At 37.1% G+C, this 63,235-nt stretch overlaps 2 protein-coding genes across 8 annotated transcripts; one reads left to right on the forward strand and one right to left on the reverse strand.

Moving 5' to 3' along the window:
- Positions 1 to 3,814: 3,814 nt before the first annotated feature.
- ATG3 (autophagy related 3) lies at positions 3,815 to 38,412 on the reverse strand. Its single transcript, NM_001075364.1, has 12 exons — positions 37,922 to 38,412; positions 35,009 to 35,050; positions 31,113 to 31,162; positions 28,167 to 28,237; positions 17,443 to 17,550; positions 14,714 to 14,763; positions 12,556 to 12,637; positions 8,527 to 8,561; positions 8,134 to 8,289; positions 7,359 to 7,486; positions 5,579 to 5,647; positions 3,815 to 4,067 (listed from the first exon to the last, which is right to left on the reverse strand). The coding sequence occupies exons 1-12, from the start codon at positions 37,991 to 37,993 to the stop codon at positions 3,986 to 3,988; spliced, it is 945 nt and encodes a 314-aa protein (NP_001068832.1). The 5' UTR covers positions 37,994 to 38,412; the 3' UTR covers positions 3,815 to 3,985.
- A 167-nt stretch (positions 38,413 to 38,579) lies between these two features.
- On the forward strand, positions 38,580 to 59,159 carry SLC35A5 (solute carrier family 35 member A5). 7 transcript variants are annotated; one of them, NM_001076025.2, is made up of 7 exons: positions 38,580 to 38,743; positions 39,585 to 39,730; positions 44,481 to 44,579; positions 45,906 to 46,039; positions 48,704 to 48,771; positions 55,063 to 55,843; positions 57,481 to 58,525. In NM_001076025.2, the coding sequence occupies exons 2-7, from the start codon at positions 39,604 to 39,606 to the stop codon at positions 57,547 to 57,549; spliced, it is 1,278 nt and encodes a 425-aa protein (NP_001069493.2). In that variant the 5' UTR covers positions 38,580 to 38,743; positions 39,585 to 39,603; the 3' UTR covers positions 57,550 to 58,525. The 7 variants fall into 7 exon arrangements, with proteins under 7 accessions (NP_001069493.2, XP_005201388.2, XP_005201389.4 ...); XM_005201331.5 differs by lacking the exon at positions 38,580 to 38,743 and adding an exon at positions 38,835 to 38,995 and having other exon boundaries at positions 57,481 to 59,159; XM_005201332.5 differs by lacking the exon at positions 38,580 to 38,743 and adding an exon at positions 38,835 to 38,995 and having other exon boundaries at positions 45,909 to 46,039; positions 57,481 to 59,159.
- Positions 59,160 to 63,235: the final 4,076 nt, after the last annotated feature.

Here is a 63,235-nt window from a genome sequence, read left to right on the forward strand (position 1 = left end):
TCTACAGCTAGAAAATGCTATGCTCCCTTTGTAGGTGAGGAACCTGGATGTTCAGTGACAAGGGAACCAACCAACATCCCAGAAAAGGACCATGGAATTAAAATATTGGCTTCAGAGACAGCTCTTAGCTACTTCCTGTTTTCTAAACTTCCATGCTATCAGCTGTACTGGGAGATAAATCTGGAAGGTATTACCTTTTACGACCAGTTGATAAACTGTTAATAAAGGAATCACAAAAGTAACTTGTTGAAAAAGCCTCTCAAAGTATCTTCCTCTAATTTTTCCCCAAAATTTATCAAAAAGGAAGTTCAAACTCAACTAAGAGCAACAGAGAGTGTTTCTTTAGGTTTCTCTACTGTGATCCATGAATCAATCTGCTACAATAAAACCTTGTGAGTTGCTGGTTTAATACAGAGTCCCAGGCATCAGGACATGTCGTGGAAGTAGAAGACAGGACTCATTTTTTGAGAGACATGAAATGTATCAGTGGGATAGGGTAGACAGAGGGCAAGAGGATGACCCAGGGTTTTGGCTCAGCAGCTGGGCAGGTAGCAGTGGTGTCAAGTGGATAAAATTGAAAGTGAATGGGTTTTTATTGTTAGCATTTTGGTTATGGTAGGTGCTGTTTGGCAGTGAATATAAAATCAGGAGTTTTGCTTTAGACATATTTGAGATTAAATAGGAACAAAATAAAAATGAGAGAGGAAACTATAAAAGGAAACAACTGAGACTTACTAAATTTACAACTATGTTTAAGATCTAGCCAGGCTGTTTCATGTCTATCTAGTATGTATTTAATGGTTGTACAGGACCTGGTATCTCAACCAATGATTATTTCCCAGATCACTTCCAACTCCTGTCACCAGAAACAAAACAGCAACAAGCATCCTCCTATATGTTCCCTATAATAATCAATGTATGTTTATGTGTGTATATATATATATACACACACACACATAAACATATATATATATATATATATATATAACACACATATATATATATACATACACACACACACACACACACAGGACTCTACCCTCAGTTCCTGACAATGTTCCTAAAATCCTTAAACTCCGAAGTGATAAGAGCACTAAGAACATCTTCTGTTCTGTCAAGATAATTTTGAGTGGGCTCTTGGATTGGACTTATAACCAGAAAGACCAAGCCATGCTTAGAAGTGTAGAATTTTCAGTCCCACCTCCCCATCCTCCAGAGAGGGAAGAGGGCTAGAAACAGAGTTTATTACTGATCACGCCTATGTAAGGAACAATAATCCCAACAGTATGGTGTTTGGAGATCTTCCAGGTTGGCAAATACATCCACTCTGAGAGGGTGATGCACCCCAACTCCACAGAAACAGAAGCTTCTGTACCAGGACTTTTCCAGACCTCACTGTTCATCTAGCTGCTCATGTGTGCTCTTCATCATATCCTTTAGAAACTGATAAACGTTAAATGTTTCCCTGAGTTCTGTTAGCCACTTCAGCAAAATTACTGAACCTGAGGAGACATACTTAATGTGACCACTTACTACCAGTTTCCTCTCTAAAATGGCTATACCACAAAGAAAACCACCAACAAAACAGACAACCGACTAAATGGGAGAAAATAGTTGCAAATAATGTGACTGATAAGGGGTTAATATTCAACATAAACTAATAACCTATGCAACTCATCATCAAAAATAAAATCTAATTTAAAACTGCAGAGAACTGAATAGACATTTTTCCAAAGGAAAAGCAGATGGCCAACAGGCACATGAAAAGATGTAATATTGTATCTCACTACCATAAAAGAGGCAAGGAAAAAAATGCACAAACAGCTCAAAGAAATCTGTAGTTTACTTAATAGTATTGTATCAACATTAATTTCTTAGTTTTGATAAGTGTATCATGGTTATGCAAGGTATTAACATTAGAGGAAACTAGGCGAAGGATGTACAGGACTTGAAATTCTTCCAAAAATATAAAATTATTTCCAAAAAAAAGTTAGGAAAAAAAAAACTATCATCATTTACTACTACATATGCAAATCAGACATTTAAGAATGACATGAAGCTAATATAAAAAATAAACTAGATGTGAGGGCTTATAAGACTGTCGCACATAATCTGAATACCAATTCTAAGTTCATCAACAACTTCACTGTTCATCAAACCAACCCCATTTTTCTTGAGTGCTAGAAACCTGAACTCTATAACACACTTATACCATTAACATTTCCATTTCTATTTTGGGGTTGTCATTTCCTTCTCCGGGGGTATTCCCCACCCAGGGATTGAATCTGGGTCTCCTGCACTGCAGGTGGATTCTTTACCAACTGAGCCACTAGGGAAACCCTATTTTATATAGTAGGCACCCATACAAAGATTTCAATAGGAAGAAAAAGATCTGAAACTAAGGTTTGACCAACAAAATCATTTATGCCACCTAGTGGTGACTGAAATAAATGACTGTTAGCTTAAAATAAGATTTGAGAATATCTGTATTTACAATAAATAAGGCTTAATTGGGAGAAAACGTTGACAATGTGATAATACCTATTATTACATATCATTTAAAGGTATTAAAAAATAAGATATTTCAGTAAAATCAGTTGAGTGCTTAGTTGCTCAGTCATATCCGACTCTTTGCAACCCCATGGACTGCAGCCCACCAGGCTCCTCTGTCCATGGGGATTCCCCAAGCAAGAATACTGGAGTGGGTTGGCATGTCCTCCTCCAGGGGATCCTTCCAACCCAGGGATAAAATCCAGGTTTCCCACAGTGCAAGCAGATTCTTTACCGTCTGAGCCACCAGGGAAGCCCAACATCAGCTGAAGATTAATTTAAAGAGTAACCTGGTGGCATACATGAGCAAGCAGGCTATTCAGTCATTATTTTCATTATGGAGATTTCCTTAAAACACAAAAACTGGGTTAAAATTGGAAAAGGGGGAAAAATAAAGGGGCACTGAAGGTAAAGAGAGTATTTTTGAATGATGAGGATAAAAAAAAACAAACCTAGAAACTAAGGTTCCTTAAACGCGGTCAGCCACTCCTGGTACGTGCTAAAGCGGTAACAGAATGTAAATGGAGTTCTCAAAGGGCCTGCGTTCTACTCCTTGGCTCTGTGAGTGTTCTTGCTACTCCTTGGCTCTGTGAGTGTTCTTGCACACTTACCCTTTCTGAACTCCCAGACCCAGATCTATAAACTATACAACAAAGGGACTTCTTTAAACTTTAATATTAACTTAATTTTAATGTTAATTAAATTTAATTCAATTGAAATGCTAATATTCTATCCCCTGGAGAAGGAAATGGCAACCCACTTCAGTATTCTTGCCTGGGAAATCCCATGGACAGAGGAACCTGGTGGGCTTTAGTCCATGGGGTCACAAAGAGTTGGATGGACAGAACTGAGCATGCACGTGTACACACGCACACACAGGCAATCACAATAAGAAAAATATTCTTGAATCAAGAATTACTCTGGAAACATTAACTTAACAAAATAAGCACTTAATTTCCTGGCGTACAGTAAGTACTTCATCAATGTTAACTATTAGCAGATAGGAGACTTAGGGAGATAGAGGGAAAACAAAAGGAACAAAGAGCAAGAGAAAAGAAGGGAGAGGGAGTCTAGCATGCAGTATTTTCTAGTCCCAGCTCTCACACACAAATACACATTTAAATACCTTCCTCATAAATGTGAACCAAAAATACTCTTATCATCATTCTGTATATTTCTACACTTAAAGAATTATTATTATTTAAGAAAAATGCTATTACCACCTTTTTGATAAGAAGCAAGAAAAACAGTCTCTTTACACTCATTTTTATTAAACAAATAAGGCTGGTAGTGGAACATTTTTTATTTAATGCATAAACATAAGTCTCTTTATTAGAGAAATTGTACATATTGGTGAATATGGTCAATGGTCACATCTATGGGTTAATTCCTTAAAAATCAGAACCAATAATTAGGATAGATTCTATACTCTCTGTTACATCGTGAAGTGTCTTGTGTAGTCATATTCTATTGTTGGAATGACAGCTTGTACAAATTTCAAGAAAATTAGAAGATACCTAAAGGTTTTTAGCTAAGGAAAATAGATTGGTAAATTCCGATTTAAGCTAACATTGTAATTATCCATTTTATTAAGCAGTAACTCCTCAGAAAATTTATAGAACACAGAATCTTAAATCAAGTATATTAAAAAAAAAACATTCATTCATGCAAGCTGGTGTCTATTCAACACAAGGCTCTCTACAACTTTAAGAATGCTTGACTTATCCCGATTTAATATTTGCATGTTAAGACTTCTTAAAAAGTACAAGTTCTTATCAGCCCAAATATTTTAATATATAAATAAGGACATTGTTGCACATATTTAAATGAGTGGGAAATGGCTTTTTTACTGCCTATAAGTTTTTTAGAGTATGTTAGAAAATGAGACAGTGTGAAGAATATAAAAATACTGAAGCAAAAGAACAAAAAATAGGTAAAAATCCTCGATAAGGACTGATTCTTGGTTAGTATATGTACCTGCCATAGAATCTGCTATACTGGACTGTCTAACAAATTTCTGAATTTTTTTCCTATGTTCCACTGCACTTAGAAACATTAAGAGCTTAATTTTTAATTGATGACTCAATTAGAATTACATAGAGTCTTCCAAGTTGCTATATAGCTTCAAAAATAGAGATGAATACTCATATTATGCATAATAGGCTTTCAACAGTAAATCTGGTTTGGACCAAAAACTCCTGGTTGTTTCAATATCACACCAGCTCAGTGTTTCTCTGAGGGACACACATTCTGTTAGCAGTGCTCATGTTATCTATAGTTCCAAGACAGTGGCAACCCCTCAGTCTACATCTAACAGTGAGTGGCATGAACCACTCATTTAAGCTGTTTGGTATTTAAACCATTGACTTTGGTTGCTTATCACAAATCCAGGCTATGGGCATGTGTATTTCAGGATCCAGTAGTTCACTTAATTCCTCTTGTCAACCCCAGAAAAATAAATGGGTGCTCATATCTGGAGAAAAATGAGAATACTGTATTTGAAGACTACCTGAAATAGAATTCATGTGCTTTTTACTTTTCTTCACTTCAGAGATCTCAGACAAAACCCAACTTTACTTTTTACCTGATAGGAAAGTACACTTTTGATAACATGCTAAATTAGGAATATTATCTTGAGGAAAAGATATTCATGTGTTATCCTCTAAATTCATAGGTTACTCATCTTTCATCAACAGACTAAGCGTTTTGAGTTTCTTTCCCATCAAGAGTTAACAGTTATGAATTGCATACTCTCAGCCATTGCCTTCTGAACAAACAAAGGTACTTGGCAACCTGCTACCTAGAAGCACATATTGCTCTGAAGCTCTGTAATAAAGCAGAGTGAACTGGTTCACACAGGGATACGTGCTCAACAACTGAACCAGGCCAGAACTATCACAGTGCAACATTTTCCAAATAAAGACTCCCACTAAAATTTCCACATATGAGGGGCTAAATTTCTCAAAAAGGGGGAAAAAATCCCAGAAGCACTTTGCCTCTAGTCACATACACAGACAGGTAAGGATACATATGAACACCAAGTTCTCCCCCTCCTTCTGCAACAGTCTCAATGATTTTCTTCATCACCTCAGCATGCCTAAATGCAAAAGAATAAATATTAGCATAGGTCAACTGGATCAAAATAGGAAAAGCAAGTTTTTGTTTGTGAAAATTTTTACTGTCAGTGATTTTAATATATAACAGTAATTACGTAAAATATTCTCCTCCCTACTCTCCAACAAGCCAGACTGTTGAGTCATGCAGACAATTTTACTGGAGGAGGGGCTAATTTTAAAAAGCTATGGTAGTCACAAAGGAACACAATAGAACTAGTTAGCTTTCCTATGATGGGGGCGGAAGTGGGGTAGGGAAGAAAATCAGAGAAAGGGAAATCATACCAGGGCACAACTGCAGAGCAAGGGCTTTCTGCTCTGAGAAATAAACAAGAATCCAACCAGACAAATTCAAAAAAGTTACATGAAAATGGTTGGTAAAAAACAACAACAAAAAAGAAGTATTTATAATGCTGTGATTTTGACTGCTTAAATATTTAATAGAGAATAAGCCACAACTCAGTTAAAGAAAAGCCAGTTGGTCAAAGTTCATATATATATATATTTTCAGATAAAAATTATCTGATTCTAATTAGAAAAAAAAATTTTGCCTTTATATAAAGGATCTTTATCTAAAGTTTTCCACAAATCTTTTCATGGCCAACTGGTAAATCTCCTATGCTACATAAAACAGGGATATCAGAGTAATTATCTGAGCAAATTAACTGAGTAAAGGGCATCATACAGAAGAAATGAACTTTTATATGTATCCTGGCTTAAATAACACTACTTCAATCTCTGAATGCAACCTTCATGACAGAGGCAATCAACTTAGAAGATGAGAGTAAATGTACTGGCCCTGAGAATATGAAGACATAATCTGAAGCAGCCAATGGCAAGGCCTAAAATGCCTTGATTATGTATATAGACTCAGTGTCACTTTTTTAGCCCTGTGAAAACACACTGATACAAAGAAATACCAAATTAGAAAATGTACTTGATTTGGTAGGGTTGGAAACTTAACTGAAAAGTAGAGGAGAATAGAAATTTTGCACACATCTCCCTTCACTAACCAATAAAAGGAGATTAATAGGTCACCTAGAAAAAGCACAAAGTTAACTTTATATCGGAGAAGGCAATGGCACTCCACTCCTGTACTCTTGCCTGGAAAATTCCATGGATGGAGGAGCCTGGTAGGCTGCAGTCCATGGGGTCGCTAAGAGTCAGATACCACTGAGCGACTTCACTTTCACTTTTCACTTTCACGCATTGGAGAAGGAAATGGCAACCCACTCCAGTGTTCTTGCCTGGAGAATGCAGGGACGGGGGAGTCTGGTGGGCTGCTGTCTATGGGGCTGCACAGAGTCGGACATGACTGAAGCGACTTAGCAGCAGCAGCAGCAGCGGTAACTTTATATTCCACATTCACAGAAAGATCACAACAGAGCAAACCATTAGTATTTTTTAATCTAAAAAGAATCTTCCAAAATATTCCTGGAGCTAATAAAAGGAGTAAAATCACAAAAATCTATACTGTAACACAACACAAAAGAACAAAAAAATATTCTTAATGAATTGAAACTTAGAAGAAATTGATAAATTTTTTTTTGGTCTTATATATTACTTAAACACAAAAACATTTCTAAGGAAGACAATAGAATTTTATTTATGAAGTAAATTTTTTTCTGTTCAGACACTGTTTATACAGACTCTCAAGTGGTAAATCCATGAAGTGTACACACACACAACACACACCTGCATGGGTGAACTGAACACATAGGAGGTGGTGGGAGATGAGGGTGATTTTCAATGGTCACTGTTTTCTTCACATGATCTTGACTGATGTCTTCGTACATGTGCTCAACTGTTAAAGGCTGCCGTTGCTGAAACCATAAAAAATGCTTTGAAATTACTGTTTAAGAACTTTTAGGCCTAAACTTTAGTCTTTATAAATATACTTAGCCCCACCTTCCACATCACTTGCAAATTCAAATTCTATACTATTTAGAATCACCAGATCATTTGGGGCAAAGTACCAAGTAGGCAGGGAAGAGAGTCTGTCCATCAAGGCTATGTGACATCAGCTATCATCTAATACAGAAAAAAGTCCACAAAAAGGCAAGTTCAGAGCTATCAAAACATTTTATAACTTTATAACATCTTTTAGGCCTACTTGTTTTCCATTTATAGTCACTGGAATGACAGGTTAAACAAGTTAATTTTATTTTAGTTTTCCTTTATTACAAACCAACTTCAATTTTCTTCACATTTCGAAGGGGTAAGCTCTAGGGACCAAGGAATAAACGTTAACAGATTATTTCTGTTTAATCCTTAGCAGTGTTGTTTCACATTGAATAATTCCTAGTTTCTTCAAAATAAGAATCGAATTCAACATTAATCACAAAATAACAAAACAAATGATTCCTAAAACTTTAAAGGCCAAAATATATACCCATGGACTTAATGACAAAAGAATTCAACCCTCAAATTTTAAATATTTACACTAAAATAAATTTTTCTTTAGTTTTACCTCATCATAGCCGAACAACCATAGTCGTGGTGTCTGGTAATATTTATCATAAGTGATGTAAAGGTCATAAGTTCTGGTTTGCAAAATAGCATCCTCACCTCCAGCATCAGTTTTAGCTTTACAAGCTTCTACTATTTTCCTTGTATCTAGAGTAGCCTGGTAATAGTGGAGAAAAATTTACAACCATTAAAATCACTATGTGGTGTTTTGGCAAATCTTCCCATCCTATGTATTTTTTATTCAACAGCAGATATAACAAAATTCAAAGCTAAAATGTTACATGCTATAAACAAAGTACACATAAAAAACTCATTTGATAGATCAAGATATTAGGAACACTAATCCCCAAGTTTACTCGTTAAAAATTAACTAAAGAAAACTCGATTTACAAACCTCATCTGTTTCCAACAATCCACTCTCTTCATATTCTGTTATAAAAAGCAACAAAAGATTAATCAAGTTCAAAATAATTTCCTAAACCAAATTACATATTACTTCAGAGAATGCAAAACCTGGGTTTTTGCTTTAGTTTCGACTGAAGATACTGAATAAATGAGAGAGCTAATTCTATATTTCTAAAGAAGCAGATACTCTACCTAACAGTGCCAGAGAAAGTCAGCATACTTGAGGCTTGATCTATTACTAATACCAAGTGGCACAATAATACTACAGGGTCCTTGGTGACTCCATAGGGTACGCAAGGATATTTATATAACTGCGTAAGACATGCTCGTTAAGGTCATCAGTGACTTCTACTTGCTGAATCCAGTGGTAAATTCCTCGTTTTCATCTTCAGTTCAGTTCAGTTGCTCAGTCGTGTCCGACTCTTTGCGAACCCATGAATCACAGCACACCAAGCCTCCCTGTCCATCACCAACTCCTGGAATTCACTCAGACTCACGTCCATCGAGTCAGTGATGCCATCCAGCCATCTCATCCTCTGTCGTCCCCTTCTCCTCCTACCCCCAATCCCTTCCAGCATCAGGGTCTTTTCCAATGAGTCAACTCTTCGCCTCTTAAGAACATCTGGCATGATTTATTTCTTCTTCCTTGCAACGTTTTCCTTCCTCAGCCTTTAAGATACTACATTTTCCTTGCTTTCCTCCCACCTCACTAACTTTTCCTTCACGATCTCCTATGCTGGTCCTGTTCAACATCTACAGTAACCGAAAGCTGAGTTTTTGGAACTTGCCTCTTCTTCATCCACACCAACTCCCTTAAAGATTTCATCTAGTCCCAATGACTTTAAATGCTGATGACTCTTGAATTTATTCCCTTACTGCAAACACTGATACCCAACTATTTGTTTATGACTCGAATGAATGACTAGGGGGCAGCACAAGTATCACATGTCAAAAACTGAGCTCCTGACTTCCTCTCCAAAGCCATTCATTCCCCATCTGAATAACATCATTCTACACACTCAGGTCAAAAACCCTGGAGTCACACGTGACCACTCGTGTCACATTCAACCCAGCAACAAATACTCTTTTGGCCCTACCCTCAAAATATCTAGAATCCTCAGTTTCTCATCACCTCCAGTTACCACCTGAGCCCATGTCACAGTCGTTTCTTGCCTAGATTATCAAAATAGACACCTAACTGTTGTCCCACACCCATTCAGTCTTTATTCTCAACACTGCAGTCATAGCCATCTTAAAATCTCATTCTGTTGTTCCTTTACTTAAAAAAACCCCAACAGCTTCTCATCTCAGAGTTAAAGCCAGGGCCCTACACCATCTGGTTCCCAGGTTACCTCTCTTAACTCCATGCCTTATTACCCTCTCCTCGCGCCTCTCTAAAAATAGGAGTCTCCTTGCAGTATTTATATAAGTCATATGTGTTCCCACTTTAGGGCCTTTGTACTCTTCCTCAGATAATCAAACAGTTTGTCCGCTTACTTGTCAGGCTATACTCAAAAGGCATATCCTCAGTGACGTTTCTCTTAACCAACCTATTTAAAAATTACAACACTCATCCTACTACAAGACTCCCTATTTCTGCCTGCCTTTACTTTTCTCCCTAACACTTATAACCATCTGAGACAGTTTATGTTTTGCTTTATCTATTGTTTTGTCTGTGTCCCCTAAATCAAATATTAGCTCTCTGAGATCATGTCTACTGCTTTATCTCCACCACCAAATGTAGTATCCGATATATAGACACTGTCTTGCTCAATAAATATTTGCTGAAAAATGGATGAAAATTAACTGTTATATTAGGTACCAATGACACTTTTTAAGCAAAATTCCATATATAGCAATTCTTTAATTCTATCCAAGGGAAATGTAACAAACATACTAGAAGGTGGTCAGATATTTAAGGCAATTCTATAGCTTGAACTCTAAAAACTGTTCAGTTCAGTTCAATTGCTCAGTTATGTCCGACTCTTTGCAACCACATGCACTGCAGCACACCAGGCTTCCCTGTCCATCACCAACCCCCGAAGCTTGCTCAAGCTCATGTCCATCAAGTTAGTGACGCCATCCAACCATCTCATCCTCTGTCATCCCCTTCTCCTGTCTTCAATCTTGCCTAGCATCAGGGTCTTTTCTTACGAGTCAGTTCTTCACATCAGGTGGCCAAAGTATTGAAGTACTAAAACAGTACTTTATTCATAACGTTTCCTGCTCCAGCTTAACAACTGTATACCATTGAGAGACAGAATCCAGAAATGAGCATTTGTGCAAGAAGGTGGTCTGACAACTATGAGACTTCCATGTGGAAATCAATCTAAATGAGTAGATCTGGGTTGGGGTTTAGTCGTGGATGTCTTGAGTGTAGACATGGTATATGAGTTTCCTGTGATCAATTTTGGTTACAAGTAAACTCATCTGGATTTCTTCAACGAATAGAAGTATACATGGAAATAAGGATAAAATTCTCACTAGAATCCAGGAACAGATATACAGCTAGGTTTCATGGAAGCTCAAAAGTAATTTAGGAAACAAAACTGAAAGTTACTTAATTCTTTTTGAAAGGTACTTTTAAGTCAAAGGATTCCCTGGTGGCTCAGATGGTAAAAGAACCTTCCGGCAATGTGGGAGACCTGAGTTTGATCCCTGGGTTGGGAAGATGCCCTGGAGGAGGGCATGTAACGCACTCCAGTATTCTTGCCTGGAGAATCCCTGTGGACAGAGGAGCCTGGCAGGCTACAGTCCAACCCATGAGGTCACAAAGAGTCAGACACAACTCAGCAACTAACACTTTCACTTTTTAAGTCAAGGCTACTCTGGTTGATTAGGCTAAGCTGCCACTGCCTCTTCAGCAGACACCACTTGCCATCTCTACAGATACTATCTTCTACTTCTGCATTCTATCTCACTAAATTCTAGGTACTGGGGGGATCTGGCCACTTTACAGCCTCCAAAATGCCTGCGCTGTCATTTTTCATATTCTCTTCTTTTTTCCAACTGCTAACCCTCTCTCTATACATACATATATTCATATTTAAACTCTCATAGAAAATCTAATGCATTTTACACACCATTCTTCCTGCCAGACTACAGTCTCCAATTACAGAAGTTACAAGAGTAGATAAAAATCTACCTGGGAGTGTAGGGAGTGAGCAGAAAAAGAGAGTGAAATACCATAAAATAGCAACATTTAACAGCTAAGCAGAAGTAAAAGAGCCTGGGAAGAAGACTTAGAAGAAACAGTCAAGGAAGGAGGAGGAAAATCCCATGTTATAAAAACCAAGGGAGGAAAAGGTTAACAGAATCAAACAAATATACAGAGAAGGTAAGTACTATAAAGACAGATTGGGCTTAATAGAGAGGTTGTCCTGGTGACAGCAATTTCTTCCATCTACTTTTAAATATCTGAAATTTCATATTAAAGATTATCATGCTAATAAAATATGAAGTTTTGAATAGCCATATACTTTTAGACCTGTATTACTGTGTTCTGTTAGTACAATGGGTTTCAATCTCTTGTAACAATTATTTACTAACACATTAAGTCTCAACTCTCAACTGGCAATCCTAGGAAGGCACTTCCGATTCTTAGGAAGCAGTGGGAGGATTCAAAAGGCCCCATTAAGAATAACTATCATAAGGTTTAAGTAGTAAGATGCTATCAAAAAGGAAAAAGAAAATACTAAATCCCTAAACAAATTTTCTTCTGTTCTGAAAGAATTTAGGAATTAGCTTAAGAATCTGTATCTTATGGCTATCTCCAGCATTAAATATTTATGATCAATACTGATCCAGCAGAAATGATGCTATCAAGGCCATGCTCTGGGTAAAGTCTAAGAGCAAGGTAAGTTCTGCACTGATTAAATTTAAACTAAACAAATCCTCTCTAGGCTGTTAAATGTTAAAATTCAGAACTCAATAAAGTAGAATTCTTAATCCATACCAATTACATGTAGTCTACAATCAATACTCTATTGTGATTAAAACAAATCCATAACACAAATACCTTCCATATCTGCAGCTTCTCCTTCATCTTCCTCTTCCTCCTCCTCACATAAAGCTGAGCAATCTTGGAGTTTTATACTGTCCTTTGAAATTAATTAAATTTAAAGTCATTTAAAAATGTTCATGAGTTCAAATACTGAGCACCCACATGCCAGCACAGTGCTAACCACTGCAAAAGTAAGCATGATGAGATATTTCTTATACTCAAAAAACTCCTACTTCATGATAAACCCATAAACCAATCATTAAAAACCATGTGCTAACCACTGTGACTGAAAAATACAAAAAGTATAGAAGCACCAGGAGTCATTTAAAAATTGTTGCCGGTTGCACTTCTGACAAAACAATATTTCTAGCTAACCAATTCACCAGTATTAGAAAGTCAGTTCAAAGTTAACCCATACACTTAAAGGAGAAAAAAATATATAAATATATATTTATAAATCACAATACATTTATATGTTATTATTATTATAAATCAAATACTATCGTATTCTCTAATTTAACATTCCTGGTTGAATTAAGCAATTACAATTATTATAACATATAAGATTTTAGTTCAATTTCTTAACTATATCTGCATCAAAATGACATAATGCTAACTAACCAAAGACAAGCCTAATATAATATACAATTATCACTTTCACAAAATTAATATTCTAAAAATCTGAAGTCAATGTAGTAGGTCAAAAAACTGGACGTTTAGTTTCACCTAATTTATAATTTTATTTTAATAGTATGTATTCTAAGCACTAAATTATTTAAAAAAATCATGTAAATTCTGTATTAAATAGGAAATGACAGGGAAGATAAATTCTAGTTGTAAATTATTCCAAGTACTCAACCATTAGTAAGACATGAGAATGCTAAGTGGGATACTAAGTACCGTATAAACCATTATTAAATTTATTACAAATTCCTGAGAGGGTTTATCATAAACCTATCAAAACAATGGATCCACACTCTGCCATTTATTATTCCCAAAGTCTGATCCATACACATTAATCGCTAGAATAAACAAGAGCTTCTGAAGCAGCAAAGCCATTTATGTAATTTCTCCTTAGTCAAATTCTCCAAAAAGCAGAACTTCAAAAGGATGAATTCTCAGACTAATGAACTGAACCGTAATCCCTAGCAAGCATTAAATTGTATCCTGGGAAAAAAAAGAAAAAACCTTGTTTGGGTTTTTAACACCTTCTGTTAAGCCCCAGTAACAAATCCCAAAAGATCCAAGTGACAAAAACACACAAAGACGATGATCTTAAACTAGGAACTGCTGTGGCTGTTTCAGAAAGACAGAAAGAATGGTTACTCTGTCAAATAGTCTATCCTCTACGAGAATGGACTATTTAACAAAATAGTTAAGAAAATATAAAGGTGAAAGTGTTTTGCATTATATTTCAAACAACTATATAAAAATATGAAGACAACTATAAATATTCTTTAGAAATGAAAAGCTAATATAGATAGTCTAAATTACTGAAAAGTTTCAAGCAGAAAATTTCTACCCAATTGTATATTTTTACCCTTCCTTCAAATAAACTGTACAATATAACCCAAGTGATTTAGCTTTCACTCATTCAAAACGTCATGATTTTGGATGCTATAAAGCTTCCTTTAAATTTTCAAAATGAAAAACAGAACAAAAAATAAGAATCCCTCAAATCAGCAGTAAATTAAGAAACTTCAGAAGAAATGAATAAACTGCTTAAGACAATGTTTAAACTACAAATTTAAACACGATATTTATATCAGCAATCTATTAAAGTAATCAGCAAGTAAGTAAATCCCCTCAAAAACCTCCACTTACAGAATGTGTGGGACTTTTGTTTAAAAATAAAAAGCCATTTCTTGTAAACTGGCCTAGAAATCTTCCCAAATAGTAAAAATTTATAGATTTTAACCAGTTACAGTCTCAAAAAAATGTTTTTCTTAACCATTTGACAGAGTAAAGAAAAGAGAAGCTCTGGGAAAACAGTAGTGTTTTGGTATGCTGATGCAGAAAAATAAGAGGAAATAAAATAGCTGGAATTTAAAAGAGTTGATAATAAATACTGATAGTAAGAGTTTGCATATGAATGATATGAATAACCTCAAAATAAATATACAAGCAAATAACTAGGTCACTGAATTTAAAAACATAACTAATTAACCATTACCTTGCTTTCCAGTGTAATCTCCTTAACTGCTTCGGTTATTCCTGCAATACCTGTTTAAAATTCAGCAGAAAATAACTAAAATTAAGTTGTAAAGATCTTCAATTTACCTGATTTGAGCAATATAAAAACTTTTAACATTATCCAAATTCTCAAAATTCTCTGAAATGAGAAAGCAATGTTAGCAGAACTTTTACAAATGAACTCTAATGGTAATAAATAATCACAAAGGTACTTCTCAAAATTAAATAACTTTTAAAATATCAGTTTAATATTTTACCATAAATTATCCTAGCCTATCTTTCCTCATTTAGTATCCTTCATTTATTTTATTTACTTCCCTTGTGTGAGCCTATCAAAATAAATATTCTCACAAAGTAAAGAGACTATAGGGGTCATATAACCTGCAATGAAATTTTCTGAGTAAGATAATGGTTATGTTAAATATGTTATTTGCTTCAGAGATCTAGGACATCCAAAGGAAGTAATATTCACATCAGATTTATATAAGACTTTCTATTTTACTGCTTCTGTATTTTATATAGTTCTCACAAACACTGTTTTGTAAAGTAGTCACGGTAATGGTTTCTCCCTATAAAGAAATGAAGTCTCCAGAGAAAGAAACTTGTATAAATCTCACAGTTACATGAAGAACCTGGGATTCAAATCCACACCTACTCTTCGGTTCAGTGCTCTGTCCACTGTACCTCATTAAACAGCTACCTTGGAAACCACTTGTCTCAATGAAGGTGACATTAAGAAGATGGCAGGATCATAAGTCAGCTAAATAATATTTCTAATTCAAGACATCCATCAGTGTTTTCAAATGATTCAACAAGGATGGGAAACAGTAAAGGAAAAAAAAAAAAACCCTAAACACGAAATATTGCTTTGCTCCTTTGTTTATCTTCTGAAGCTTTGATATATCTGTTCAATATATCCAATCCAAAGAGTTACTTTCAAATAGAAAATGTCAGTCACAATCCATAGCTCAAGCATAAAGCTTTTATATCAGAGTAGTTTTTCTAGAAATTATTTTATAATAGGTATGATTATTAACATAATGGATTTCTATTACAACTCACTGAGACTACTTCACAGAAACCAACAAAATAAACCTCTTCAATCCATCTAAATATAATGCAGTAGCATCCCATTAAATCAGACTCTCCTAAAAGGAGGACACATTGGAAAAGAAAAAGAAAGCTGAAAGGATTCTTATGAAGGTAACACTGTACCAGTTGTGATGGTTAATCTCATATGTCAACTTGGGTAGGTTATTGTATCCCATAGTTTGATCAAACAGCAGTCTAAATGTTACTTCTGAAGGTTATTTTTTAAATGTGCTTAACATTTAAATCAGTATACTTAAGAGTAAAGCAGATCACTCTCCATAATGTAGGTGAGCCTCATTCAATCAGCAGATGGTTAAGAAAAAGAGACTTAGTCTCTTAATAGACTTTTTTTCTTAAGAAAAAAAGACAGTCTCTAGAGGAATTAATTCTACTTCCAGACTGGCCTCAGACTCTAGCTGTATCAACTGACCATTACCAGTCTTTAGGCTGCTGGCCAGCCTGTCCTTTACATTTCAGAATTGCTAGCTTCCACAATCATGTAAAAGGACTTCCCTAATGGCTTAGAGGGTGAAGAATCTGCCTGCAATGCAGGACACCCCAGTTTGATTCCTGTGTCAGGAAGATCCCCTGGAGAAGGGATAGGCTACCCACTCTAGTATTCTTGGGCTACCCTGGTAGCTCAGACTGTAAAGAATCCACCTGCAATGTGGAGACCTGGTTCAATCCCTGGGTTGGGAAGATTCCCTGGAGGAAAGGTTATCCGGCAACCCACTCCAGTATTCTGGCCTGGAGAATCCTCATGGACAGAGGAGCCTGGCAGGCTACAGTCCATGGAAAGGATTGGACACAACTGACTGACTAAGGACAGCACAGCACAATCATTCCAACACCTGCTTATCTCTGTGATGAATGCCTTTGTAAATATGCACCTGGATTCTGGGACAGGGATTAAGGAATACAACTAGACAACTGAGAGGCTAACCTGACATCAGAAACACAGTGCTATAACCAGTGGCTCTACTCTATCAACAGGCAATTTCTTACAGACATGCCATCCACATCTTCCAGTAATGAAGACAAAAACAGAAAAATGGAAAGATTTTTGGAAGATGCAGGGGAAAAAACATACAAAAAGTCTAACAGCACTATTCAGTTGAGGAAAGAGGATGATTTTGAAATTATTTTAAGAAGTTGTTCAAACTGCTAGTTTCTCTAGGCCTTGACATAACAATATTCAACTCATTAAGGAACAAGAAAGCTTCAAGGAACTCAGGTCCTGAATCTGTTTTTGAATCATTTAAGGAAACAGATGGCAGTGTCCTTTCCTGAGCAGAGGAAAAACGAACTGAAAGAGGTACTTTTTCCTGTGCAGATTATTTAGCATTCTGACTACTGCAGTGAATCTCAACTGAAAGCAATAATTTTGCCTTCATGGTATATTTGGCAGTGCATAGTGGCAAGCAGCACAGTACTATAAAATGTGGTACACTCCAAAGGCATTTTTTCCTAATTTGTTCTCCAGCTTCTTTTCACATAAAAATCTTCTGGTACAAAACTATACCTTGTGTTGCTTTATTTTTTAAATCAAGGCTGTTATAAAAGATTGCAAAAGAGTTTAAAAGAAATTAAACACATGCCATTCTATTCTCCTCTTACCTGTATTATGATAAGTATCTACCCATCCCCCATCGCCATCATCTTCTTCAATGATAGCTTCCAATTCATCTGAATATTCCATCTGTTTACACCGCTTATAGCATGGAACTATAAAGAAATGCCAAGGGCAGTTACTAGGATATATTCTGCTTTCTGTAAATCCATTTTTAAAAGAGAGTTTATTCCACAAAATATATTCCTACCATCAAAATATTAAGTGAATATTATATTTTATTTCTAATAAGAGTATTTAAGAGTTACACTCAATCAACAGACATATAATTATTTGATGACACTTATCTTTCCCTAAATAGCTTTGTGAGAAGACAAGTAGAAAGGCTCTACTGAGAGTGTTCAAAGTATGCTCTACCTTTATGATCTGTGATCAGCAAACCTGAAGTCAGAGATGACATTGTTCAACCTCAGGCTAATGAATAACATATCATTTTAGTACTTTACTCTCAGAACATGGAGGCACTACTTGTCATACTCAGAGGTGGTAGAGGTGACCTCTGGTTTACAACGTTAAAGTAACTTTCAATATGAGCTTCATAATTTGTATTTAAGCTCCAGCTATTAATAATGGATAAACCAGTGTAAAGTTCACTAATCTGCTAAATTTTACTCTCTTACACAAATTGGTGCCAAGTTCTTCATATAGCATATGCTTCGATCAACAGGTATTATTCACATAAGCCTAAAACTGAAAAATTATAAGGTAAAAACATTGCAGTGTGGGGTCACCAAAGTGCTATTAATCTCTTGATTTTTTTTAAAAACAAGCAAGATAGACATGACCAATCCCATCAAAAACTATACTGATATAAACTGACCAATCCCATCAAAAACTATATTGATATAAACTGTATTGATACAAAAGTGATATTTTATACATATTTTGCCTTTCCTATAATGAGTAGAACACAAATCAATGCATTGTTATATGTCATTAGACTGTGAATGTAACAACCTTTTGATGTTTTCAAATTAGCTTCATAATAACCTCATTAATTTCATAAATACTTGTTTCAGAAACACGTTTGTGCCTACAGGTAATCTTTCAATGATACAATGGATAATAAAACCTCTAGCTTTGAGATTTTAGATATCAAAAGTAGTATCAATTATACCTTCCATGAAAAACTTAGGTTTAAAAAAGACTGATATTAAGTAGCTGAAAAGATTATAATTATGAAGTCCACTTAAAAGGTCCAACAAGGGTGTCTTTTCACCTTGCTTATAGTTTCCTTTGTTGTGCAGAAGCTTTTAATTAGGTCCCATTTATTTATTTTTGCTTTTATTTCCAATATTCTGAGAGGTGGGTCATAGAGGATCCTGCTGTGATTTATGTCAGAGAGTGTTTTGCCTATGTTCTCCTCTAGGAGTTTTATAGTTTCTGAAGGTCTTATGTTTAGATCTTTAATCCATTTTGAGTTTATTTTTGTGTATGGTGAAAAGACAGCCTTCAGAATGGGAGAAAATAATAGCAAATGAAGCAACTGACAAACAACTAATCTCAAAAATACAAGTAACTCCTGTAGCTCAATTCCAGAAAAATAAATGACCCAATCAAAAAATGGGCTGAAGAACTAAATAGACATTTCTCCAAAGAAGACATACAGATGGCTAACAAACATATGAAAAGATGCTCAACATCACTCATTATCAGAGAAACGCAAATCAAAACCACAATGAGGTACCATCTCACGCCGGTCAGAATGGAAGCTATCCAAAAGTCTACAAGCAATAAATGCTGCAGAGGGTGTGGAGAAAAGGGAGCCCTCTTACACTGTTGGTGGGAATGCAAACTAGTACAGCCACTATGGAGAACAGTGTGGAGATTCCTTAAAAAACTGGAAACAGAATTGCCTTATGACCCAGCAATCCCACTGCTGGGCACACACACTGAGAAAACCGGAAGGGAAAGAGACACGTGTACCCCAATGTTCATCGCAGCACTGTTTATAATAGCCAGGACATGGACGCAACCTAGATGTCCATCAGCAGACGAATGGATAAGAAAGCTGTGGTACATATACACAATGGAGTATTACTCAGCCATTAAAAAGAATTCATTTGAATCAGTTCTAATGAGGTGGATGAAACTGGAGCCTATTATACAGAGTGAAGTAAGCCAGAAAGAAAAACACCAATACAGTATACTAACACATATATATGGAAGTTAGAAAGATGGTAACGATAACCCTGTATGCGAGACAGCAAAAGAGACACAGATGTATAGAACAGTCTTTTGGACTCTGTGAGAGAGGGAGAGGGTGGGATGATTTGGGGGAATGGCATGGAAACATGTATAATATCATATAAGAAACGAATCGCCAGTCCAGGTTCAATGCATGATACAGGATGCTCGGGGCTGATGCACTGGGATGACCCAGAGGGATGGGATGGGAAGGGAGGTGGGTAACACATGTACACCCGTGGCAGATTCATGTCAGTGTATGGCAAAACAAATACAATATTGTAAAGTAATTAACCTCCAATTAAAATAAATACATTAAAAAAAAAAAAAGGTTCAACAAGGGGACTTCCTTGGCAGTCCTGCTGATATGACTCTGCACTTCCACTGGAGGCAGCATGGATTCAATCTCTGGCCAGGGAACTAAGATCCTGTATGCCATTGCAGTCAGTGCAGCAAAAAAAAAAAAAAAGCCCAATAAGAAGTCCAATTTTGCTTAGAGCCATTCCCATCATCAATCTACACTTTTTGGCAAAAAGAAATAACAAAATGGAGATAAAATCAAGTATGGAAAAAAATAGTCTACCATAGAAAATCCATAGGAAAAAAAAACTTTACCATAGGGAAAGGCTACCCACTCCAGTATTCTGGCCTGGAGAATTCCATGGACTGTCCATGAGGTCACAAAGAGTCGGACATGACTGAATGACTTTCACTTTCATATAACATTCAGAATGTCATTAAATTTCCAACTTTCTGTCGGAGAGAAGCTAGAAGTACAACTTTAAGCACAAATTACAATCAGTAAGGAAGAGGAACAAGATGGCAGAGTAGCAGGTGGACGTGGAATACATCTCTCTCCATGGATACATCAGGAATACACCTTCGGACACAGAAGTGCTTTTCTTCCAAGGAGCAAAGGCCTTTTAATTTCATGGCTGCAGTCATCATCTGCAATGATTTTGGAGCCATTTAGGCTGTCACAAATCAGCTGTTTCCCTCTTAGCCTTAAATGTTTCTCCTGTGACTCAGACACCCCAATGTGGGGATCAGACCTCTGCTTCAGTTCCCCCACTCACTGAGGGCAAAGGATGAGATGGTTGGATGGCATCACTGACTCAATGGACATGAGTGAGTAAACTTCGGGAGTTGGTGATGGATAGGGAGGCCTGGTGTGTTGCAGTCCATTGGTCACAAAGAGTTGACACGACCGAGCAACTGAACTGACTGGCTATAATGGAATGAGAATCAGACAGTCCTTGCCGCAGCCATACATACCCTACACAGCGCAGTGGCTGGGAACTGGAGTTTAGGGATCGTGGAGCAATCCCAGGGTGAGGGCTGCTGTTGACTGCGGAGAGATGGACTCAGGGGATGTGAAGGAGGAGTCTGTGGTGGGAAATGCCGATGGAGGAGAGCCAGGCAGCCAAGGAAGCAAGGCAATACGGCTGAGTCATGTGTAGGGGGTAGAGCCATAATCATAATCTCTCTCCCCTGACATGCCAGCATCAGCCCCTGAACAACAGAAAGGCTGGCCCATCAAATGTCTGATGCACTGAATTAGAGAGTAGGACCCCACCCACGGTGCCCCTTTAAGTGCCTGATGCGCCAATCTACAGAGTAGGATCCCAGGCAGGGGGCCCCTCTATGTGCCTGATGTACCAAACAACAGAGAAGGACCCCACACAAGGGAGCCCTGTAAGTGCCTATCTGGGCAGAGCTACTACAGACAAAGACTGGCCAAATAGGTCTTCTGATCACCAGCTACAAAAGGCTCAAAAAAACTGATAGGGCCATAACTCCTGCGGCAGAGGTAGTCCGTGTCCTTGCACACTTGGCGCCGCGAGGGTACCCGCAAGCCAAGCAGCTGCGCTACCTTCATGCTGAACTCTCACTGGGGTAGAGCTGCCACAGGCAAAAAAAAGTCGTGTCTATGCACACAGGGTCTCTTAGGTTATGTCGAACTCTCTGTGACCCTGTGGGCTGTGGCCTGCCAGCCTTCTCTGTCAGGGACGGGGGTTCTCCAGGCAAGAATACTGGAGCATATTGGCCTATGCTGCTGCTGCTGCTAAGTCGCTTCAGTCGTGTCTGACTCTGTGCAACCCCAAAGACGACAGTCCACCAGGCTCCTCTGTCCCTGGAATTCTCCAGGCAAGAACACTAGAGTGGGTTGCCATTTCCTTCTCCAATATTGGCCAATACTAGTTGCCAAACCCTTCTAGAGCACTGTATTTCCTGCTGCCTGAGCCCCCAACTCCTCTGAGTACCTGGTGCTGCCAGAACCCCTGCGACTCAAGCAGCTGCACTACCTCCACACCTGCCCCTCACAGGGGCAGCCCTCCAGGGCAGCCTCAGGAGCAAACCCCAGTGGACAACCCATATCCAGAGGTGGAAATAAAACCATAATTGAAACCCAGGGCAGTGTCACTAAGGAAAAAGACCCAAACCCTCCTACCAGCTGTACAAGCTGCAGATTAAATCCACACAATCAACTAGGCAGATTTTGAGTCTGTGGAATATAAAAAAGGTCATTGAGAGCTCCCACAAAAGAAAACGCACGAGTTCTGATAGCTGTGGACGTTGGAGGCAAGAACACATACAAGGACCAGATTAGAATCTGAGCTGCCCTCACAGCAGGTCCAGAGATCAGCACAGTGTTAAAGGGCATCCTAGGGAGGTGAGGTGAACTGCGACTCCCAGTGAGGGAAAGTACTCTGACAGCAGTGACTCAAGAAAAACATTTATTCTTATGTTTTGACTTGTTCTGTAGATTCTTCTGGATTTTTCCCCCCTCCCTCTGTTGTAGTTGTCAATTTTATTGGTACTATGAAATCTAACTAAGCTTTTGAGCCTTTTTTCCCCCTTAAGTCACATTTTTTATTGCTGTTATAAACCTCTGCCTCTATATTGGGCTTTTGCAGTTAGGTGAGTTCTTTTTTAGTTTTAATTTTTTAAACCTATTATTATTTTTCTACATTTATTCCTCCGTTTGCTTTTCCTACTGTTCTTTTCCCCTTGCAGTTAACCTTTAATATATATAAATCTTCTTTATCTATGTCTATTTAACTTTGCATATCTATTTTTCCTTTCTTTTCCTTCTTTACTTTAGTCTCAACATATTTGTTAGTTTTATTTACATTGCTTTCTACCCTAATTGGCACCTTGCTTTAGTTTTGTTTTCCAGTTTGTGCTTTATAAAATTTTGTTCTGATAGATATAATTTTTGGTTCCCTTTGTTCACCAGGTCAATCTACTGTACTTTATTTTTGTTGGACTGTTTTGAATTTGCTTATGGGTGTATATATACATGTGTATATCCAGTAACACTTTTAATAGTCATTATAAACCTCTGCCTCTACATTGGGCCTTTGAAGTTTTGTGGAGTTTTCCTTTTCTTTCTTTTCTCTTTCTTCTTCTGTATTTTTTCTTTTCTCTATTTCATAATTATAATTTTCTTAAATCTGTTATACTTTCTACTTTTCTTCCTTTGTTTGCCTTTCCTACTGTTCCTTTTCCCCTTGCAGTTAATCTTCAATGTATATAAATCGTCTTCATCTACCTCTATTTAACACTGCATTAGCTACTCTTTCTTTCCTGTCTTTCTTTCCTCTCAACGTATTTGTTACTATTATTTTCATTGCTTTATTCCCAACTGGCACCTTGCTTTAGTTTTGTTTTCCAGTTTGTGCTTTAGTTAGTGTTGTTCTTAACTGGTAAATATAACTTTTGATTTCCCATGTTCGCTGGGTCAATCTATTGTACTTTATTTTGTTGGACTGTTTTGACTTTGCTCATGGGTATATATGTATATGAGTATATACCATTATTTTAAGTATTATTTGCCTGATTTTATAACTGCCATTTGTCTGAGGTTCATCTTTGGTTTCTCATTTGGGATATTTGTTCTAATCTTACTTAATGCCATAACAAACCACTTGTGGAATCTTCATTCCTGACCAGAGATCAAATCCTGAGCCTTTGGAGTGGGAGCACTGACTCCAAGACCCTAGATTACCAGAGAACTAACCCTAGGGAGTATCAAATAGTGAGAACTCCCATAAAGGAAATCACCTGAATACAAGACCCAGCATCACCCAACCACCAGTAGTACCCTGTGCAGGACGCCTCATCTAAACAAACAGAACAAAAATACAGTCATCAGCAGACAGGATTATCACTTCACTCAGCCTTGCACATCAGAGGAATAACAAACAAATAAACAAACAGTAAGTTAAAAAAAAAGAAACAGCAGAGAAATGCTACACAAATGAAGGAACAAACCAGAAACACAGAAGTCCAAATAAATGAAGAGAAAATAGGCAAACTACCTGGAAAAGAATTCAGAATGATGATAGTAAGATGACCAAAAACCTTGGAAACAAAATGGAAAAAACTCAAGAATCAACTAACAAAGACCTAGAATTAAAGAAGAAACATACAGAGACAAACAACACAATTACTGAAATTGAAAATTCTCTAGAAGGAATCAATGGCAGAATATCTGAAGCAGAATTAATCAGTGAGCTGGAAATAACTTTTGAAGGGCAAAATAAAATAGAAAGAATGAAAAGAACTGAAGACAGTCTCAGAGACCTCTGGGACCATATCACATGTACAAGCATTCAAATTACAGGGGTCCCAGAAAAAGAGAAAAAGAAAGGGTATGAGAAAATTTTTGAAGAAATTATAGTTGAAAATTTTCCCAATATGGAAAAGGAAATAATCAAGTCCAAGAGGTACAAAGAATCCCATACAGGATAAACCCAAGGAGAAACATGCCAAGACACACACTAATCAAACTAACAAAGACTAGACACAAAGAAAGAATATTAAAAGCAGCAAGGGAGAAGCAACAAGTAACATACAAGGGAAACCCCATACGTTTAACAGCTGATCTTTCAGCAGGAACTGCAGGCCAGAAGGAATGGCAGGATATATTTAAAGTAATGAGAGCGGAACATCTACAACCAAGATTACTGTACCTGGCAAGGACCTCATTCAAAATTGATGGAGAAATAAAAAGCTTTTCAGACAAGCAAAAGTTAAGAGAATTCAGTACCAACAAACCAGCTTTACAACATGTTCAACGGATTTATATAGTCAAGGAACATAAGGGAAGAAAAAAGATCTACAAGATCAACCCCAAACAATTAAGAAAATGGCAACAGGAACATATATATCAATAATTAAATGTAAATGATTAAATGCTCCAACCAAAAGACACAGACTGGCAGAATGGATACAAAAACAAGACCCATATACAGGCTGTCTACAAGAAACCTACTTCAGATCTAAGGACACATATAGACTGAAAGTGAGAGAATGGAAAAATACATTCCATGCAAATGGGAAGTAAAAGAAAGCTGGAGTAGCAATCCTCATATCAGACAAAACAGACATTAAAATAAAGCGATAAGGAAGGACACTACATAATGATCAAGGGATCAGTCCAAGGGGAAGACAAAACAATTATAAAAATCTATGCACCCAACATAGGAACACCTCAATATGTAAGACAAACACTAACAAACATAAAAGGAGAAATTGACAGTAACACAATAATAGTAGGAGACTTTAACACCCCACTCACACCAATGGACAGATCATTAAAACAGAAAATTAATAAGGAAACACAAGTCTTAAATGATACATTAGATGAGATGGACCTCATTGATATCTTCAGGACATTCCATCCAAATGCAGAAGAATACACCTTCCTCTCAAGTGCACATGGAACATTCTCCAGGACAGACCATATCTTGGGTCACAAATCAAACCTCAGTAAATTTAAGAAAATTGAAATCATATCAAGCATCTTCTCCAACCACAATGCTATGAGACTAGATTTCAATGACAAGAAAAAAAGTGTAAGAAACACAAATACATGGAGATTAAACAACACATTTCTAAATAACCAACATGTTCCTGAAGAAATTAAAAGGGAAACCAAAATACTTCTAGAAACAAATGACAATGAAAACACAACTCAAAACCTAGGGAATGCAGCAAAAGCAGTTCTAAGAGGGAAGTTTATAGCAATACAATCCTACCTCAAGAAACACAAAAAACCAAACAGACAACCTAACTTTACACCTAGAACAACTGAAAACAGTAAAACAACTGAAAACAGAAGAACAAAAAACCCCCAAAATTAGTAGAAGGAAAGAAATCATAAAGATCCCAGCAGAAATAAATGACAAAGAAATGAAAGAAATAACAGTAAAGATTAATAAAATTAAAAGCTGGTTCTTTGAGAAGATAAAATTGACAAACCTTTAGCCAGATTCATCCAGAACAAAAGAGAGAAGAATCAAATCAACAAAATTAGAAATGAAAAAGGAGAAGTTACAACAGACAATGAAGAAATACAAAGGACTATGAGAGACTATTACGAACAACTATATGGCAATAAAATGGATAGCCTGGAAGAAATGGACAGGTTCTTAGAAAAGTTCAATCTTCCAAGAGTGAACCAGGAAGAAATAGAAATTATGAACCCAATTGCAAGCACTGAAATTGAAGCTGTGATCAAAAATCTCACAAAAAACAAAAGCCCAGGACCAGATGGCTTCACAGGAGAATTCTATCAAACATTCAGAGACGAGCTAATGCCTATTCTTCTAAAACTCTTTCAAAAAATTGCAGAGGAAGGAACACTTCCAAACTCACTCTACAGGGCCACCATCATCCTGATACCAAAACCAGGCAAAGACAACACGAAAAGAGAAAACTACAGGCCAATATCACTGATGAACAGAGATGCAAAAATCCTTAACAAAATTTTAGCAAACAATTCAGCAACACACCAAAAAAGCTCATATACCATGATCAAGTTGGGTTTATTCCAGGAATGCAAGGATTCTTCAATACACGCAAATAACTCAATGTGATACACCACATTAACAAATTTAAAGATAAAAACCATATGATCATCTCAATAGATGCAGAAAAAGCCTTTGACACAAAATTCAGCACCCATTTATGATTAAAACTCTTCAAAAAACGGGCACAGAAGGAATCTACCTCAACACAGTAAAGGCCATATATGATAAGCCTACAGCAAACATTATGCTCAATGGTGAAAAACTGAAAGCTTTCCCCGTAAGATCAGGAACAAGGTAAGTGTCCACTTTCGTCACTACTATTCAACATGGTTCTGGAATTCCTAACTAAAGCAGTCAGAGAAGGAAAAGAAATAAAAGGAATCCTGATCAGAAAAGAAGTAAAGCTGTCACTGTTTGCAGATGACATGATACTATACATAGAAAACCCTAAAGACAGTATCAGAAAATTACTAGAGCTAATCAGTGAATTTAACAAAGTTGCAGGATACAAAATCAATACACAGAAATCACTTGCATTTCTATATACTAACATGAAAAATCAGAAAGAGAAATTAAAGAGTCAATCCATTTACCACCGCAACAAAAAGAATTAAATATTTAGGAATAAACTTACCTAAGGAGACAAAAAAAAATGTACACAGAAAATTACAAGATGCTGATGAAAAGAACCCAATCAAAAAGCGGGAAAAAGACCTAAACAGACGTTTCTCCAAAGAAGACATACAGGTGACTAACAAACACATGAAAAGATGCTCAACATCACTCATTATTAGAGAAATGCAAATCAAAACCACAATGAGATATCTCCTCACACCAGTCAGAATGGCCATCATCAGAAAGTCTACAAACAATAAATGCTGGAGAGGGTGTGGAGAAAAGGGAATGTTCTTGCACTGTTGGTGAGAATGTAAACTGATACAGCCACTATGGAAGACAGTATAGAGATTCCTTAAAAAACTAGGAATAAAACCACCATATGACCCCACAATCCCACTCCTAGGCATATACCGAGGAAACCAGGGTTGAAAAAGCCACGTGTATCCCACTGTTCACTGCAGCACTATTTACAATAGCTATAACATGGAAGCAAGCCCATCAACAGATGAATGGATAAAGTTGCGGTACATACACACAATGGACTATTACTCAGCCATAAAAGGAATGCATTTGAGTCAGTTCTGATGAGGTGGATGACCCTAGAAACTATTATACAGAGTGTAGTGAGTCAGAAAGAGAAAGATAAATATCATATTACAACACACATATACGGAATCTAGAAAAATGGTTCTGAAGAATTAATTTACAGAGCAGCAATGGAGAAACAGACATAGAGAATAGATTTATGCACATGGGGAGAGGGGAGGAGAGGGTGAGATGTATGGAAAGAGTAACATGGAAACTTACATTACCATATGTAAAATAGACAGCCAATGGTAATCTGCTGTATGGCTCAGGAACTCAAAACAGGGGCTCTATATAAACCTAGAGGGGTGGGATGGGGAGGGAGATTCAAAAGGGAGGGGATATATGTATACCTATGGCTGATTCATGTGGTGGTTTAACAGAAAACAACAAAATTCTGTAAAGCAATTATCCTTCAATAAAAAAGTAAAAAAAAAAAAAAGTTTAGTAAGTACTAAGTTGTTTTTTTTTTTTAATTATATATGCAACATAATTCTTACCATTTTTGGTGACCAAAAATTGTTTGCCTGATGGTAGGTAAGCCTTCACTTTCAATTCTTCCCCTGTAGCCCTTTAAAAACCAAAATACAAAAAATATTTTAAAAGGCAAAAACAGAAAATATCACGTTAATCTCAACACCACACAACCCACACCCCTGAGAAAACTATTTTAGGATTGCTTTGGGAAGGATCCAAAAAGTGATGTATCTTGGGGCAATGAAGAGCATAGCAATAATATAAATGAAATGTATTTAAGTGAAATGTATTAAGAGACTGCAGACAGACCAAGAGAATTTAGATTAAATTAAAAAAAGGATAATACGGAACTATATTAAGCAACTATTATGTCTTCCTTGAAACAAAAATAATCTGAACCAGATTTTTAAAGTAGGGCTGATCATAAGACCAAGAGGAGGCAGAAAAATAGCTGTATGATGTTGCATAACAAAGTAGGTAGTTGACAAAATTCACATTCATACTCCTGTATTAAAACTGGAACTCAGAGATAAGATGCTTTGAATCACCAGATGATAATGCTGAGAATAATAATGACAGAAATAAACAATAAAACCTTTTACTGAGTGCTTCCCGGTAGCTTAGTTGATAAAGAATCTGTCTTTTGAAGTGCAAAAGACCCAGGTTTGATCCCTGGGTTAGGAAGATCCCGTGGAGAAGGAAATGGCAACCCACTCCACTATCCTTGCCTGGAAAATCCCATGGACAGAGGAGCCTGGTGGGCTGCAGTTCATGGGGTTGCAAATAGTCCGGCAGGACTGAGCGACTAACACTTTCACTTTATTTCTATTAAGTACAGGATCTAGAACTCCAAAATGCATTATTTTCATATAATCCCCAGAAATCTAAGAAGTGAATAATATTAATAGCCCCAGTTTATACGTTAAACAAAAGCTTAAAGAAGTCACCTTGCCCATAGTCATAAAACCAGAAGGTATAAAGAAGCAAGGATCAAGTTACTCTGGGGCTCCTGCTCTTGAATAGTGCACCCTCTGTGGGTCAGAGCCAGGCATAACATCTCTGATTTGGGGGGCTACTCTGGAATATCTCACTAAGAAATTTCTTCAAAGATTATTCTGAGTTGACTCTTACTAGAACTGGTCAGAGCTGAGGTGGCATGTGGTATCTGTCACAAATATAAATTATTTGGAGTTCTGTTGCCTTAAGCTTCCATCTAAACTTCAAATCATAGATTTGAGCACAAGATAAACCTAGTAAATGCCCCCCCAAAATCTGTCAGGCTTCTAGGATTTTTTAGACCATTCCCAAGCGTCAAACTCAACAATGAAACGGTAATGCCTGAAGTTCTGAGGGAAGATGATATAATACAGTCATGATGGCACCTGTAAACATGAACATATAGCACAGAAATGGTCGGCTTCTAGCACAGATTTAAAATAAATTGTTCCTCTAGCCCCAACAGTTCAGTCAGAAGCATAAACACTGGACTGTGATATAACTGAGTTCTAAGTTACAATAAAATTATTTCAACCATAATTCATGAAGTGGGAACTATAAATACTATCTGCTAAACAATGATTCTGTCCATGGATATCAACCCTTAAAATAATACTATAAATTATATAATTAGACAACGAAGGACTACAACAATCAAATCTGAATAAAGAAAATGTATATCTATCACATATGTATTGAAGAAAATCCTTTAGTTCTTTTCCTGCAAAATGACTTATTATTTTAAATGTTATACACCTATTTGACTTGAAATATATATTGATATACTGTAGATCAGAATGTAACTAAATACAGTTTTAACAATTTAGAAGGTGGGGAAAAGTCTAAATCTGAGAGCTTCTATGATATGAACACAATTTAAAATATGGAACAGAAATATACACAGGAAAGACAAGACATAAAAGTAAATGAACCTGACATTTCAGCCTTTCTTGGTACACAGGAAACAATGTTCGAGAAGTAGAACTATTTTGGATGTGTTAAAATATAAAAATTAAAGGTAATAGAACAGGCCACAGATGAAATAGAGTTCCAACTGTGATTTTAAATAGTTTACTTAAGCTCTTTAGAGAACATTATCAATTAGAACCTTGTTAATCCTAAAATCCCTGCTCCCCAATCAAAACTCTACCTTTCAACTACAACTGAAAAAGTGTCACTGGGAAAAAAAAGATGTAACAAGTTGAACCACTCATATCCAAATAAGGTAATAATTCCAAACAGTTCTAGCCTAAATAAAATAGTGTGCCAGTACTGAGATCACTTCTTCAGCTACTGCCAGGTGGCTTTATCATAAGTACTCAAAGTAATGAAACTAAATTTATTATTATTCAGATATTTTAAAGATACATTATGAGAACTGCTAAGTTGCTTAAATTATTTATAATTAAAAGAAAAGTTAATGAGAAAAACAAAAATTAGAAAAGTCTGTTACAGATAGATTTCCAATCAAGACTTTATTTGGTATCATGAATCTCTCAACTTTTGAGCTAAAATTCCTAAAATTGGGGAGAAACTTTTGAACTTCAAAGAAGTTCTTATGGTAAAGAAACATGAGATTCTGAAAAATTCTGTATCTATTAATGTCATAAAAAATTCAATATTTTAATTTGAAAAATAATCAAAATTATTAAATTTTTGAAAATATTTTTTAAAGACCTACCACAAGAACTGACCTAAACACTGTTAAAGAAAGGGAATACTGGCAAAGGAAGGCACTGATCTCAAAGATGTCCATCTCTTGTGTTAGCACAGCAAAACAAAACAGGTGTAATGTTCAATTTTTCTTTAGTTATTTCACTTTGAGTAATACTGGGGCACTATTTAAAAGAACAATCTACAAGAGGAAAATTAAACTGGTTATTCTAATTTTCATGCACCAATCTATTTGTAAACTGCCATACTCATGAAGTCATACCTTTTATGAACTTTTTTCCTGAATCAAGAGTACTTACCATTGCCATGTTGGACAGTGGTGGACTAAGTGATCTCCAGCTGCCACAAACTAGTCAAGATTTAGAAGAAATATGAAAAAAAGGAAAAAAGAAAAACTGAACATCACTGAAAGTAAGGTGGCAGAATACCAAAGGGATCATCTTGTGCAATCTTGTTACAAAATCGTCAATTAAAATGTAAACAGCACCAACGTGCTCTACAGCCTGAAGATTTATTTTTGAATATGTATTAAAACTACAAATTTTAACACCCAAAAAAGTCCAAATTAATCTTGGTAGAGAAAATATTGAGTGCTACTAATTTTTTATTCAATTTTAATCACTGGATGAGATAATGCCAAAAGCATACAGCATCATGAAATAAATAAAAGTAATACAACAGTATTTTAAAACACCAAAACCACTTTATGGGTGAATAAAATGAAGAGAGATTCTTGCTAACAGTTGAAAACTCAATGAAGATCTTTGAAAAAATTACCAAATAAACACAGTTCTATTATGAAAGAATAGTTTATTACCTCATAGTGTACAGTTTTTCTTCCTCATTTTTAAAAAAAATTTAAGTAACATAATTTTGAAAGCTTTTTCACGCTGTTACAGCAATCACTAATAAAAGAGAGAAATGTACTGCCAACCAATGGGAAAAAGTTAGAAGCTTTTGAATTGAATTGGAAAACAACATGACAATTATGAAATTGAATCCTAACAAATCTTGGACTTTTTGGTCAGGCTGAATATTGTACAAGTTTTTGTTTTTCTTCAAAAATGAAAAACAGACTCAGGAAGAAATAGTTTAACCTTCTGAAAATTTCCATTATACGTGAGCATGGACTGATCTTAATTGCAAGACAGAAATTCTGCTTATTCTTAAAAGCAGGAAATGAGTCTGTTAAGCATAAGTGCAGTGTCCTGACTCAAGCAATACACACACTTTCCCAATTCTATTTCACAACAACAGTTCTAACTTAAAATCATGTAGTGTTCATATGTTTATTACATAGCAAAAAAATTACATTATCTTTAATCTTCTATTGCCTTTCTGAGAAAAGTATATATCTATATATGTGATATCCTATTTCAATTTGAGAGTAAAACTTAAGAATTCTGTAACTTCTAAGAAGATAGATTAACAAGATTTAACAACATACTCTCAACAGCAACTTTACAAAATGTTTCTACTCTTTTATTTAAAGAATTTATTGACTATTTAAAGTGATTAGGTAAAGACAAAAACCCAAAGGAAAGCAATACTCTCTTCCCCAAGTTTTATGCATTTTGGGTCACTGCAACCAGATGCTACATAACAACTCTGTGGTTATCAGGAATTAATTCATCACTAACACAAAAGTATTAACAAAATGCAAGCAAAACAAAGAATTAAAAATTTTAAAATTCTTTAATAGTATTGCTTCGAGGTCACAAGACTCTAGTATTTATTCCCTAGCACCTCTGGTGACATCTATTGAAAAAATAACAAAAACACTGTAAGATAAGGAAAACTACAGAAGAACATAGCACCACAATGATATTTAGCATATGGTACTCTTGCTCTCGTTAGTGGTGGCCATTATTTTTATTACACGCTTCCTATGTTCAAATGAAAGATTCAAATTTCTAAATTCTCAGTACTGCTTACTCTTAGTGATTAAACACTGGATAACTCTAACAAGATGGAATTAACGTGAACATTCTGATAAGCAGCTTTATTCTTCAAGCTATCCTTTATTACTAGTACTCTACTTACTCAAGCCATATATATGTTGTACAATAAAGTATTTTTAGTCCAAAAAGTACCATATTAATGCTTGTCCCTTGTTTTAAACACAATACTTCCACATCTCTCAATGAAAACAAAAAGACAGCTAAATGCTGACAGCCAGAAGCCCAAAAACAGTAAAAGGAAACAACTCAACAGATCAAATCAGTATAGTATTTCCATCAAACCAGTCAATCCTAAACGAAATCAATCCTGAATATTCACCGGAAGGACTGATGCTGAAACTCCAATACTCTGGCCACCTGAGCAAAGAGCTGACTCATTGAAAAAGACCCCGATGTTGGGGAAGACTGAGGGGAGGAAGAGAAGCGGGTGGCAGAGAATGAGATGGTTAGGTAACATCACTGACTCAATGGACATGAGTTTGAGCAAACTCTAGGAGACAGTAAAGGACAGGGAAGCCTGGAATGCTGGAGTTTATGGAGTCACAAAGAGCTGGACACGACTTAGCAAATGAACAACAACAAAGCATTTTATGTCTTCTGATCTTCCTTCTTCTTCCTCTAGGCTCATTCTAAACTAAATCCTATAATTGTGCTCTATTCTCAATCCAGGATTATGTGGTTGGTACCCAACTGAGCTAGTTTTTGCTGCGCATTTTTTTAAAAAGGGGAAAATTTGTAACTCACTTCATGATACAATTAAGTGCAATGTAGGATTAGTAGCTGTTTTAAAACGGCTTAATCCTATTCAATAACCACAGGCTTGCATCTCTAACTCCAGCTATCCATTCATCAATGTCACTTTCACATAGAGGAGATAAAGCCAAAAATAAGAAAAACAGCATACAATCATCTCTGCTCTTTATTTCAGATACCGAGTTTTAAGACTCATGTCTAAATTATACCTGGCAAGAACATCAATACTATCCTTAAGCTCAAAACTCAGTTTTACTTGGCATTCAAGGTATTAAACTTATGATATCTAAGGCAGACAGGTCCTTTAGAGAATGTCAAGACAAAACTCCTCATCTTGAAATGAGGAAACATGAGGCCTGTGCCTAGATAGCTTGATTTGTCCAAGTCAGAATAGGAGGGATAAAATGGGTCCAGAAGGCAGGCCTTCCAGGTTTTGTCAGTACCACCATGTGTTTTCACTAAAAATAAAGACAATTTTAGATGTAACTGTCGGTTCAGCACACCATTCTTTGAACTTAAAAGGATTTGGGACTGAAGAGATTGCATCACAACTGAAAACTGAAAAATCAGTTAATTCTTTGACTTCAGGTCTTGAAATTTACAACATGATCATGTAACATAGCTCATTTCAAAATGTTTCTTTCAAAACAGTGAGTTAACTTCCATTGCCAATGACTGGTACTTTTAATGAGAGCTAAAGGTGAAGCTTAAATTATTTGCCATTCATCAACAATAAAAAATAAATGTGATGTAACTGTAACTACTCATAAAACTGGAGTCCAAAAGGATTTTTAGACCAGAATTTATTTCTCTGAAGACAACAAAATAAATTATCTAAAGAAAAAGAAAACTTTTATTATATAGGCTTCATGAACATGCAAAATGATTCCTCAAAACATAATTTTATGTTAAAATGTCAATAAAACACAATTGGTCTATAAAAGAGCCATGAGTTTCAGTATTAAGCAGATACTATTGTTTGGCTAGTAGAAAAAGTGAAAGAATGGTGAAAAAAATCAGTGTTAAGTATGTAGCAATAAAATATGTAAGCTGAATACTGATAGAAAACTTAATATCCAAGAATCAAGCCAAAGTTTTCAAATGGAAAGCCGTGAATACTCATGTTTGGGGTAGAAAGAATAAAGATGCAACAAATAACAAGAGTCCAATGCACAGCTCAATATAATACAAATATGATTGAAGGATAAATGACTACAGGAGTCTTTTCCATTTCTTCTCCCACCCTCATTTTTAAATAAAGAGGAACTATAGAAAAGTATGAGAAATGACAAACTGGGAGGGAAGTTACACTTTCTTTTATGGGAAGTAGAAATCCTTACAAGATTGCTAATACAGTCAACAGGATCTAATTTTACTCAAATCAAGATTAAATTTCAAGATGTTTTCTTATAAAGCAAAAAAGCCACCCAGTTTTCTGTAACTGTAGAATATAACAGCTTTATAATATCTTCAATACTCACCTCTTCTGGGGTGATAACTCCTGTTTCCTTAAACTTTGATTCCTAAAGACAGTAAAAAGAATAACAGTATTACACTGTCTCACTTTCAATTGAACAAACATTTGTGGGCAACTATTTGCCTGGCACCCATCTAGGTAATGGAATGACAAAAAAAGAATCTGTCACTGGTACCTGACCTCAGGATTATGTAGCAGAGGAAACAGACATGAAAATAATTAAAATACAGTGTGATCAATGCTACATTAGAGCAAAGCTCTTTGGAAAAACATTCAAAGGTTTATACAAACACTAAATCTCAAAATAATTTTGTAAAATGACCAAATATCATTATTTTACAAGTAAAAATATCTTAAGATGTTTAGACATCCTACAATTCAGCCAATGTCTCACTGAAATTGAGTAATATTAGAAACCAAATCTAGAAGTCCTAAACCATTTAATACTTTTCCATTATTTTCATCTCCATCAAGATAGTATACATTATACTCTCCCTAAAGCAAGGATGTTACTTATCAAATTTTTCTAAAGTTTAAGTTTTACATAAGATTTTATGGTAGAAATCTACAAAAACAAAGATCCATTTATGAACATTACTGATTCAAAAAATATCAAATAATATATACTAGGTACTATTTGTGTAATAGGGACATAGAGTGAATAAAATAGACCAAATGCATCCTTGTCTTCATAAGAAGTTTAAACTCTAGTGCAGGGAGAAAAGCCAAATGGTAATCAATACCAGGAAGAAAAATAAGGCAGACAGGATACTAGTGGAGGTGGAAAGAGAGAGATGGTTATTTCAAATAGGATGGTGAGGGAACAAAGACTTCACTGCTGGGTGACTAGACAGTAGAGACCTTAAGAAAAAGAAACAGCCAAATGTTGAAGAGCATTTCAGAGCAAATGCAAAACCCAAGGCAAGAGTTTTTTTTTTTTTTGAGAGCTCTTGATAGATAATATAGAGGTTAGACTGGTTTTTAAGCAAAAGTGAGCAGGAGTGAGATAGGACCCTTTATCAAACCAGTATGGGCTTCCCTGGCAGCTCAGTGTTAAAAGAATCTGCCTGCCAATGCAGGAGACTCCAGTTCAACCCCTAGGTCAGCAAGATTGCCTGTAGTAGAAAATGGCAACCCACTCCAGTATTCTTGCCTGAGAAATCCCACAGACAGAACAGCCTGGTAGGCTACAGGCCATGGGGTCACAAAACCATCAGAAGCAACTCTGCGACTAAACAACACCCACAAAACAAGTATAGGCTTGAAGATCCCTGTAGAGACTTTGGCTTTCACTATACATATGCCTTTCAAACCACGATTTTTCTTAACTTTTACTTCCTAAGAAGAAATCATTCTATCTTTCCCAGGAATTTAGTTTTTTCTCCTTGCCTTCCCATGTCTAGTAGGAAACTATCAATACAAGAATTAGTTTTGTAAACAGGGAAGTTTGCACAGGGAAGAACAAGAAGAGGGTCATTAATTCTTTTTTCCTTATTACTAGAACTACATACTAAGAAGCTAAGACATTTTTTCAGTTTGGTGAACAAGTAGAACGCTTCCTAAAAACATAATCTTTTGTTGTAAGTTCAGTAAAATACAACTGGTCAATACAATAGCAGTTTCATGTTTAAGAGGTCTTTTACTCTTGCTCCTCTCTCCCTGAAACTAAAAAGTTTTAATAAGCATGTAGTATTTAAATACTGTATGCCTAGTTAGACATGTTTCTGAAGAGATGGCATAATATGCATAAGAATCACTTGATTTAAATGTCAAAATCATTTTCAATTTCAATAGACTGAATAATCTTAATTAGGATGGGTTTCACACTAAACAAATACATAGGCATAGCAAGTGTTGGAGTTCTCATTTATAAATTTTTTTTAAACTTGGCCCAAAAAGGTATAATTTTAAACAATTCTTAGAAATAAGTATTTAAAAACACAGGATTAACATTTCCCATTGTCCTGAAAAGGTAGTAAAGTAAAATTTTAAAATACCAGAGTAACTTCCTGAATAAAGAGGAACCATTTCCAAGGGTATTTCATCCCCACACTAAGAAATGTAAAATCTTAATTTAAAACTTACAGAAAAAAACACTTAAGCAAGAAATTCTTATTCATTTATTTTTCATCATTGCTCGCTTTTTAGAAAGGAAAAATACAGTTACAATAACAAAAAAATTACCCTGAAAGAGTTATAAAAGAAAAACTCGAATGCACTTCGAGAAATTCATCTTTGAAAATAAGAAATCAGCCACCGGTTTAATAGATAATATGTCACAATTATTACTTTTAAAATGCTGTTATTGCCAATGTAAAATAAAATTATGTATTTAGAATGGTCAGGTTGCTCAAGTCCAAGATGAACTAGTTGCAGCTATTTCAAAACCTGAAAAAGGGGGCCTTTGCCTGTAAACTGGGATCAATGGTAGTGAAAAAAAATGTTGCAAATTTCACCTTGTTCTTTTGAAATCTAACAAAGCTGCGACCTCATTCACAACTATTTCAAACTCCTAATTATGAGACTTACTATGAAATTTGAAAGGAAAAAAGTGACATGTCATTTTAGTATCAAACACTGATTTAAGATAAGCAAATAATCCTTCTTTTAAAAGTTCAAAAGATTTCCGATGTTAAGATTTAACGTTCTTAAACCCACCTAGCTGCGGACCACCTTCCAACCCAAGGTACCTCGAGGAGCTGAGTTCCGACGGGAGTAGACAAGAGTACAGACTCACGGAGCGTTGCTCCGAGAACAGAATAAGACCGCGGTAGGGGGCTGCCCCTTTCCCGCGTACCACCCTCACCAGCTGGCTACACCGCTACCCGCCGGACACCACAGTGACACCCCGGCGCCAGGTCCTCGGTCCCTGCAGAGCCAAGCGTATGCCTGCCAGCCCCTCGCACGGCCGGCTTACCTTGAGGACCGGGGTCAGGTACTCAGCCACTTCCAGTGCCTTTCCCTTCACCGTGTTAATCACATTCTGCATCCTGGGGCCGGAGGGGCGGCCGGCCCCGCGAAGGAGTGGAAAGGGCAGCCGGGGCAGGGAACAAGAGTCAGAAAATGTCCCCGCTGCGGCCGATTCGCCTCAGCACCCGGACGGCGGCACCCGAGGGGACGGGTCGCGACGGGACGGACGGGACGAGGGGGAGGGGCGGCCAGCGCGGCGCGCGAGGGCAGGGCGCGCGCTCCTCTCGCCCCAGGCAGCGCGCCACAGGCCCGGCCGAGCTATCACCTGGCCGCGAGGGAGGGCGACGGGGCCGAGTTAGCGGGGAGAAGCGAGCGCACGCGCACCCCTCGCCCTCTGGGGAGCTGTCTTCTCCACCAAGCTTCACTCGCGCCCCTTCCGGCTTCCCCTTCTTCCTCTCACTCTCTCGCCGTAGCTCCGCCGCCACCTGGGCCTCACGTGACACAGGACTCTTCCCGACACGTGACGCGAGAAAGGCCGCGCTGGGGCGGGATCGGGTCGCTTCTCCCCTCCCTCCGGAAGCGTAACACAGAGCGCGCCTGCGCAATGGGCGGCAGGTCCGGTCATTCCCCATCGGATCGTTATTGTGCTTTTTGTTCCGGAATAGGAGGGTCTTGTCCAGAGGCCTATTCGCCTTTCTTTTCCTCTCATAGCTCCCTCGCCTATGGACCCTAAAAGCTGCCGCTGCTGCTGCTGTTGCCGAGCGAGACAGTCATTGTCTCAGCTCTAGGATGTGCGTTCTTCCACTAGAAGCTCTTCGAAGGGACCGAGGTAACCGCGCCCCCCGCGCCCGGGGCAAAGAAGTGCGCGTGCGTTTGACGGGAGGGCGCAGCAGACCAGATCCCTCTTGCGCATGTGTGACAAGAAGGCGATCCTAGATGTTGGAGAGAAACCTGTCCTTACCGAGGAGGGGAGATACCTCTTTGGCCTCTGTAGGCTTAGGCCCGCTAGGGTTGTGGGTGTTGGCATTTTTCAACGCGTCTCCCATCAGTTTCCCAGGTCCTGTGCGCTGCTTTATACTAGGTTGGTTTGGGCAAGTTAATTATCCGGCCTAGAGTTTAGTAGCCTTAATATATCCAAAGAAGGCCTTAGAGTCATTGATATTTAAGTTGTCTTCTACTTTCAACAGTAATTCAGTATAAATTAACAGTAGTGTTTCGGATATTTTCATTTGGTCTTTATGGCAACGAAATCTTACCCAGCAAGCGCTTTTTCATCCTATGGAAAGACGCTACTGAGGAGAAAAATACAAATCTGAAATTATCTTCTAGAGCAAAGTTGCTCATAAGAATGAAAGTTAAAGCATTGTTTTTCTGCAGAATTCTGCAGTCCTAAAGTGTCCTTCTAAAGTGTCCAGGTTAGAGGACAGCACTTCTAACCTGGCTCTTGTCTTTACTGTCTAAGGAGTTCCCCCCTCCGATCAGAGATTTTAAAATTGACTCTTTGATTTCCTTTCCCCTGGTTTCTCTTGTACTCCTCAACTTTTGGTTTAGGTATAGCCATAGCTAGACATCTAAAAAAATTCCTTTTCTGTTCTTCACAAATAAGTGGTACTTGTGTTATGCTTAATCTGCCAGCATGGTTGCTGATTGAACTTATTATTCTCTTTAAGGGAATTAAAAAACAGTGGAATGGAAAGCAATTGTGGTCATCCCATGTTAAGCGTCTCGTCAGCAATGTATACATTCCTGCTGGGGGCCATATTCATTACTTTAAGCTCAAGTCGCATCCTACTGGTAAAATATTCAGCTAATGAAGGTAAGTTAAGATTTGGAATATGTATGGAGCACTTCCATCTAACTGCACATTTTCTTGTTTTTAGTTTCCTTGTATATAAAATGGGAATAATACTCTTAAAAGTTGGCCACCATCTGGTGGCGCAGATGGTAAAGAATCTGCCTGCAAGGTGGGAGACCCCAGTTCAGTCCCTAGGTGGTGAAGGGTCCCTGGAGAGGAGAATGGCAACCCACTCCAGTGTTCTTGCCTGGAGAATTCCATAGACAAAGGAACCCGGTGGGCTACAATCCAGGGCTACGGTCCATGAGGTCACAAAGAGTCTGACAGGACTGACTTTAAAAGCCCTCTGCTTCATGTAAATGATAAAACATGTTTAAATATGATTCTTTACTCTTGCATTCCTTACCAAGAAAAATTTTTGATGCTGAGTAAAATTTTTGTCAGTTAAGTACAGATCAAAACTTTTGCAGAACAGATCATAACATCTGACTGTTGCTTCAGTCAGCAAGTGTTTCTGAGCCTATAGCAATATATAACTTATTTTGAAATAGGAGATATATTTGGTCACCTGGCATTTGTAAGGTACTATTTTAATTACATTATCAGTGGAACAGTACAGGTTATTAGTTTTGGTAAATACGTACTCAAGAAATCTTTTATTATTCCTGATGTAAAAATTTATATTTTAACAGCTTAATTCACACTGAGCTAAATGTTAGTATTAAGGTTCAAAATGCATAATATGTAGACCTTATTCTTAAGAATTGACAGTTTATTAGTAGAGAAAATACATGTAAATGCATCAAGAAAATACAGTATAATTGCAGTTCTATACCAAAGATGCAGAGGTAGTTTAGAGTAGAAGGTGATATATTCTCTCTGAGAGAGCGTGACGTGGACTGCAAAGAGATCAGGGAACACTTCCCTGGTAAGGTGACAGTTGACCTACAAGAAGACAAGGTGGGCAAAGGTATTCAAAACAGAAGCAGCAGCCTGTAAAAATCGACAGATGTATCAAGAAGCCGGGTGGATTGTGAGAACATGTCATTCAGAATTACTGAGAAAAAATTTTAAGGACTTGGAGGAGGGGAGGAAGGAGTGCTTGGCTAGAGAGGGCAATGATCACATAGTTGATCACACAGGCCATGCTAAGGATCTGACACTTTATTCTCTAGGCTGTAGATTCTGGGGGACAGGGAGTACTTGGAGAACTGTAAACAGCTGGGTAAAATGAGAAAGACTGTTACAACAGCTGGCTGAAGACAAGACTAAAGGAAAAGAGAAGTAGCCAGTTGGGGAGTTTTACAAATTCGAGCCACAGATGATGAAAACTAATGAAAGATTTTAAAGTAGGAGTAGAGAAAAGAGGATAGATTCAAGAAATATTCTAAACATAGAAAACACAGGTAGTCTGTGTGGTAGTCTGGTGGTTAGGACTCCACTTTCTCACTGGCAGAGGGCCCTGGTTCAATCCCTGGTTGAGGGAACTAAGATCCTATAAGCGGTGTGGTGTGACCAAAAAAAAAGACAGGACTTGGAGAGTGTACTGAATGTGGAGACTGAAGGAGATGGAAGTATTGGATAGCTCACTCAGAGGTTTCTCGTTTAGATGCCCAGTAGACTAATGATGCTCCCAATTGAGATGGAGACCAAGGAGGAAGAGGAGATTGGACAGAGCTCATAGAGATTAAAATTTTAGCTCTTGTACCTCACATGAGGCCAGGAGCTGTGTCCTGCAGTGTCTAGCACTTCACACATGTCAAGGAACTGCCAGTGTAGTGAATAAATAGAAGATAGTTCTTCATGTGGATATATTTAGTGAGCATTAAATGTTCAAGAATACAGATTTGGAAACATTAATATTAAATTGACATTTAAAACTTGATGAGAAGAGGGCTCATTCAGGGTAAGCACACAGAATGAGAAAATAAGAGCCAAAGATAGAAATCTGAGGAATGCCGATGGTTAACAGGCATGTGAATACTCAGAAGGACCTTAAGAAGGAATTAGAAAGATGAGAGAACTAAATGCACATGACTTGTAGAAGGGAGTTTGAAGACCAGGGGGAGAATTGCAATATCAGGATGAGATAAGGATTAAAACCTGCCCTTTGGAATTACTAATTAGAAGGCTCAGGGACTAGATAGTTGGAGTACTGAGGTGGGATCAGAAACCAGACTGTTTGGGGACAAGCTCTGAGTGGAAAGTGGGTATAATGGAGGTTTTTTTTTGAGTTGGTAATCTTGAGCATATTTGTAGGAGAGGAGAAGAAGGCAATTAATAGAAAGACAAAAAAGATACACTGAAGCCAGAGGAAATACTTACTGTAACAAAGCTCCTGAAGAGAAGGGAAGGTTTTAATGGGGAGAATGGATGAATAGTGAGGCCATTGCTGTCCTCTCTGGGACTGAAGAGAAACCAGTAAGGATGAGTGTGGTGTAGACAAGATTGTGAGTGTGGGCAGAAGGTGAGTGGAATGATACCATGGCATGATTTGGAATCAGCCATGAGAGAAATGCAAGGAAAAAAACAAAACACAAGAATGAGTTGAAGAGCGGTGACAAGAGTTTGAAAGTTGTGGTCTGAGGCCCTCTATTTATGTGTGTGCATGTATGCTCATGTATATCATGCCAGAGAATAATGCAAGTATTGTTGGAGGATAATAGAATGTGATTTCAGTCTAGCTTTGAGCTCAGAAAGGGAGGGAAAGATGTTCTTAGCTAAGCTTTTAATGATGGACGAAGTTTAAGAGGCAGTTAAGTAAGTTCCTGTAGTACAGAACACTTAACTGCCAGGCATAGGAAGATGACTAACATGGTCCCTGTCTTATTAGAAGCTTACATTTTAAGGGTAAGACATACAACATAAAAAATAAACATAATACAGTGTTACAAGCACTGTTAAAAGATTTATAGGTAGTTACCCGAAAACTGGGTTCATCTCTTGATAGGTGTTGAACCAAAAGATACAACCAGGCCAAAGGTCAGGAGAAGAAAGGATTTATTACTTGTAGCAAGTAAGGAGAACACCTGAGAGCTTTCCCGAAGCAGTGTCTCCCCAAACAGCAAAATTGAGGAAGTTTTAAGTTAAGCTGCATTTTATGAAGGGGCTTGGGTTATTGACAGAATCCAAACTGTAGCTGACTGAAGTTGCGAGGGGCAGAAGAGATCAACATCGCCATCCCTTAGCTTCTGGTTGATGTGGTGGTTGAACACTGCAGTGTCATCTTTACCATTGAAACTGAACTGGGAGTCTTTATAACCGATATGGTCGAATATCTTATGAACTGATATCTTTACTGATATCTTTATAACTGATATGGTCAAATATCTTATGAACTGATATCTTGACTGATAACAGTTTATTCCTACATTCTTTTGTTTCCATAAGATTCTTAATTACTGAGACCTGTTCAGAGATAAGCATTGTGGCCAAGTTTAGGTCACAGATGACTTAAGCTAAAAATGGCATCTCATGTCAAGAGAGCCATGCCTGTTCTCTTTCTCCAGGGACCCCCAACTTCATCTGCTTACAGTAGTGCTACAGGATTGGAGAAGAATAAAGGATTGATTATGCATGGGTTGAGAAGGTCAGGGAAAACCACAGAAAAGAGGAAGAAAGGATGTTCTGGGGAGAAAGAATGTTGAGTTGGCTTTTTTCCTTTCTACTTGGCCAGTTTGGTTTTTTCATATGACAACCAAGGGAAACAAAGCAAATATTTTTTTAAAAATGCATGCCTCAAAATAGTACTGGATAAAATTTATGTTTGTCCTTGGTAAAACTATCGAACAAGTTGTTTGTAAGCATTTGGAAAAAAGAAGTAACAGCTAAGTCAATATGTACTAACCAAATCTCATTTCCTAATTAGATTGACTTGTAAGTTGGGACATCTCTTCCTAATGTGTCAGTGGGTTTGGATGTGTCTGAGAGCGTGTTTGTCCACTCCAGAGCCCTGGGCCAGTTGCCTCTTGCCTCAGGCTGCTTTCTTCTTGTTACCTCAACATCTGTTTGTCCCAAAGTGCCTAACAAATATTGTTTTCCATGTGGACCGTGATATGAAACAGATAGGAAACCTCTGAGTTAGGGAATATCACAGAATGTATGTTGGTTTAAGCAAGGCACATAAGACACTTAAGAGGAACCATGAGCTGGGTAATAATTCAACTACGTAAGTTGATAGCTGGTTGATGAGTCAGGCCCTGATTGTTAAGTAATAGTCCATTTAGAAGGTGGTCTCTAACACCATACCACAAAGCTTTCTTTGCTGGTAGCCCTAGCCCCCTCAGCACATTTTTCAACAACTTGAATGAAAACATTAGAGATGTAGTTCTCAATTTCAAAGATAATAAAATACTGGGGTAGGACTAACTAACACATTAGGTGCATTGACTCAAACATCAGAAAGAACAAAGCCAACTGGATGAAATTTAATGTAACCAGTATTAAAATCTAACTATTAAGTTTAGAAACAACTCTAAATTATTAACCATTAGTATATGTAAGCATTATATGGGTTTCCCTGGTGGCTCAGTGGTAAAGAATCTGCCTGCCAATACAGGAGATGCAGGTTCAGTCCCTGGAAGATTCCCCTGGAGAAGGAAATGGCAACCCACTCCAGTATTCTTGCCTGGGAAATCCCATGGATAGAGGAGCCTGGCAGGCTATAGTCCATGGAATCACAAAAGGATCAGACACAACTGGGCAGCTAAACAACAACAAACATTATATAGACCAAAATTTATAGTTAAAAAATATTTCTGTTTCGTTTCAGAGAACAAATATGATTATCTTCCAACTACTGTGAATGTGTGCTCAGAACTGGTAAAGCTGGTTTTCTGTGCGCTTGTGTCATTCTGGGTTTTAAAGAAAGGTGAGTCTTGACATGGTACTATATAACTGGTTAAAAATCAGAGAATCAAAAAATGTTAGAACTGAAAGGAACATTTTATGTCAGTTAGCCTAGCCCATTAATTGTATATATGAGGATGCTAAGATACAAATAGAAGTATGATTACCCATGTTTGGCAGGTAAGGAACAGGCTCAAACAGAAAGTGTGAGGTGGTGCTGGGTAGGAGGGGGCAGAGCCCCAACTGTCCTAGCGTCCTGTCCACTGCTTTGCCTCTTGACTTGTTCCTGTGGGGTGTCCCATAGGGAGTTAGTTTGTATCCAAGTTCAGAATCATCTAAATCGCTGCTGTCTAACTTGATATGTAGCATACTGGACAGCCATCCTCATTTCCTTTAGGGGAGGCGGCATACCACTTGGAAGTTAGAGAAACTATATTCTGGGGCAGATTATTTTACTTTTCTGAGTTCCAGTTTCATTAGCTATCAAATAAGGGTACTAATCCTTCCTCACATCTAAAGTAAGTAGCTTTTTGTGGCTATTAATTCTCCAGTTATTGAACCTTACCTCTCTACTACTTTGGTCTGCCTTCCCACATCAGGTAAACAGAGAACTTTAGACTGCCAAAGGCTTGCCCTGAAAGATGTCTTTTCATTTTCTAAAGTTTCAGTCTGTGCGACGTTTCTAGTTGGTAGAATACATTTCTTATCTCATAAAATGTATGTGTCATTTACTAGGGCTTAAATTTAAATTGACTTCTAACTTTTTGTTTTATTTTACATTCTCTGTTACAGCACCTTCCTAAGTTTTTGGAATCTTAGAGATAGGATAATAACTCATACTAGGATGAGTAAAAGTCAATTTTATCTACTCCCGTCTATTTAAGTTTTAGTTAATATCTCCCTTTTGTGATTCCCTCCCCCTCCTCCCCTCACACAGCCCGGCAGGGTAAAAAAATTCCAGCACAAGTGATTGATTTTTCTTTCCACTTAAAAATTTGAACTTGTTGATCTCTTTTGGCTTTATGCTCAGAGTAGTAAGAGAAACTGTAAAGGTATCCTGAGTTGCATTCTTCAGTGATACATCTATCTCAGGTTAGCAGAAATTAAGAAAATCGTAATTCCTAAGGTGTTGCTGATACCAGTGATGGACACAGTGGTGGGATGAAGAAAGACAGTAATGAAATCCTGTGTTGTCCTTGATTTCTCAAGACTAATAGTCACTTATGAAAACAAATTTGTTAAGCCTCTTTTAAAGAATTGTTGTCAGGAGTTGATATAAGTTACTTTCTCTAAAAGTATGTGCATTCTTATCAAGGTTATATATTTATTGCTGTATTTCTTTCTCCAGAAGATCATCAAAATAGAAAGTTGAGATGTGGTTCCTGGAAGGAATTCTTTAATTTCATGAAGTGGTCCATTCCTGCCTTTCTTTATTTCCTGGATAATTTGATTGTCTTCTATGTCCTTTCCTATCTTCAGCCTGTAAGTAAATAAAGACAAAGAAAATAACACTGAAAAGACAAGAGAAATGAATCCCAGAACTAACCTTTTTCTCTTTTTTAATTGTTTTCCTTACCTTTGTTAGTTTCTCATTGCCTCACTGGCCTTCCTAAGGTTTTACCAGAATCATCTGAGCACAGCCAATCTACTTGCCAGACTCTCCCACTGTGAAAGATAACTGTATTACACTGTGCTGACTGATCTGAAGGAGCTGCTTCCTGATCCCTGGATCTAGAGCCATCTCTGTGTAATCTTAACCTATCTGCCTAGTTTCTGAGCCATCCTGTGGTCATGCACCTCTAATGCTAATCTCAATACCCAGGACCTCCAGGCTGATTCTGTTGTTCAACTCAGAAAATTATATTCTCAGTGTACCGCTCTTATACTTGTTTTATGTGGTTTATATGTATTCTATTGGTATGATTTTCTTTTTGTGTTAGTCCTGTCATTTAACCAACAAGTTGTTTAAGGGTAGAGATTCTATCCTCCCAATCTAAATGCTGTCCATGACTGATAATACTAGAAATGCTTCTTATCTCTCCTGGCATTCCCTGTGCCAATTTAGAGAGCCACTAGTAATCAGAATTAAACTTTGGTCTTTTGCTTTTGGAGCAGAAAGTGGCAACCCATTCCAGTATTCTTTGCCTGGAGAATTTCATAGATAGAGGAGCCTGACGGGCTACAGTCCATGGGGTCTCAAACAGTTAGACACGACTGAGTGATTAACACATACTTCTGCTTTTACTTATTATTCATTTGGAATCACATGTATTTTTTTCCTCTCTATAATTTTATTTTATAAAATGAAAGTTTCTGTTGCTGCATTTAACAAAATGTGTTTTAAAGAGCAAATTCATTCATTTTGATTATAAGTAGGATTTCTGTTGACACTAATCCTGTGTTTGAAGCCTCTTTAGGTATAGCCAAATCAGTTTGAGAGTGGGGTGAAAAGGAGGGTGCAAGAAGGCACTGAGGTAGAGAACAGGAGTTTGATTCTTTTGCACAGTTTAGAAGATTAGAACCAGGCAAAACCAAACTGCTTGATAAAAATAGAATAATGTTACCATACTAGCCCAAAGGCAAGGACCTGGGCCAGAACCCCAGAGCACCTGAGGTTCCTTTACCTGTGGTCCATTTTATTAGTAAGTTCATTGCATCTAAACTGTGTCCTCTTCTAAATTCTTTCACTTTTGTTTTTCAGATCTGAGAATTCCTGTACCCAACGACATAATTTTTCACATTCAACAAGTATATGTTTGTTGTGTTTTGTTGGTATCTAACAGACTAGCTCTGAATTTATACCGCTTTGCTAAATCCCCAGTACTGAAGCAAGATTGCAGCTTCCTGTTGTTACAACTTATTGCTTTGCTCTTCCTTCCTCATCGCTTACAACCACAGATACTACAAAATAAATCCCTTGGCATTCATATTCTGTGTATTGCTGTGCCCAAGCCTAGTGGGAAAGAATTAGAGATGCATGGCAGTTTGGGGGCAAAGAGCTCTGATATTTTGTTTATTCTGTACTACTACCTGGACAGAGTAGATACAGGGCCCCAGGCCAGCGGGCTGTTTCATTGTGGACCTTTGCACTGCTGTTACTGTGACTGATCAGAGCCACCACTTTCCCCCTTACCAGCCACATACTTTTCTCATCTCTTACTTGTCTCCTAACCAGGAGTTTGCAAGCATTCATCTACAGAGAAAACCTTAATGGTTCCCATAAAAGTGGAGTGGAAAAAGAGCAATGTTGTATTCTTGGAGTTTTTGCTGGTTTTTATTGGATTTACTCATTTCTCTGATTCAGCTGTATATTAGTCATGTTTACTGGTTGTATAGATTGTGGAAACTCTTTAGGGTTTAATCAATGTAAAGTGACAGGAAGAAGGCAGTAGGACTTGTTTTTAAAAATAATTAACATTGTCAGATCCAGTTATGAGGATAGTGATAAATTTCATACTTTCTGGGCCAAAATGTATATATATTCAGATTAATATTCTCATATGTGCAATTTTACTAAATTCAGAGAAACAAACCTTTATAAAAATCTGGCTAGCACCTTTCTAATTTTTTCCATTGTTCAGAACAATGGGAATAAATCCAAAGGACTGTCAAGTATGAGTTTGGTAATGAATCACTGATATTGAATCACTGTAGTTCAACCAAGTAAATTGATTTCATTCTAGAACATTAAAAATGCTTAAAAACCTATACCTCTGTCTTCCTAATGTATAAATGAGCCTAACAGTACTTGCCTTTTCTCTCTACCCACAGAATCAGCGTTAAAAGACTATATAAATCTCTTTGAGAGCTTGAAAAAGTATGCTTTATAGTCATGGTAACTATTATTTCTGGACTTAAACCTTTAGAGTTTATAAGTATTTCCAGATCTGCTCTTACAGATTATTACTCAGGCATTTGCTGAACTTCAGCACATTTTCAAAGCCTGTACAATGATTTGATCATATCTGCATAAATTCAACCAGCAATAAAAATAGAATTTAATCCTCTAGTGAAGTAGTTGCCCTAATAACCCCTCTGGGTTTTGACCAAAAAGCTTTTTTTGTCAGGTGAACTTGCACCAAGCTGGGAGATTTCTGAGGTCAGTGCTTTGTTTGGATTGTAACTCTATCTTCTCTTTCTTTCTAGGCCATGGCTGTTATCTTCTCAAATTTTAGCATTATAACAACAGCTCTCCTATTCAGGATAGTACTGAAGTAAGTAACTTGTTGTGAAAGCATATATCATACTTTAAAGTGGCACCGCCTTGTTTCAGATGATATACCCTCTGAATCCCAAGGCCGGGATTTTATTGCTAATTGGCTTTGTGTATTGGGCAGGTTGTCTAACCCATCTGGAAAGCAGTTGCAATTCACTGTTTGAAATGTTTTTCCTTAGCATCTCAAAAAAAGAGACAAATGACTGGATTTTAATTATTTTAATTTTTAGTGCCGGATTTTCAACAAAGAATTCATTAGCTTTTTCTTTTTTTTTTTTAACAGAATCTCTGTACATTAATAGGGAACCAAGAAGTTCCTAAAATTAATGTATTTGTTATTTGGAGTTTGGAGATGATAAAAAGTGACAAATTGTCTTTATTAAAGTCCTTGAGATAAGTATATTATTTAAGCTGTAACTGGCAGAGGATTTGCATCACATTTAAATAGTCTCTGCTGCAAAGAAAAGGCCAGAATGTCCTAAAGTGATACAGGATCTGGGCACTTAACTCCGGTTTAATTTGTTGTTTAATGATGGTGGTGATGATGGGAAATAAAATAACTTTTTGTTATATTTGTTGTGATTGTTTTAATTTTACATTTACTTTCTGTTTTTAATTTCTTTCTCAGTGTACTGTGACAGAGTGTTTTCATAATTGATGTGCACAGAAGGGTGAAAGGCTTGGTACATAGGCACTCAGCAGTTATTTGTGGAATTCCTTGATGCATTCAGTTTAGAAATTATATGATATTCTTGAAAGATTTTCTTTTACCTTGAGGAAGCATTCAGTTTAGTGGTTGATGTAAGATATGGGGAAAAAAATGAACATAGCATTTCAACCAATTTAAATGTTAGAGCAACTGAAATTTGCTTTTTGATTACTTTCTTCATTTATGAATTGTGAGAATAATTCAGTCCAACTAATAAGTAAAGAATGCTAATCCAAAAACATTTTATGGTCTTTAAAATCAGCGTGAATGTCACTTAGTAGGATAAAAGTTGGCTTCTAAGGAGATATATGTAAGCAATTATATTTTTATATTGAGTCCTGTGATAAAATTGAGATTCATTTCCATAAAGGAAAAACTATTGGCACTGACACACAAAAAGGTTCACTATTAGGGGAGCAATGGTTTCAAAAACATGCATTTTTTTGTTTTGTTTTGTTTGAGGTTTTTTTTTTTACCTTTAAGTTAAAAAAACGTTTTCTTCCTATGAAATGATAGTTTATGCGTATGCATGGTGTTACTATGTAATGCATAAGTATTATGCAAAAATTACATTAATTTAAAACTGATTTTCCCAAAGAGAAGGTTAAAAGTATGTTATTGCCTGGCTTGAGATTGGCCAGTAGCTCTAGCTGTGTCCAGAGTTGGTTGGTTGTTTTTTTTAGTGACTCCAGAGCATGAGCAGGGCCATAGGCTGAGGTGAGGGCCACTTGGAAAAGCCCTGCCCAGGGTGCCCTGACTGCCATGTGGGCAGCTATGCGGGGAGGCTCTCCATCAGGCAGTGACCAGAAAACCCTAGGGCCTCCACAGGGCCTCTCCGCCCTATTTTAACTTAATCCCGTAAGGACCACTAATGGTAGGTGCAGTTAGACTGGGCCTGCCTGGAGCCCGGAGCCACTAAGCATTTTGCAGCCTTTGGGCAGCTCCCCTTGGCTGCAGAGGAGGGAGTCTAGGTGAATAGGCTGGGGGCAGAGGGGCAAACAACATTATGAACTATTGTTCAAACTTTTTTTTCAATGATTTTACCTTTTAATATTCAAAGCAGTAATATTGATTCTTAGGCATTTGTTAACTTTGTTGTTAGTATCTCTGTTTTTTTTTTAAGCTTTATATTTTGTTTTGGGGTATAGCCGATTAACAGTGTTATAATAGTTTCAGGTGAACAGCGAAGGGACTCAGCCATACATAGTATGTGTATCCATTCTTCCCCAAACATCTCTCCCATCCAGGCTATACAGTAGGTCCTTGTTGGTTATCCATTTTAAATATGGCAGTGTGTACATGTCCATCCCAAACTCCCTAGTATCCGTTCACTCCATCCTTTCCCTCTGCAACTGCAAGTTCATCCTCTAAGTTTGTGAATATCTCTTTGTTTTGAATACTTAGAAGTTACTTGGTAAAGAAACAATAAATCACTCCATTTTTATTATTTCCAGGAGCTTTAATTTAGTTCCCAGAGTGAATCTTAGTTTGAGTAATTCACAAATCAGCCCTGAAGTTACTTGAAATAGTAGAGCTAAAATATGATAATAAACCTAATAATGTATTTTATGGAAATACCTTTTAAGTATTACCTGTTAATAAATTTTAAAATCAATTTTGTTCTGTTTTGATCTTTTTATTGGTGGTAATGTATATTGCTTGATTTCCCCTATGTAACTTGATTTTTGTGACTCTTTGATGGTCTTTTGCAATAAAATTTTGACCTAAAAATAGTTTGAGTTTTATCCCAAGTTCTTAATTTGTTTGCCATAAATAACTCATTTAGAATATTGAAGATCTTGTCTTATACTTGACTCTGGCAAAGCCATCAAATACCTTTCCCATACAGGTAAAGAGTATAAGGCTATACAGGTAGAAAAAAAATAAGTCCAATGACTAATGCAGGAATATACTTGTAAGAATTTGAAAGTGAGAAAAAGAAAACTACCACTATCCAAATGTCTTATTCTAAATCCCATATGAATGCATAGATTCCCTCTTTGAAGTATAATTAATGATTCAAGTGGAAATATGATGAGCATGCCTCAGAGCCCCATTGGTTTGCCCTTAAGGCTTGGCAGAGTTGTATACTCTTGTTTGCTAGGCTTTAGGGAATAATATTTCAACCTGAACATCAAGATTTGGGAACAGAACCAGGAACAGCACTTTCTTTTACCTAAAGAATGTGTATGAGTTTTTCTGATTTCTTCAATGGGCAGGGAAAAAAATTATTAAAAAACATATTTTGAAACTTTCATAGGTATCTTGGAAGCGTGGTAAACTTTACTTTCAGAAGTAGCAGGAAACACAAAAGTGCCACTCAGTAATATAAGCATTTCCCCAAAACCATTCATTCCCATGATAAATATTTTTTATAAGTTCTCATGATAAATATGTCCCTGGTCATCCTCTGTGCTAATTAGAAAGGTATGATGTATGGTTTTTTGAAAAAAGTTATTTTTCCACTTAAATATTTTCTTGCTCTGCCTTGGTTTACCACCAAATATGGTGTATATATGTATTTTGTGTATATGTATGTACGTATATATACACACTTTAGAAAATTTAACTTAAGATATGTGAGTTTTCATTCATCATTCCTTTGATGAAGAGCTAAGGCCTTTCCTTTATGTGTATCTGGGATTTGCTGATGGGAGTTCTTTGGCTTCTTTCTTGCTTGAACCTACCTTCATTATACATCATCCATGGTTTCCAGTTCCAATTTCTTTAAAGTGGAACAAGCCTTAAAAATATTTTTATAGTAGATTCTTTATTATTCATTCCCCAATCTTAAAACTCACCTGCACCTAATTCAAAGGCAGTTTTTTTTTAAATCTTGTGATTTGCCTAAAGCTTTCAAGTTAGTTTTCATAAAAATAGCAATCCTTTTCTTTCACACATAATTTATGGTTTCTATAATCATTAAAATATATGATTAGAATAATGAGCTAACCTGGCAAAAACAAGTTTTGGAACTGACACTTGTTTTGAGCAAAAAGTTCACTTGGGAGGAGAGGCCCTCAGGTTCAGCAAGCAGCCTTCCAGTCAGGAGCGGTCAGCTCCACACATCAATCTGAATGTCTCACAGAGCAGTGGAGAGGTCGGTTGAGTGTCTACTGTTGTTGTTCTGTTTCGAAGTTGTGTCTGACTCTGCAACCCCATGGACTGCATCACGCCAGTCTTCCCTGTCCTTCACTGTCTCCCGAGTTTGCTCAAACTCATGTCCATTGAGTTGATGATGCCATCCAACCATCTTATCCTCTGTTGTCCCCTTCTCCTCCTGCCCTCAATCTTTCCCAGCATCAGGGTCTTTTCCAGTGAGTCGGCTTTTTGCTCAGGTGAGGTGGCCAGAAGTATTGGAGCTTCAGCTTCTGCATGAGTCCATCCCCTAAACTGAGGAGGACTCTTCTGGGCATAATCAGTCATCATTTCTAAGAGTGCAGATTCTCAGCTCACTTTACAGAATAACTTAACTGTTATATTTTCTTTGCTGAAAATCTATTTTCAGCCTAGTCCTTAGTAATTTTTAACCCCCAGAACATTCCTGAATGAGTTATTATTTATAGCAGTTACCATTTAGCTTGTATAAGGCTTTACTTTCTTAGGTTCTTTTTTCTCAGTGTCAATATTAGTGAAAATCTATAGCTTCTAAAGGACCTGTAGAGTATTATCATTGCCTCTTTTACCTTGATGTGTAGTAATTGCTTATATGATGATTCTTATAAATTAAGCACTTCATCTGTGTCTTCAATTTCCATCACATTAGCTTTCTACCACTGAAGGTGTGCCACTTGCACCTTCAGAAATGTAAGTGACTAGTTAACAGTTTCTGACCTCATGAAGTAGGACTATGCTAGTCCAGTCACGAAGTGCTAGATCTGGTTATTTGAAAGTGTCTGCACAAGAAGACATATGATATGATCAGATAGTGCTGCTTTTGAGACTGTGTAGTTAGCAGTTTCACAGCATGAAACTCTATGGAAGCATTGGTAAGAACAAACACGTATTCTCATATAGTCATACTGGGTACTCAGAATTGTATTGATACATAAGAATTGCATTGGTCCAGGAGGAGGACTTAAGAAAACCATAACTCGGACTGCTTCCTTGCTCTCATGAATACATGACCTTAGGGAGGTCAGTTAACCTCTGAGAACCATTTCCTGCCCTAGAACAAACTGCCTGACCCATGGTAGATGCTCAACAAATGCTGCAGAATTCTTCTAGTTCTCACCTGTTGCTTTACACATCTGCCTTTGTTTATGTTGCTCTATTCTTGGTATCCCTCTTCTTCATCTGACTGACTGATCGTCAAACTTGAAGGTGTTGTCACCTCCAGAAGCGTCCTTGGCTGTTCCCACCTGACTGCCATCCTCCTCTTTCCTTAGTCAACGTAAATTCTTTTAGCCTTTGCATAGACTCTTGCCTCTGCCTGGATATATCATCAACTCTCTTTTCACATGACAAACTTCAGTTTATTTTTCATCTTTCAGCTTAAGTGTCATCTCTTCAAAGTGATACCTGATTCTATTTACAGACTCAAGTGTTCCTTCCTCAGTGTAACCTAGTTGTTCTGTGTATCACATGTCACACGTTATATTGTCATCATTTAGGTATGACTCTCCCTATTAAAGTATAAATTCTTAGAGAATGGAGACCAAGTCTTTTTTGTCTTTGCAGAATGCCTGGCACATAGTTGATACTCATTAAGTGTCCGTTAAACTGAGTTTAGAAAATGGAATAATAATCATTACATCCTCTTTTTCTCAAAATGTGTTTTTGGACAAAGTAAATAAATACTTTGTCAACTGAAACACTAAAAAATATATATATATTTTAACTTGTCTTATCCAACAGGAGTTTGGGGGGTAATGCCTTATGATGAGGCTATGGATCAGGGAGCTAGCTTCCTCCTTAAATCATTTCTGGATCGTGAATACTTTTGAAAATTTGACAGAGCTTTGAAGGGTCTCCTGGAGAGGGTGGGGAAGGCCAGAAATTCACCTATGTATTATAGAACCTTTGGCACACACTGTAAGAATTCACAGAAAAGTGCATCACATTTTCTTCCAATTCATGGAAACTTGATTAAGAATTCCTGCTTTAATGTACTTTATTCCCAGATAAAAAGTGATTGTACCAAACAACTAAGATCAGCTCTCAAGGTAGAGAGGAGACTTGGTTAAACATAAAAGTTCGAAGGAAATTTACAATGTGAAGATCCCCTGAAGGAGGAAATGGCAATTCACTCCAGTAATCTTGCCTGGAAGATTCCATGGACAGAGGAGCCTAGGGGAGGTTGCAAAAGAGTCAGACATGACTGAGTGACTAAACAACAGCTAGGAGAAATGCCTGGATGGCCTTAAGGGACAATTACTCTAAAAAGTGAATAAAAATAACAAGTTCAAGAAGCAGACTCACCCAACAGGTTTCCTTTGAACTTGAATTGTAGAGAATGCTAGCAAAAATGATGTGGTTCAGGCAACCAAGTACTCAAGTAATTAAGTGTTCAATAGAAACAGTTGATGTGGGAGGGGAGAAAATGAGTAATTAAAAATCTCCTTTCTCATCTTTGAACAGGAGGCATCTAAACGGGATACAGTGGGCTTCCCTCCTGATTCTGTTTTTGTCTATTGTGGCCCTCACTTCTGGGACGGAGACCTCACAGCATAGCCTGGCAGGACATGGATTTCATCATGACGCCCTCTTCAGCCCATCCAATTCCTGTCTTCTCTTCAGAAGTGAGTGTCCCAGGAAAGACAATTGCACAGCAAAGGAGTGGACATTTTCTGAAGCTCAGTGGAACACGACGGCCAGAGTTTTCAGTCACATCCGTCTTGGCTTGGGCCATGTTCTTATTATAGTCCAGTGTTTTATTTCTTCAATGGCCAATATCTATAATGAAAAGATACTGAAGGAAGGGAACCAACTCACCGAAAGCATTTTCGTACAGAACAGCAAACTCTATTTCTTTGGTGTTCTTTTTAATGGACTGACCCTGGGCCTTCAGAGCGGTAACCGTGATCAGATTAAGAATTGTGGGATTTTTTATGGCCACAATGCATTTTCAGTAGCCCTTATTTTTGTAACTGCATTCCAGGGCCTCTCGGTGGCCTTTATTCTGAAGTTCCTGGATAACATGTTCCATGTCTTGATGGCACAGGTCACCACTGTCGTCATCACAACGGTGTCTGTCTTGGTCTTTGACTTCAGGCCCTCCCTGGAGTTTTTCTTAGAAGCCCCATCAGTTCTTCTCTCAATACTTATTTACAATGCCAGCAATCCTCAAGGTGTGGAAAACGTACCTAGGAAAGAAAGGATTCGAGATCTAAGTGGCACTCTTTGGGAGCGCTCCAGTGGGGTAAGTTTGTGAGGATGCTGCTGCTTCCCAAATTCAAAGCGTGGTTATACGAGAAAAGAAATAGATTAGGGCTGTTTTATCACAGGATATATCTGATCTCTGTGAGTTTAAAAAATCATTCAACATTTGCTGGACTCCTTGTGTGTAAGGGCTCATGATAGTACTGTCAGGGGTTGAAAAAAATTATAAATCAGAGTGTCAAGGGCCTTATCCATTAGCTGTATCATAGAATATTACAGAGTCATAGAGCCAGAGATGCTTCATAGGTTATCTTGTCTAGTCTCCATAGCTTTACAATGAAGAAACAGACTCTAAGAGGCTTACTGGGTGACAGATATTAAGTGAAAGAGCTTGTAACAAACCCATGAGGTCTGACTCCTTATCCATTCATTACTCTTCTCACTCCACCATAGTTGAGGAAAAAAACTTCTTTGATAAGAAAAGTTGATCTTCAACATTAGTAAGTCTTGTTAAATGTATCACTAAATTGAAAGCCTAGCTCTTTCCGTTTCTTGGTAGTTACTCATAAACCAGAGGGTTGCTGAAGGACATGCCTTGTTTATCTCACTAAGAAGCTGGTCCCCAAAAGAATCTCTGCAGGTTGACCAAAACTGTTTTCTAGAAAAGTACACATGCAGTTATTCTGAATATTCTTCTAAGTGCTTATAATCGTTTTAGGAAGGTCTGCAATGGCACCCCACTCCAGTACTCTTGCCTGGAAAATCCCATGGATGGAGGAGCCTGGTGGGCTGCAGTCCATGGGGTCTCAAAGAGTCGGACACGACTGAGCGACTTCACTTTCACTTTTCACTTTCATGCATTGGAGAAAGAAATGGCAACCCACTCCAGTGTTCTTGCCTGGAGAATCCCAGGGACGGGGAGCCTGATGGGCTGCCATCTATGGGGTCGCACAGAGTCTGACACGACTGAAGTGACTTAGCAGCAGCAGTGATCTTTTGGAGGCTCAAGTTAGGAGTTAGATGTATGTTTAAATAAAACATAAAATAGAGTCCTCTATCTAGGTTTAAATTTACAGTTCTCATGAATACAAAAGATAGTTCACACAATGAACATACTTCGTGTAATAGTTCATACATACAATGAACATTTTACTCTGAGAAAGTTAGCTTATTGTTTATTAGAGTTCATGGTAGAACTTCCCTCATTAATGCCTCTGAAGTGATGATACGACAGATTCTTAAAATGGAAAAACTATAAGCCTGCTCTGATCTCAGTCAGAGTATAGATTTATAAATTCTGTATTCTTTTCCAAAAGTCTAATAACACCGTTTGCCCTACTTTTTTAGGTAAAAGAAAATGAATTTAGGTAACACCTAGTTTATACCTATTTTTGCAACCTTTAGTCATTTCCCTTCAGGACCAGCAGAGGGCGCGCTTTACTTTGCTCTTGTTAACTTTGAAATTCAAATACTTAGAAGTGCATTCCAATTTTTATGATCTCATTATATGTCTAAAATTAACTTTCCAAGAATAAGTATTTCATTTCATTTAGCCAGATTATAGTTTAATTAAATAAGATCCATGATTTGTTAGTAAGGGTTCTCATTAGTAATCATTAAAAATGGAGCATTTCTAGTTTTGTCCTAATTAATTACTGATTTCATGTTTCCTTTTAGGATGGAGAAGAACTGGAAAGACTTACCAAACCCAAGAGTGATATTGAATCAGATGAAGATACTTTCTAAGTGGTACCCAAATAGTTGGCAGCTATCACAAACATTTTCACTATGTGTGATAATTATCTTTTCACTTTGATAAACCAAGAACATTTCTAAAGCATAAAACTCTTTGCATATATCTAACCATTCCCAAAATAATTCCAACCAAAGCTTAGAGGACCTAAAGGCTAAAAAGTTCTAAGGAACTGACATAAGAGTAATAGTATGGAGACTGCATTAATGACATGGTACTTAGTACATTGTGGGCTTACCAGGTGACACAGTGATAAAGAATCCATTACAGGAGATGCAGGTTCGATCCCAGGGCTGAGAAGATCCCCAGGAGTAGGAAATGGCAACCTGCTCCAGTACTCTTGCCTAGACAATTCTTTGGACAGAGGAGCCAGGTAGGCTATAGTTCATGGGGTCTCAAAGAGTTAGACGGGACTGAGCACACACCCAAACACTTAGTAAGTCAAGATACATTTGCAAATTATTTTCCTCCTCCTCCATTCCAAAATAAACTTGTGATAATCATGTTAGCTTTACCCTGTAAGTATACAAATAGAGATCAGTTTGCTAGATTTTCATAATTGTGTGGTTCTGCTCTGCATGCCATAGTCTTCCCTTTTTTATCATTATAAATATCACTTAGGTTGTCCTTTGAATTTTGAGGTCATGGAGATAGTCATTTTGTAATTAAAAAGCAATGTGACTCTTTCTAAAAAATTTGCTTGAAGGCCACAACATTGATTTGAGAATAATGTAGTCTGCTAAATATTTTGCCAAAGAAACAAAATTTTCAACAAAAATCTCAGAATTTTAATTTTTAGGAATTTTCAGGGAATTTTAGTTTTAGTGATTATCCTTTGATGTTTTTCTATACAAAAAAGCTTCAATTTAGGTGAAAGTTGGTTTCCAGTCCTCAGTTATCACTTGTATTTTACATCAGTTAAGCCAGCTGTGATGGGTTTTTTCTCCACAGTTTGAGCATGTCACTTTTGGATTATTCTATTTCAGAGAACTAATAAGCTACTTTTATTAGTTATTAAATAGAAGTTATGATTATTATATGTATTTATAGCATATTCTGTTCCTAAAGGTTAAGCCACTGGCTTCAGATCCTGCCAGACTGTTGGTAAGACTAGTGCCGAAGACTTCCTTTTAAAAGAGTCACTTTGCAAACAAATGACTTTTACTGAACTATGAATGGTGTTACTCTAAAAAGAGGAAGGCTAGTCATAAATAAAGCACTTTATAGTAACTTATTTCACACTTAAACTGCATGGTATTTTTAGAGGTATTTTTGCATGCATCCAATTGAGTCTATGAGTTAGAAGAGTCAGGTGATAGGTAATTTAAAAATGAGGAAACAAATGATTTGCCCAAGACTGTACAGCTGGATGGCGATAGGACAAGAGCTGACTTTAGCTAATAGGCTTGTGTGTTTACAGAGTACTATACTGTAAATATGAGCTTTAAGGTATCATTTTCATACAGTTTGTATGTCTTTTTTCCCCCTAATTTTCATGTAGATAAATATAAGATGATGCTATTAATCCATCTGTGATAGCCAGAATAATATGAATGGCAAGAGTTGGTGGAAATTTATAAATAAAATAATTATTAAACCCTTACCTTGTGTTGCCACTTTGTCATATGAGGTGGAATACAGAGTATTTTTAATTTCAAAACTTTTAAAACTTTCTCTTCCAGGAGATCTTGATTTCTGAGAATAACAAAATTCTTACTTTAGTCATAGGTTTTCCATCAGAGTACTGTGAGCAGGAAGATTACCTTATTATGGCAGTTCACTTTAAAGTTGGCAAAGAAAATCAGTTCTAGGAAGACCTCACTTTGAAGAAATATAGCATACAAAACATACTTATGAGACAGATAAAATTCCAACAATATTATTTGTGAAGGTATTGCCTACAGAATATATTAAATAGCAGATTCCACTAATTCATAGAGATTGGTTTTCTCATTCACAGTTACTTTTTTTCACCCTCCTTTTCAGGAAAGCATTGCTTGCCTAAAGTAAGGTTTACTTGTGCTAACTTACAAATTAGAAGGAAGGAGCTGGAACTAAATAAAATGTTAAGTTCTGATGTGGATGCACTGGAGTACAGTTGACTCTCAACACGGTTAACCTTCATGGGTCCACTGACATGCAGATTTATGGTACTATATGATCACTGGTTGAATCCTCAGATACATAACTGAAGAAATGAAGGGCAGTCTGTGGGTCTTGAGCATCCTCAGCTTTTGGTATCCTCAGTGGGCCCTGGAACAAATCCCCTGCAGATGCCAAGGAACACCTGTACTTTGTGGGTGCTACTGTTTTAATAATAAGAGAATAATTCTCTTCATACCTTCGTAAGGTACGAAGTTTATAGATACCACATCCTATCATCTTGGATGTTCCTGTATCAAGTGCATAATCTGAGAAGAACGAAGGTCATGTGGAAAAAGTAGACTTCTTTTCTGTTCGAAAGAACAAGTTAATGGCGTAATGCTTATTCTCTCCGTATAAGAAGACTCTTCTAACAAATGGTACTTTCCAACAATGGAGAAGGCCCTCCTGAAGAGTGATAGAGAGGAGTAGTAAACTCTCCATCACTGAAGTGTTAAGGAGAGATTCTATCAACCGGATGATTCAGAAGTGATTCTGTCATTGGTATTGTATAGAAGTTGGACTAAGTAATTTCCAAGGTCCCTTCCTATTTTTAGATACTCTTCTAAGCAGTTATGACCTACAACTAATGCGCTGAATCTGCTCTCTCCATAGTTTTTGAGTAGTCTTTGGTTGGACCACAAGTATGTTCTGCAGTGAGCTGATTCCAGCTTTGTCACTGGTCCTAGGATCGAACTTCTATCCAGGAGTGCACCTAATCCCTAGGGGAAGCAGAGTGTGGCCATTGGTTGTAGAGGGAAAGACGGCTTAGACCCAGAATCCCAAATCCTTGGCCAGCCATGTCCTGCCAGAGGTTTTCAAGGTCCATATGCAGAGGAGACTAAGGAAAGAGTTTCTTGTTTATAACTAAGGCTTTCTGTGCCTGAATCCTCATGGGGAAGCAACAGCTTGGAGCTGAGTTAGACCATGTGTGGCTGCAGGGAATCCTGTTCTTGTACAGGCCCAGCCTTGACCCAAAACACACCAGGTCCTCCTTGGCAACCTCTCCTTTACTTAAGTCCTGATTTTTCTTGCAAACTCTTACCATTCTAGTATGGAGCAGAGGTGGAAAAAGTCAAACCCAAAGGAAAGAGAGTTGTTTTCCTTCTCTAAAGCCTAGAGCAAACTTTCTGAAATTGAGTAATATATTTGTTGCTGTTGTTTAGTCACTAATCCGTGTCTGACTCTTTGTGACCCATGAACTGTAGCCCACCAGGCTCCTCCTCTCCATGGAATTTTCCAGGCAAGAATACTGGAGTGGGTTGCCATTTCCTTCTCCAGTAGCTCTATCTGTCCCAGAGATTGAACCTTGGTCTCCTGCATTGGCAGGTGGATTCTTTACCACTGAGTCACCAGGGAAGCCCCTGATACTAAATATCCCTCCTTTAAAGGAAAAAAAAAAAATCACAGATCTCGAGTTAGCTGTTTTCTACTTTACTATAAATGCCTACAAACATAAAGTAGCTTCTTGCCTATAGCTTTTATATGAAAACAGAACACTTAAAGAATAAAGCTATAAATTAACCAGTACATTTTCAATTAAAATAGTTTAGTGAGAAGGTGCTATTTTGCTCAGATGGACTCAATGATAAGCTCCTAACAGATCTGTGGAATTTCTGTCCTCACTTGCTGTTTTACTAGCTTCACGCTCCATCCTGTCTCTGCCAAGATAACTGAAACCTGCTGACAATGCTGGTAATGCATTTAATCCTGCTGTGATTTATCAATCCATGTCCCCAGCAATCCCATACGGATGTGGTGTGGGTCGAGCTGCCAACTCCCATTGCCCGCAATGCCCTGGAAAGATTTTTAAAAAGTCAGCTTTATGTGTTCCCTGAAGCTTTGAAAGAGCGCACCAATAAAATCGCCTAGGCATGGCACTTTTTTGACAAGTACTTTTTCCCCCACAATGTTCTTTGTTTCATCTCATCCTCTTCTTGATTCACTCGATCATTTATATTTTAACCATCTAGGTTTTCAAATTTATTTGCAAAGGGATTTATGAATCATTCTCATAATTCTTTCCATTTCCTTTTTTACTCTATTCTTTCTCATTTTTGACTTTGTGTTTGAATAGTGTCTCTTTTTAAAAAATAGATCAATGAGCAGTTTCTAAGTAATTTTTACTTTATTAAAGTTTATTATGCCCTGCTTTTCTAAAGTTTAATTTGCTGTTTTTCCATCTTATCTACTTCAAATGCATTTATTTTATTTCTTGCATGTTAATGAACATGTTTATAACTAGTATAAAAATTCCCTGGAGTAAGTAGACTCTAGCCCAAACACTTTAAAATATAAAATTGTCATTATTTTTCTAATTCCGTTTTGAGTCAAGAGCAGTGTCATTGAGGATATCATTCATACTTTTGTTAATTTCTAGTTTTTATACACTTGGTTGGAAGGTGAGATCTATAATCTTTCCATTGTTATTTGCATATTTTATTGAATTTTTTTATTGTTTGACTCATCCTTTGTGTAAAAACCTTTTTGAGAAAGTTGATACTGGTTTTATATTTTACGCCAATTTGAAAGTTTCTTGTCATATTTTAGATTTATTCAACTTACACTTCTAGTCTGTTTCATTGCTAGTATTTTACATTTAAAAAAGCAAACTTCGAACTTTACATTTATAAAAATGTTTCAACCTCAAAATATGTTCATTGACTCCTTTCATTGAAAAATGTGGAACTTAGGTTATTGCATTTCCTTCCAACTCCCAATTTTTCTTAATAAGCTCTGAGAATTTTATCCAGGTCCACTATAGTGTATTTCATCTATTCTAGGACTCCTATGTTTTCATATTACAATCTGAAGTTGGGGTGTGTTAAGCAATGGCATGTTAATATAGCTGCTGCCTCCTGGCAGTAAGGATGAAGTTGTCTTTGCTTGCACAAGCTGGCATTTGGCATGGGCATACAACTTCTTGATATTTCAGTCACCAAACCACTTAAAGACCATTTGAGGAGAGAATAAGTGTCCTGGTTGTTGTCTGAACGCCTTTTGTGATACCTCCTGGTAAGATCAAGAACACGTCAGCATCAAATTTTACAGAATGAGTGTCAATATCTTGGAAGAAGATCTTGGAGACAGCAAAGAAACTCTCTTAAAATACGTTAGCATCATCACATCTCTCATTGGTACAGGGAACTATCTGCCTGGAAAACCTCAGACATCGACAACTCTGAGCGTCAAGAAGTGATTCAAGAGATTCAGGCTGGAAGATGTTTTAGAAATAGTTTAATTTATTTAACTTGTAGTTTCCTTTTTTATGCAATCAGAAAATGCTACATGAGAAATACAAAGCCTTTAAGACTCTTTAAACAAGATAAAAAAGGACAATTTTAAATGACTGGAAAGTGATATATTTAACAGTTTTTCTTAGCATGACACAAAATGGTGGTCCCCCTTAGATTTGAGCTGTCCTGGAATGATGAAATTCGGAAGTTCTTTTTAAAATGTTTTATTATGTACCTTTCCTTTCAAGAATTAACAGTTTGCCTTCTAGTTTATAGTTCCAATTATCATAGCTAATTAAAC

This window comes from Bos taurus, chromosome 1, assembly GCF_002263795.3.
Source record: "Bos taurus isolate L1 Dominette 01449 registration number 42190680 breed Hereford chromosome 1, ARS-UCD2.0, whole genome shotgun sequence".
In the NCBI taxonomy this organism is placed as follows: Eukaryota; Metazoa; Chordata; class Mammalia; order Artiodactyla; family Bovidae; genus Bos; species Bos taurus.

Excerpts from the sequence above, each read along its gene's own strand:
- ATG3 (NM_001075364.1), bottom strand. The coding sequence starts at position 37,993 with ATGCAGAATGTGATTAACACGGTGAAGGGAAAGGCACTGGAAGTGGCT. Across the intron at positions 14,764-17,442 it reads AGATACTTATCATAATACAG|GTATTGCAGGAATAACCGAA; the intron begins GTAAGAGGAGAA and ends AATTTTAAACAG. Across the intron at positions 8,562-12,555 it reads AGAAGCTGCAGATATGGAAG|AATATGAAGAGAGTGGATTG; the intron begins GTATTTGTGTTA and ends TTTTTATAACAG.
- SLC35A5 (NM_001076025.2), top strand. The coding sequence starts at position 39,604 with ATGGAAAGCAATTGTGGTCATCCCATGTTAAGCGTCTCGTCAGCAATG. Across the intron at positions 39,731-44,480 it reads AAAATATTCAGCTAATGAAG|AGAACAAATATGATTATCTT; the intron begins GTAAGTTAAGAT and ends GTTTCGTTTCAG. Across the intron at positions 48,772-55,062 it reads CTATTCAGGATAGTACTGAA|GAGGCATCTAAACGGGATAC; the intron begins GTAAGTAACTTG and ends ATCTTTGAACAG.